Here is a 72089-nt window from a genome sequence, read left to right on the forward strand (position 1 = left end):
GATCATGGGTGGAATCATCAATAAAGATGATCATTTGTTAAACATCCATTAGAGATGTAGTGCCTAAGGGCCGAATTATCAAACATCCGTTAGTGATGTAGTGCCTATGGGCCATAATTGTTGTCATAGTAAGACAAAAGACAGTGGTGGTTTAGGACTCCCTGTCAGAAGAAGTAAAAGGACTACGGTTCAAACCTTCATGCCGTGATTCTCTGAAATCTCGGCTAATATTATAATAACGTCCTCGTGACTAGGCTTTTGTGCCACTAGCAATATTAATTGTGATTAAGGTAAGTATGTTCAAATCCTAAATGTAAAGTGAGTAACAAATTAACCCGATATGGTCTTCAATACCATGGTTAATGAATTGCCATAAAAGACAATTCAATGACAAACTCCTAAATAGAATTTTCATTATCTTCTGCAGCAGATATAAGCTACTATGGCGAATCCTAATGAAGGAAGTAATCATACAAATGAAGATGAGTATGATAATGCCCAAATAAATCTAACGGGCGCTTAACTTAAGGCACTTGTCGACAATGCTGTGCAAGCAGCTCTGGATCGACAATATACAGAATCCCGAAGCAGAACAGTTTCCAAACCACCATCAAAAACCAAGACACAATCAAAATCCCACAGCAAACCACTATCCAAACCAAAGAAGGACGACGATAAACACTCGTCCAAACCCAAGAAAGACGGCGACAATCACTCGTCGAACGAAAATAGTATTCGTCGCGAACGGGAGTATACTGATGCTTCCCGTGCTAGGGGCTGCACGTACAAGTACTTCGTATCTTGTAAACCCCGAGACTTTACGGGGGAGAAGGGTGCTGTCGAATGTATGACATGGTTGGACGAGATGGACACAGTTGTGGACATCAGTGGCTGCGTTGAGAGGGATGTTGTGAAGTTTGTGTCACAGTCATTTAAGGGCGAGGCCCTAGCTTGGTGGAGGGCACTGGTTTAGGCCTCAGGAAAAGCTGTGCTTTACAGCATGACGTGGGAGGAATTCGTTTCTCTCATCAGGGAAAATTACTGCCCTCAGCATGAGGTGGAGAAAATAGAGTCCGATTTTGTGTCATTGGTGATGACAAATCTGGACTGCCAGGCCTACTTGACGAGCTTCAATACGATGTCTCGCTTGGTTCCTTATCTAGTCACCCCGGAACCAAGGAGGATTGCTCGTTTTATCGGGGGGTTAGAACCCGCGATAAAGGCTAGTGTGAAGGCCTCTCGGCCAACGACCTTCAGGTCCGTGACTGGCCTCTCTTTGTCCCTCACGATGGACGCGGTCCGACTGAGATCGCAGAGAAACAAGGAGGCCGAAAAGAGGAAGCGCGAGGATGACACCTCGCGAAGGTCAGGAAAGAAACACCGTGGAAACGGTGATGGCAAGAAAGGGACCGAGACGAGAAGGGATGAGCAACGATCGGGGGAGAAGCCCAAATGCAAGAACTGCCAGAAATTCCACTTTGGGAAGTGCAGGTTTGGGCCAAACTCACAATCCCAGTCAAAGACGCACACTTGTGGACTGTGCAAGTCTAAAGACCACAAGACTGTGGATTGTAAGAAGATCAAGGACGCGACCTGCTACAACTGTAGTGAAAAGGGGCACATCAGGAGCAACTGCCCCAAACTCGCCAAGAAGACTGACGAACCCAAAAAGAATAACGCTAGAGTCTTCAAAATGGATGTGAAGGAAGCCCTGCAAGACGACAACGTAATAACAGGTACTTTTCTCGTGAATAATATTTTTGCAAGAGTACTGTTCGATTCAGGAGCTGATAAATCCTTCGTAGACCAAAAATTTTGCAAGTTGCTGAACATACCTATTAAAACCCTAAATGTAAAGTATGAAGTAGAGCTAGCAGACGGCACTGTAGAAACCGTCTCCACTACATTAGAGGGATGTATGATATCCATTAAGAACCATTCTTTTCCTCTATCTCTACTTCCCTTTAATCTAGCTGGTTTTGACATTGTTCTGGGCATGGACTGGTTAGCGCACAACCAGGCCCAGATAGTCTGCAATAGAAAACAAATTGTGCTAAAGGCCCCGACTGGTGAATCGCTCACCATTCGAGGGGATACGCAGTATGGACTGCCTGAGAACGTATCTATGCTTAAAGCTTCAAGGTGCTTAAAAAGGGGCTGTGTCATCTACATGGCACAAGTAATTATTGAAGAACCCAAAGCAAGGGTAGAAGACATTCCTGTCATTTCGGAGTATCCAGAAGTATTCCCTGAAGACCTACCTGGGTTGCCACTAGATAGGCAGGTGGAATTCAGGATAGATATCATTCCTGGAGCAGCTCCCATTGCTAGAGCACCATACAGGCTGGCACCGACTGAAATGAAGGAATTAAGAACCCAACTGGATGAACTGTTAGCAAAAGGATTCATCAAGCCTAGTTCGTCTCCCTGGGGAGCACCTGTCCTGTTTGTAAAGAAAAAGGACGGATCGATGCGTCTGTGCATCGATTATCGTGAACTTAATAAAGTCACGATCAAGAATAGATACCCATTGCCAAGAATCGACGATTTGTTTTACCAATTGCAAGGGGCTAGCTATTTCTCAAAGATCGACTTGAGGTCGGGCTACCATCAGCTGAAGGTCAGAGATGAAGACGTACACAAAACAGCATTTAGGACTCGCTACGGTCACTACGAGTTCCTAGTGATGCCTTTTGGGCTCACAAATGCACCGGCTGCGTTCATGGATCTCATGAATCGCGTCTGTAAGCCGTACTTGGACAAATTTGTCATCGTTTTCATCGACGAAATCCTTATCTATTCAAGGAATAAAGCCGACCATGAGAAACACCTACGATGTATTCTCGAGTTACTGCATCGCGAGAAACTCTATGCCAAATTCTCTAAATGTGAATTCTGGCTACGAGAAGTCCAATTTCTTGGACATGTCGTAAGTGAAAGTGGTATCCAGGTGGATCCCGCTAAAGTAGAGGCGGTCATGAATTGGCAAGAGCCAAAGACGCCCACAGAGATCCGTAGTTTCCTGGGATTAGGAGGATACTACCGGAGATTCATTGAAAACTTCTCAAGGATTGCTGCGCCATCAACTTCTCTAACCAAGAAGAAGGAAAAGTTTATTTGGGGCCCTAAGCAGCAAGAATCCTTTGATATTTTGAAACAAAGGCTGAGCAACGCTCCTGTGTTGACGCTACCGGAAGGTACCGAAGAGTTCGTAGTCTACTGCGACGCGTCGCACACTGGCATGGGGTGTGTGCTCATGCAGAAAGGCAAGGTGATTGCCTATGCTTCAAGACAGTTGAAGGTGCACGAAAAGAATTACACCACCCATGATTTGGAGCTGGGTGCCGTTGTATTCGCACTAAAACTATGGAGGCATTATTTATATGGAATCAAGTTTGTGATCTATTCAGATCACAAAAGCCTTCAACATTTGTTCAATCAGAAGGAGCTAAACATGAGGCAACGCCGTTGGATGGAGACCTTGAATGATTATGATTGTGAAATCAGGTACCATCCCGGCAAGGCGAATGTAGTCGCTGACGCCCTGAGCCGGAAAGAAAGGATAAAACCCATCCGAATCAATGCGAGGAGGATGGAAGTAAGGAATAACTTGATTGAAAGGATATTAGCTGCACAACGAGAGGCTGTGTTGGAAGCTAATTATCCTAAGGAAAAGTTAGGAGTAACTGAGGAGCAGTTGACTCTCCACAAAGATGGACTTTTGAGATTGAATGGGCGGATATGGGTTCCTATTTATGGAGGACTACGAGATGTTATCCTCCAGGAAGCCCATAGCTCCAAATATTCTGTCCACCCTGGAGCAGATAAAATGTATCAGGATTTAAAGGCAAACTATTTGTGGATAGGCTTGAAAAAGTCTGTAGCCGCTTATGTAGCCAAATGCTTGACTTGTGCGCAAGTCAAAGCTGAGCATCAAAAGCCATCTGGCTTGCTACAACAGCCTGAACTTCCTGAATGGAAATGGGAGTGTGTAACTATGGATTTTATCACCAAGTTACCAAAAACGAGCAAAGGAAACGACACAATATGGGTTATAGTCGATCGACTGACTAAGTCAGCTCATTTCTTACCCATCAAGGAGACTTATAGCTCCGATACTTTGGCCCAGTTATATGTTGATAAGATTGTCGCTTTACATGGCATACCTGTGTCTATTATCTCTGACAAGGATACTAGATACACGTCTCATTTCTGGAAGAGTTTTCAACAATCTTTGGGCACGCGTTTGAACTTTAGTACGGCTTACCATCCTCAGACAGATGGTCAGAGTGAGCGTACTATTCAGACGTTAGAGGACATGCTGCGAGCATGTGCTATCGATCTAGGCGGTAGTTGGGATAAGAACCTACCCCTAATCGAATTCTCCTACAACAATAGCTACCATACCAGCATAAAGGTTGCGCCTTTCGAGGCATTATACGGTAGGAAGTGTAGATCGCCTGTTTGTTGGGCGGAAGTGGGAGAGGTCCAATTATCAGGACCAGAGATAGTTTTCGAGACAACGGACAAGATTGTCCAGATCCGAGAACGTCTCAAAGCTGCCCGCGATAGGCAGAAAAGTTACGCTGATCCGAAGCGTAAGGATTTTCACTTTGAGGTAGGTGAAAAAGTGTTACTAAAGGTATCACCCTGGAAGGGGGTGATGCGTTTCGGTAAGAAGGGTAAATTGAGCCCGCGATACATAAGACCTTTTGAGGTTATCGAACGGGTCGGGTCAGTTGCCTATAAATTAAACTTACCAGAAGAGCTCAATGGAATTCATAATGTGTTCCACATCTGCAATCTAAAGAAGTGTTTCGCTGATGAATCATTGGTGATCCCACACACAGATGTGCATATAGATGAGAGCTTTAAGTTTGTGGAGAAGCCTTTGTCGATTGAAGACCGACAGGTGAAAAAGCTCCGAAGAAAACATGTGCCGATAGTTAAAGTTAAATGGGATGCCCGTAGAGGTCCCGAATTCACGTGGGAAGTTGAATCCACGATGAAGGAAAAATATCCCTATTTGTTCGAGTAAATCTCGGGCCGAGATTTATTTTAAGGGGGTGAGGATGTAACACCTCGAAATTTTGAGTCCAATAATGTATTGACACGTGTCTTGAGTTTACACGTGGCATTTAATATTTAATAAAGGACTAATATTGACAAACCTTGAAAGTATGTAAATTCGAGGGTTATAAATGTCAACCAAGGGTAAATATACTATATAGTAACCCTAAAAGATGCTCGTACCTTAAAACGAATAAATCATGGATCGTACGGAAGCGAAACGCGGAAGAAAGTGAGAGATTACAAGCTGCGGGGGTTAACTGTGTCAACATGTTTAATTATACCTCTGAGTGACCCTTTGACATACCCGAAGCCTTGTAACAGTAAAATACGCTCACTAGAATATAATATATAAATTCCGCGAAGTTCCGTTTTAAAACGAGAAACTTATGACCAAATTCGTACGAGAGGGGTTCAAAGCGTCAACTATATAAATTAAGGCTTCTCGGATAATAAGTAAACTATCCAGGGGCTTAACAGCACAGGTAAATAACGCGAGGTCCTTGATTATAATTAACCGAGGGCCATATCGCAAAGTTACCCCTTCAAACCCGAAAGGTCAGGGTATTAATTACCAAAGATCTTCATAATCATTATAAAAGATTCAAAAAGATATTTTTCTTAACCCTTACGGACCGCAAGGGTCATGCCTTACGGACCGTAAGGAAGTGAATGATTAACTGAGATCCGCCACAGGCTTACGGACCGCAAGGCCTAAGCCATACGGTCCGTAAGCGATGCCCAGCGACAGAAAGTTGGCTGTTGGCTGTTTAAAGCGGTAAAACAATTAAGGATGGGTTTCCCAGAGGCATGGGCGCCCCCTACTCGACCCATAACACCTAGAGACACATGCCATTCATCCATGATCACTTGTAGGCTATTGTGTAATGATCTAAGAGCCATTTGAACACTATAAATAGACACATTGTGTGCATATGTTCACCACACCTCAAACACACTCTTCTGATCATACTTGGAGCTCTCAAAGCTTTCTCTTAGCATCCTATTTCGTGTCAAACTTCTGTAAGTCATTTATATCCTTTGTGGTTAAGTTTTACTTAGTATTATAGCTAAAAATCGAACCGTCGTAACTACGGTTTGACTTCAAGATAAATCCTTAATGGCTCAGTCTTATGTCGAATCAAAAGTGGTTATGTGTTGGTATTTATGTGGGTAATAAACCTCTGAAAGGGTTCCCCATGATCACCACTCCAACTAGTTCAAATGTCGAGTCAAACGCGTACTTAAAAAGTCAACAGAAAGCTATTTTTGCGATTCTTGCATAATCTGTAATGTAAACGATATGCAACCTGTTTAGACACTCATAAAACATGATAATAAGTATATAAACTTGTTTACGCTCGTTTGATCCGGCCATTTGCTATATTGACCCGGTTCGGAACCGAATGTCGCAAAAGTTTGACTTTTGCTTTGACTTCAGTTCTGACCCGTTTTAGTACAATGTAGATATGCCTTAGGACTCTCTTAGGACCAGGTCACGTGATGGTATCACCCTCTGTGACCGGTTCGTCGTTTGTCCGAGTCTTTTACGCATTTCCGTTAATTACTTAAAAGTTGACCGTAACGCCCTTTTTAAAATAAAACGAGTATTTCGGACACGTGAAGGGACCATAACCTTGCTTACTAAATTCTAAACATGTCCCGAAAGTTTCACGCCAATCCAAGGTCTAGAATGGGAGTTATGCTAAATAGCGCATTTATAAGAAACTTTTATAATAAACGGCGCAATTAGCATAACGCCTACCTAAACCAAGATTTGGTCACCAAAACTTTTACCCACTATAATAAAATAATATTTTGGGATTTTTAAAGATTTTTAATAAATTTTAACCTGCTCATAACCTGCGGTTATGGCTACGGTTCGGTAAATACCGAATATGCCCTTTTCGGCCAAAACTTGAGTTCTACAAGGTCTTTTGACCCGATTCCAGTTGCTACTGATTTTAAATAATAAATAAGATATTTTAGACTTGTTAAACTGATCAGGAAACTCAAGTTTCCTGTAGAACTCAGAAATCCCTTTCAAAGTCTTTAAAATGACCGGAAAACCCCTACGGGGCGTATAATGAACTAAAACTCGTTACGGGCATTATGGAAGGTATCCTACTGATACCACAACCTCTTTAAGGTATATTGACTTAGGAAAACAGTGTAGGACTCCTACGGTTACCCGTTGCGCCTATCGCGCGCACGGTTCGGCTTATGTAACTAGTTTACATAAATTAGCCGATACGGGTCAAACCATATCGTTTCGACTCCAAAATCCAGAGTGTGAATATTAAACCCATATAAAACAAGTCTCCGAACTTGTTGGGTCAGAATCACATTCCATTCACGGTTTTCGCCTTTCACGAGATTAAACCATATCTATCCCTCGAAACTAACCGGTCTAGGCTACGGCTAATAAAAGAGACCCGTTAGGATTCTAATAGGTTATTTTAAAACCTTCGTTCCAGAATAAGGAGCCCCAGTAAAAGATATCAGTGACTTAATTGATTAAGGAATATACATTGCAAAGGTAAATACTTTTAACTTAATTTCCCTTATACGGGCTTGGGTTACGGTATATAAAATACCGCTTGATTGAGCATCAAATAATTCCATCGCTTAGGTGGTTAATTGAATAGTTTGATCGGCTCATTTAAACAGTCTTGTTACTTAAAAGCCTTTGGGGGGTTAATGACCATGTCCCGGATATCCTTGGCATCATTTTACGAAATGGCCACGACCTCGACACCCGGGTGTAGGCGTACACCCGGTATGATGTCTATACTATTGAAAGACGTAGCCGATGGTTTACCCACCTTGGTTTTACGCAATGTGGTGTGTCTATTGATCTTTAACCCGGCACGATCCGGGCTACTGAACGCATAAAAGGAACATGTAATTCGTTCACAAGATTATAATTTTAAATAATTCTCCCAAGTTAAATAAACATGTTTATGCCAAGCGCATCCAAACCAATTTTCAACCATTTATACAAAATGAGTCAGTTGATTGTATTTACCAGTGTAAACTAACGTATTTTTCCAAAAAGATTAAGTGCAGGTACTACACGTAATTGGCTGGTAGTAGCTCCCTAGCATCTAAGGAAGTCTCGCAAGCTTGATGTCTATCTGTTGAACAATATTTTTATCTATTTTGATCCATCCTGTGGATACTATTCAACTACTTGTGATACATTTGATATTACAGTAAATGGTTGAATTATATTTATCTTTATGCTTCCACTGTGCATTCATATATTGTGGTTTGACTATATTGTTGCCAACTACGTCACGGTAATCCCCCACCGGGCCCACCGGTGATACACGTGGAAATCGGGGTGTGACATGGGGTTATTGTTTCATAATGCTTTGAGCATTTTTAATCCTTCATGGGTTTTCATACAGATGTTATTTGCAATTGTCTCGTACATGTATACGGTGATGACATCCATAAGTTGTTTTATCTGAAGTCATTCTGAGATTGCTAGGCCGCTTAAACATCTAAAGATTATCGCATCCACTACAGGGGTATACGTTTCCTCGTAATCAACTGCTGGGATTTGGGAAAAATCTTTATGTTAAAATGCGTGCCTTACATCGCAAAAACTCATTATTTACGTTTCCTTTTATTTAAAGACACCCATTTATTACTTACTGGTTTGACGTCTATGGGTGTTCGAACTGCTGGTTCGAAAACGTTTAGTTTGTCGAGCAAATTTAGTTCAACCTTAAGTCATGTAGCCATTTTGGCTATTTGTGTGCGTACACTCTTGCACACTTTCTATATATGTAATCTTTTTTTTCATCGATTACATCTATTGCAATAGCATAATCAAATATATCATTTTACACGTGTTTCGTTACGGTTCCATATTGTACTTATTTTGTACATAATTCATCACGATCTCATATTTGTTTGGTACTAGAGTTTCTTTTAGAACTCCATTAGCCTCTTTTGGGGTTTTGACAACAACCTTCTTTAAGGTTTACTATGCAACCACTTCTGGGGTTTTGTATGCAACCACTTATGGTGTTTTGTGTGCCACCTCTTTTGGGGTTACACCAACTGCGTTACTCTGCTCTTTTTGTGTTTGCGGGTTTTATCTTTTTGGAACCGATTTATCTCTCACAATTTATTAATATGATAATCATTTTGTGAGTACTTCCATTCGAGCAGATAAGTTTAAGCTGGTATATGTGACTTTGTCACCTTATTTGTGTTAGTGAATGCATCTTGTATTTCATTTGTTATTATTTGCAAATACATGCTCTTTCTTTTGGACTTCAGATTTGCATTGACCACTTCAGGGGTCGATATATAATATGATGCATTTTTTTTATGTTACCAGTCTTTCATTTTCTTGTCTCCCCCTAAGACTGGGAATACGATGTACATATCCCATTTTATATGTTATGGTGGTGCTATTGGTACATAGGCTGCACAACAAAATATATATATAAAAAAAAGGAAACTTGGTTCTCTTCAGGAGAACAGTTGTAATGGGGGGTATTTGTGATAAGCAGTTGGTTTTGAATTGATATAATCAATCGACGAATTCCGTCTCGACTACGTATGCCTCTCACTATATTTCACATTGTGCCCAACAATGGTCCCTACAGAAGGGGTTGTCAAAGAACAGTGTTAAACCATGTCAAAAAAACAACGTTCTATAGTGTTGGGCATATGCTACACACAGGTAGCTAAAAACTCAGATATAACCATGTATGAATGCCACAATCCACACAACTGTACATTTCAATGGTCCCATATAAGAGAGATTGTTTGTAGGAGTCTATTGTTTGGAAGGACATAAAAATTTATTTGCCACAAAAAAAACTAACTAAACATATGATAAGGCATTCTGAGAGCAATGTTTTTAGATTACTTAGAGGTGCTAAGGTACCGGTTAGCATGTTTGATTGTTTAGCATATCATGATGCTATCTTGATGACCTATTTGGTCATGCCATGTGGTGAACGTATAAATATTCTAGTAACTTCTGGTTACTCACAATATTTGATTTAATGGAATATTGTGGAAAATTAGTATCATTTCTAGTAACTTCTAATATAGTCTTCTGGCCATATTTGCTATATGATATATTTTAGATATTTAGTACATTTTCTTTTACACCATTCCAAGGTGATGACTTTTCATTCAAACATAGTGGAAACTTAATAAATTTCTTCGGTATACATTAGAATATGATGCATTATGAATTACAAAATTCGATATCAGCGGGTAAACTATCGATGCTCTTCTGGAGCATTTAATATGCTATTAACACGTGAAATAGTATTAATAGCGTCACTACCACGTGAAATATTATAGTTTTAGCCTTTATTTAGATGGAAAACATGTACTATTCATAAGGTTTTCCATCACTAGGCTATATATTAGCCAAAAACGCCAAGTGTGATGAACTAAAGTTTGGGTTGAACTTGAAAAATCATTATTAAAAACAAACGGGACTTTGTATACATTTAGGAGAACTTCGGGTTCTCATCATTGATTTAGGATTCATGTGACCATCAACACTAACTCAAATGAATTATTATCTATCAATTTAAGTAACTAACATCAGAGTAGTTTACTTAAGCTAAAGTCCACTAATTATTTTCATAGCTATTTTTCATCATTTCCATGTGAGGGCACACTTCTAATGACTATATCAATGTCTATTAATATTTGTTTAGCAACAACAAGCAATTAGAAGAATAACAATACAATTAATTATGTTGACTATGCATAGCATTGTAACAAGCTGAAATATCAAATCACTAAAGCATAACAATGTTTATCTCAGCGTAGTTGTTTTGGTAACCAGCTACCAATGAAATTTATATTTATATTAATTTATTTAGCACATTTAACTTGTCAAAAGGCAATACACATAACATGTATGTTATCTAAAACAATGAGACCAACAGAAGTATTGCTAAACAAATGAAATCCGTAATATCTACCCATAAGCAAGTTATATGCATGTTAATTATTCACAATTTATATGCATATCAATTACATATATAAATCACACACAATCCTAGGACATTATACGTATACATATATGTGTGTGTGAGTGTTAAAGAGATTAAGCTCATATTAATTTGCTTGTCATGTCTAGAAAAAAAAAATATTAAAGATCATTTAAAGTAATAAGAATTAATCAAATTTCTAATTAAAAGATATTAATAAGAATGAATTAAAATTAATAAAGAATGAATTAAATGGGAAAAAAATGATATTTAATGATTTTAATTTCTAATCATTAATCAACATCATATATATTAATATCCATGTTCATAACTCCATATAATTTAAGATTGTAATTAAATGGATATTAAAGATCATTTAAAGTAACGTACTCATTTGTTTATGACGTGTTGTGTAATTTATGCATAAATGTAACATGATATAGCCAATCACAAGTATATCATATATACACATATTTGTCACTATAGTTTAAAACATAAACAAATGCCACTATCAACTTTCTCGATCATATAATAACATATGAATCTTTATTACTCGTAAATGAGCTTTCTGATATAGAGATGTTCTTTTTGTTCTCGCAAAAATTGATGTTCTGTAATGATCCTCATCCTATATATATAGAAATATCGCATGTTACAGACAAACAAATAGCATGTTGTAATATATGAGGAAATCTCATGTTAAAGAAAAACTTGCATGTTAAAAAACAATCGTGTACGCAATATACGTAAACCCATATTGTATAATAACCGGCCTCTATATATATATCAAAAAGCGATAAAGTGTCTCAAGAAGTTTTACAAATTTTGGTAGTCATTTTTTTCCTCATCCATTATCCATCGATTCCACCAATATGATAAAACGAAGAGTTTCAATTTCTCAAAATAAAACCTACTACACAAGCAGACGCATACAGTAAAGGTACTTATGTTCGTACAACAAAACATATAAAAGAAACCTGTTTTGTTTTCTTCAAACGTCCTTAATCACCTAAAACTACACCCACAATTAGGTGACGTAATAAAATAACTAATCACCCACAAAAAAAAAAAAAAAATCCTAAGCCAACGAATCTTTCTTACATTTGACTTGTAATAGTCGGTTTCGTGTGACAACTAAACAATCACCTGTTCAACGACGTCGTTCCGGTGTCCAATGAGGCAACCTTTGACTAAAATGCGATGACACCACTCTGGAGTCAAGCAGCTCTGTGATTGGTGTAAAGTTTACACACCTTGGAACTTTGTATTGATTTATTGAAGCACCTCTTGATATGGCATAATCCATAAGTTCTTCAAATGTACCATTTTTCACTACCCGGATCTCCAACGGCCCGATCGAATTGCACTCCACCCGACCCTGTCGGTAAACCGAGTTCAACGACTCCTCCATTGCTAAACAACATTTTTCGAGCACGTCTTGGGTTGGAAACTTTGATGAGTCTTTACTTAACAACTCCCAGTATATGACATAATGGCCAGGGATGGTTTTGGTATCCGCGTAGCTGGTGTACTCTACCACAGTGGTGTTGAATTCGTTCAACACCACTGAGGCATTGTCCACTGCGGACTGCAACTCCGCCTCGTCAGTTTTGTCAGAGTCGATACTGAGGAGGACGTTTTTTCTTCTGATAAAACTAAACTGTGGGGCGGAGTTGTGGAACCCCGTGACTCTGAGTATGTCGCCTACGCGGTACCTGCATAGTCCTGCGTAGGTGGTGATTACTAACTCGTATTCTTTTCCGACTTCCACGTTCACTAGGTCGACTAGTTTGTCGCTAGTCACGGTTGGGGAGTTCGGGTCGTGTGGGAGAAACTCAAAGTACGCCATGTTTGGCATGATGGTGTATGAAACTTCTGACGGTTTGCACATCGGGTTCAGATTGAGCCCGAAGTAACACTCGGATGAAGCATACATTGTACAAACTTTCGGTAACCCGCCGCTATAGTAATCCAAAGTTGGAATGTACTGCGCCATTGCACCGGTGACAATCACCTCTAAATACTTGGTGTTTGGCCAAATTCGTGTAATAATTCTTTCCCAATTTTCCTTCGAGCATTCGGATTCAATAAAATTTGCAAGCTCCGGGTCTGATCGTAGCACACGTGCCATGCATCCTCTGATATCCGAATCGGATATCTTCAAGTTAAGTGTTCCGGTTCGGATATCATGTGCCAGTTCCTGCCAATTAAGCTGGAGGAACCGGATGGCACGGAGCAGACCCGAAGCAAAGATGGCACCAAGCCTAAGGACTTGTTTACGCTCGTAGAGACCGCATAACATCTGCGAATACATGCTTTGAAACGAATCTGGGCAAAGAATCGCCTCATTCGGGCTCGTGTACACGTTATACGGGTCAAAAGCCCGGGTCTTGAAATGGTTGCTTTTGTAGTAGCTGGTTAAAACGGGTCGGGCCATTAACCCACCCGGTGTCTTGGTTTCGGACTTGACAAACAAAAAGTATAGTCCTTTTCCCTTGTCTAATCCGGGCATGTACCTATCACAACCAATTACAATCTCGTTAGAAAAAAAAACGGTCAACGGTCAACGCGTCAATATTTCTTACAATTTTTTTTTTTTTTGTGTTTAATGAATGCAAACTTACAGGTTCATTACTGGCATTAGAAGACTGTAAAGTAGCTGGCGTCGATCCAACTCTTCCTGAATCGTGGGCATGAGCTTTCGCTCACCCGCGGATGTACCCGAGCTGTAAAACAAACAAAATTAAGTCAAACTCTAAATCTCCAGATAATTTGTATATATGTTTTCACTTATTTCAACTCAATTATGTCTCACCTAGTAAGAAATTCTGAAATAGGATGAGATGACAGAATGGGAGACCGATCGCCATTGGCGATACGTTGGATGATAGGCTGAAGATCCTCATAAGTTACCATCGGAATCTTCGACTTAAAAGATTCCCGGTCGGTAGCTCCGTCAAGATTATACATACGGAGATACTCCGTCTGGGCGTTCCGACTGAGAATCTCAGCCAGAACGCTCTCTTGAACAGCATCGGCGCTTCTAGTCATCTCCTCAATGAACTGAAGCGCCTTTGCGTCTTTCTCACACGCCGGCGGTCCCAATGGCGAACACAAAGCATCAACTGCCATTGAGTAACTGAAATTCTTGCACTTCAGGGATTAAAAATTGCGCTATAAATAATAAGCTAGTGAGTGTTCTTTATACATAAACAGTTTGTATATGATGAGAGAGAGAAGTTAGGGTTTTGAAGTGAGGAGCAAATAAGGGGTAAAAGGGGTATATATAGTAGTTTGTATGTAATGGTCACGTGACATGTCACAGTGGGGCCCACTGGAATAGTTGGGGAACTAGGAAGGAAGGTAGCTGACGAGAGAGGAGAGGTCGTGGACAAATACAAGGAATATGTAGGGTGTACAAGGGACAGGTGGGACCAGTACAGGTGTATATAGGGGACACGTGGGACCAAGTTGGCACACGTCAGCTAACCACGCCGCTGTTTTCCGGTAACTTTGTTGCCGATTGATAACGACGGATTGCCGGTGTAGTCGACACTTTCGACTGTTGCATACGTTGTACGTGGGGAAAACCAACATAGATTTGTCAACTCGTTTGTAGAGTTTAATATAAAAATGTATAAGATAAGCCACTCAGTGTGGCGTCATCCAGGCCCGGCTACGTCCCATCACACCATTTCCTCTGGGTCAGCAACGACGTGATTGTCTGGGTTGGGATGTTGAAGACGGGCACTACAAGACAAAAACACGTCCTCCTTTCCACATATATACATACAACTCATATATACATATGTTTTAAGCTCATTCTCTATTTCCTTAGTTTCATTTCATTTGTCCCATTTTACCTGACAGATCATCCTATAAGGACTACTCTCCTTTCATACCGAGTAGCCTGACAAAATACTTCTGAATATAAACTTATATATGGTTTTATGTTTTGAATAAAAATATTTGGAAGCATTGATGATAAGTTGATAAGACATGTAACATTATACCGCTGATGTGCCTAACAATTTGTGTACTTCAGTTTTACCGACCAAATAATTGTTACGTTTTAATAGTTTTGTCACACATCCATCTTTGAAATATTTAAGAGTGACTGATTTAATCGTATTAAATATATATGTGAATAATATTTTTGTTGTTATTTTAAAACATTTCTATCAACATTGATGAGATTAGACAAAAGAAAGTGATGTTACAAAAAAAAATATCTATAAAACGGGCGATCTCTTTCCGTTGAGAGTATGAAAAAAGAAAGTGATGTTACAAAAAAAAAAAAATATCTATAAAACGGGCTATCTCTTTCCGTATAGATAATGAAATAAAAGTAGCATTAAATAAAAAAAAAAATTCTGTAAAACATTCTCTCTCTTTCCATATAGGTAATGAAATAAAGGCAACTTAAAAAAAAAAAAAAAAAAAAAAAAAAAAAAAACCTTTTAAAGGGCTCAAAAGCAACAATTATATTTTGAAAGAATTGCATAGTCTGTATAGCATAGTGTTTGGTTCCTATGTTTGAGAAATTACATCTTCGGTCTTTATTGTTTGCTCACAAATAACAATTTTGGCCCCTTTTTACTAACTGATACTAACTTTTCTATTAATATACTATAAAATCGTTTAGGATCAAATATAAAAGCTCCTAAAAATAAAAAGTGTACAAAGACTCTTAAAAATAAACACACTACAAAAAAAAAAAAAAAAAAAAAACCTAAACACCCACCACCACCCAAAAACCTAAGCCCCCACCCCCATCACCCACCTTACCACGCAGGCGGGCATCTAGATCTAGTAAACGTTTCCGACGCCAAAGCCAAACGGAAATCAAAGAAATTCAAGAATGGTTCGCTTGATGCTTCAATGTCACTACCCCACGAGGGTTTGACCACCGTTGACCTGATTAGCCTAAAGTTTGTTGCAACCATTAATCAGTCTAGACAACTTGATGCAGCATCTGGTGGCTAAGTTCCACGAAGCGTGCCAGAAGAGCGGGCTTAAACCATACGCGAACGATCTATGGAACAAAATTGGGGAGATTGAGATCTACATAAGCGATGAGGTTATTGGAAGAGGATGTTACAAGTTAAAGAAGATAATCACTCTGAACAGGGTGGCTCATGATGCGTACAAGAATCAGTTTGGTAACAAAGAAGGTGGTATTGGCGCTTAATCAACACCATCTTTGTATCAAATTAAAGATGGTGGGTGATCTTGAGCCCTAATTTACAAAAGTGATGAATTGGGGGTGTTATCAGGGTTTTAAAAGGGGGATACACAAGTGGGGAGAGGAAATGCTTGTTACCCTCGTGTGCAATGCACATGACATAACTTAATAGAAAATTTTAACTGGGTTTGCCCTAAAGGACATAACATGCAACATTTTCATACATTAAGTACAAAAGTCATCAATTTTAAAAGTAAAGGACAACGCTTGAAATTTGAGACAAACATAAAGGACAAAAGTTGTAATTGGTTTTTTGGTAAGGTATAGTTTTTTTTCGGGGGGGGGGGTTAGGTTTTTGGGTGGTGGTGGGGTGGGGTGGGGTGGGTGTAGGTGTTTAGGTTTTGGGTGGTGGTGTAACGGGTTTAGGTTTTTGGTTTTTGGACACTTGTCACTCTATAATGCCTTCTTACACTTCTTCTTTTAGGAGTCTTTGTAGAATATTTTAACCCACTATAAAATTATATAACCTTAAATTTAAAACTAAGTTTGAAAAACCTACGCACCCCTTCATTTTTGTCCACTATGAACCACGGGACCATCAACACCCATCAAGTTCACAACCGAACCTCCACCAGACACCATCTCCGTCAGGTTCATGACAAACCACCATCTCCTTACACTATGTAACACTTACCTTACTCATTTAAGGTTGCTACAAGACATGCTCTTAACTTGTTTGATGTTTCGCCTAAATGATAAGAAGTCAAGTGTCCAAGGCTAAAATGTGTCTTTTGTAGCACACATGTATTTAACAATTAAGGGCATCTTGGCCGCAAGTGGTCTTGGAGCAATGGAAGCGGCCATAGCAAACACTATCATTTTCTTCTATCGTTCTATGATGAGATATGCAGTTGGTAATGAGAATACAAACAATCCTTTCTAGTAGGGGTGTTTAGCATTTGATTTAGATTCAAAAAGTTTGAATTTTGAATTTGATTATCAAGTTTCGAATTTTATTTCAAATATTCGAGTTTGATTGGATTCGACTTCGAGTCAAGTAATCAAATACGAATTTATGATTTTTCAATTCGATTCGGATTTCGAATTCAAATTACATATATAGTTTTAATATATATATATATATATATATATATATATATATATATGAGTTAAATGCCCAGATAATCCCTGTGGTTTGCCCTTTTTCACCTTTAGTCCCTAACTTTCTAAAATTACAGCTATAGTCCCCAACTTTTCAATTTTCGTTCCCGGATAGTCCCTGGGCCTAACATCCGTTACTTTTCTCAGTTAAGAGGATATGAAATGACATTAATACCCTTTCCTTAAAACATTAAAAGAAATATATTATTTATTTATTTAATCAAGTGGGGCCCACCTCCTTATCTTCATCAACCCAACCCAACCCACCCCACCTACTTCATCTTCCCCACTCCTCACGATCACCACCACCATCTCCACCTTTCACCACCACCACCACCATCTACCTTTCCTTTGATTTCAGTTTGACATTGCTTTCAAGATCGATGCGACAAGAAACCCAAACTGGTTTGCAACCCGAATTGAATTTGCGGAAGGAGATGGTGGACTTTGGTCAGTGGAGATCGCACGTGTTGGCACACAAGAGTTTGTTCCGATGAACAATGTTTGGGGTGCGGTTTAGGTAGCCAACATTGACTCGTCTTTCAAAGGTCATACTCATTCATGCTCACATCTCCAATAAACGCGGTTGCAGTTGCTATAAATGTTGTCCCTATGGATTTTGTACCTGGCCAAACTTATTTCTCAAATGTAAACTTTTAGTAGCTAGTGAGACCTAGTGAAGATTAGTAGGATAAAACTGTGTAGTATTTTTATTTTAGTTTGAAAGGTAGATGGTTGTGGTGAAAGGTGGAGATGGTGGTGGTGATGGTGAGGAGTGGGGAAGATGAAGTGGGTGGGTGGGGGTGAGGTGGGTTGGGTTGGGTTGATGAAGATAAGGACGGTGGGCCCCACTTGATTAAATAAATAAATAATAGATTTCGTTTAATGTTTTAAGGAAAGGGTATTTATGTCCTTTCACACCCTCTTAACTGAGAAAGCTAACTGATGTTAGGCCCAGGGACTATCCGGGAACGAAAATTGAAAAGTTGGAGACTATAGCTTTAATTTTAGAAAGTTAGGGACTAAAGGTAAAAAAGGGCAAACCACAGGGACTATCCGGGCATTTAACTCTATATATATATACACACACACACACAGAGATGGAAAAAACTTCTATATAATTTATTATTTAGGGGGAATTTGAGTTAGATTGAATTTATTCGAATCTGATTCGAATTCGAGTTTCAAATACGGATCAAATCAAATTTCGAATCTGGCATAAAATCCGAATACGATTTTGAATAGAATAAATCAAATCTAAATTGAATTCGAGTGAATACGAATTCAAGTAAAAAATAATTCTTTGAGAAATTCGATTCGATGAATTCGAAAATTCATTATTCGATTCGTTAAACACCCATACTTTCTTGTTTGTAGCTTAAACCTTGATGAATATATTAGGAGTCCAAAACCGTTACAAACTCAATAACTTTTTTTCCCTTTCCAAACAAAAGTCGCTAAAGGGAATGGATAGCATATCGAAGGTTACATTCATCTTGGATCGCATTAACTTGTTGGATTTCCCATTATCCGAACAAATTCGTACATCACAAATAGTTAAAATCCAGGAATTTGATTTGCTGATTGGAACAATATGAGGATTTCGATTTGTAGATCAATATGGGGGTCTTGATTTGCAGGAACCTACGTTGGATGTTGAGGATCCTGATTTGTGCTTCAAAGATCAAGTTGTAAAGGAAGGACAGTCACTGTAGGTGTAGGGGAAGGAGAGTCGCTGACTGGAGACAGACAACGCTGAGAGGGGATTGCTACTAAAGATGATCATAGATTCCACGTCTTTGATGAGAGCAATGTTGGTGGACATGTGTCTATGCTAGAAAATGACCTTCGTAATACAAGCATAAGTGATCTTTGTGGCTTTAACTATTGAAAATGCATTAAGACACTGTCATAAGAACATAAAGAAGGTGAATGTACTCTTTCTAATTTTTAGTAATCATTTTAAAACTAGTTACTTGTGAAGAAAATATTTCGTGTATAAATCATTCCATTGCAAAATAATATGTAAAAAGTTTATAATTGAAGAGATATCATCGCGCATGAACTTACAATATTTCAAGCGGATGTTAACAAATCCACTTCTTATTGCAACCATGAGTTTGGCTTCACTAAAATTACCTATCTAAGTTGATAGAGATCATCATCGATCATAACATCTCCCTAGTGAGGTTTGACTTACAAATTTTGATTAGCAACTTATAGCGGGTGTGCATACATGAACAAAATTTACATTTAAAGAAAACATAGAAAATAATGTATTTTAAAAAATGATATAAAATAGAATACGTTAGTAATTATCTTTAAGTTTGTGTTGTTGGAATAATGAGAAGACAGTTTGTACTTGATTCCAACTTTGACAAGTTCAGTCCAATTTAATTAATCAAAAAATCCAGAACTCTGTGTTTTTTAATCCTTAAAATATACTTTTATACAATTAGGGTACCTACACTACCGACTTTTTAATAAACCCACCATATGATCAATCTTAGCCCATTAATATTCCATTGATTTAAAATAGATTGATTTAAAATATAATTAAATAAATGCATTTCATTTATATTAAACTTTCCATACATATTTTATATGAAACATGCAATTGGCACAAGTAAGATTCTCTTTTTTAAATAATAATAAGATTCGGGTTCAATTTGTTAATCAACCGCCACAATAATTTAGCCGGCGCGGGCGCTTAATCAATTTATTTATAACTACAACCTCTTGATTTAGCATTTGAGTAATATCAACAGTATTTTGCATTTTTTCTGTTGTTCTATAGCATTTGAGTAATATAAATAGTATTTTGCATCTTCTCTGTTGTACATGTAGAGGTGTACAAATCGGTTTTTTTTTTTTCAAAAACTGGTTTCGGTTTTTTCACCCAAAATACAAACCGGTTTTTTTTATAACCGGTTCCGGTTACTAACCGGTTTTTGAGGTCCAAAACAATAACCGGTTGGGACCGGTTTTTAACCGGTTTTTCCCAAAAAAACCGGTTTTTTTTTTCCGGTTTTAACCGGTTTTTAATAACCGGTTCGGTTAACCACCGGTTTTTGAAGTCAAGAATAGTAACCGGTATAAAAACCGGCAGTTAAAAAAAACCGGTTAAAAAAACCGGTTATAAAAAAACGGTTAAAAAAAACGGTTTCGGTTTTTTTTCCGGTTTCGATTCTAAAATCAGTTTTTTTGTACACCTCTACATACATGTCACATATAATTACCTTTTTTTTTAAAACATACACACACATATATACAAATATATATATATATATATATATATATATAGAGAGAGAGAGAGAGAGAGAGAGAGCGGTTAACCTACATTATTAGTAATCGTACATTACATACGTGACAATCCTGACCGTAGGATCAAGGGATTAAAAGCGTGATTAAATAATAGTTTAAAAGTCGGTTTAAAACGTAATTATGTTAACCAAAGGTTAAAATGGTCAATTTCCTATACCTATATACCCGGCTAAATCTCAGTATCTAATCAAAAAACCATATTTGAGCATCAAAAAATTCGTGAGTTTCAAAGACGATTCCGACCGACGGAGAAAGACGAACCACAACGGTGAACAACAAACGACCATCGATTTCACTTGAGAATGACGAATACGGCATTAAGAGGTATCGATTAAATCATCTTCTAAACCCGTTTATTTTGTTAGTCGGTCCCAACTTTGTAGTTGAACTAATCGGCGGTTACATTGTATGGTGAACAAGCTAAACGAGAAAGACGGAGCAAGAAAAGAAATGATCCGGTGAAGCCGGTGCACATTAGCGGCATAACTCCAGGTTTGATGTTGATTGAAGTTTTTTTAAGAAAAAATTAGGTTTGGTTAACTAGCGTTATTTGATATGAAGAAGCGTAATTTTTTTGTTGATTCATTGATATGTAGTAGCGGGATTAGCAGGCTTAACATTAGATGATGATGATTCTTTTAAATGAACTAGCGGTATTAGGTTACATTGTGAAATTGGGAATTTTACCACTTGACAATATGGAATTTTTTGATATTGGGGCTTCTGATCTAATTGTGAAATTGGAGCTTTTGAGCTAACAAACGGCATTAGCATGATTGATATTACAGGATTCTTTGATATGAACTAGGGGTATTAAGTTAAATTGTGAAATTGGGGATTTTATTAGTTTAAATAACGAATTTTGAATTAGGTTACATTGTGAATTGGGAAATTTACAAGTTAAAAATATGGAATTTTTAATATTGGGGCTTCTGAGCTAATTGTGAAATTGGAGATTTAGAGCTAACAAGCGGCATTAGCATGATTGCTATTACATATGTGGAATATTTGATATGAACTAGCGGTATTACCTTTAAATTGTGAAATTGGAGATTTTGAGATAACAAGCGGCATTAGCATGATTCTTTGCTTGATTTAATTTTTGTATTGAAATATGAATGTAGGGGTTGCTGATGATGATGATGATTTTGAGCCCCCGATTCAGCCGATGATGACAAAGCAACCTCACAATTTAAAGGTTAATAAAAAGCAAACAAAATTAAGTCTACAAGATGATGATGATGACTTTGAAGTACCTATTAGAGACTTGATAGTCAAAAGGGGTGAAAACACAAAAAAAAGGCCAAATACTCCAACTGACCAAGATGATGATGACTTTGAGCCAGTAAAAAAGAAACCATCGAAAGACGAAAAGCAGATGGATCCTATCAAGGGAAACAGAAGATTACCGATGCAGAACCAATTAGGACAGAACCAAGACCGTACTATGATTATCATCATGATGTAATAAGCCTACGGTGCAGTCCTTCAGGTTTCTTGGATACAGTTAAGTACTTTACTGAAGCGCAGGTGGCGGATGTGAAGAGCATTGGATTTGGTGATGTCCTTGATATAAAGCTTTATCATATAAGCACACGTTTAGGGTATTGGCTCGTACGAAACTATGACGAGCAATACAGCACACTAAACATAGGAAATCACAAGATAGAAATCACCCGAGATTCAGTACATGACGTGTTTGGTATTCCAAAGGGTAATGTTATAGTACGAGAAAAAAATAAGCCTAGGAAAGGAGCGATAGTGGAGAAAAATACGGCTACTCAAGGCGCAGAAACAACCATTGATGAGTTCAAAAACCAGTGGCCAGACACCAACAAAATTACTCATACTTTACTTGCAAAAACTTTGGAAAACCAAACCACTGGTGGACGATTATTCAAGCTAAATTTCCTAGCCTACTGGAACACTTTGTTTGTAGAGATAACAAAGTCAACAACTGTTAAACAAAGTTTTCTACTCGCAATTGACAAAGAGGAAGACATTCCAAAGCTGGATTGGTGCTCCTTTGTTTTAGAATCGCTGAAACGAACAAGACAAGGTTGGAAAAAGTTTGACTCACAATACAATGGACCAGTTGCATTTCTAACGGTATGTTATGTAGACATCTTTAAAACTTAGGTTAAATACGATATTAATATTAATAATTTGGTTTTTTTTCAAAAAACAATATGCAGCTTCTATACAGCCATTATTTCAACAAAAGACACAAAATTTTCGATGAAGCTGTCAAAATGCCTGTCATACAGTATGTAACATCTGGTATGATCGACGACGTGGAAGAATATTTATACAACAATGGGCCGCTAAATGTTGAAGATTGTGATGAAGTGGAGAAAGACGAAGGAACAAATGATAATCGCCAGGATCAACAACATGTTACTGCCTCAGGCATCAATGGCGATGATCATCAAAATCAAGAGGCTCCGACCACACCATTCGAAATCGTAAAACAGAACACTTCGACGCTATACACTGACCTTTTCGCTGACAACATCCCGCTACACGAGGCAGCTGCGGTACAAGAAACCCTCACCGAATTCGATACATTAGATCAGCCTATGGAAGATACGGATGAGTACATAATACCACCAGTGGATACCACACATGTCTACAACAGAAGAAACCTGGCTGGAAACCTGGATGGGGAAGATCCGATTGACGAAGGTTACATACCATCAAATACGGATTGGTTTGATGGGTGGAATCCTAATGAACATATTTCAGCTTTGAATTTAGATGAAATGGACATAGGGACACAAACGCAAAAAGAGCTTGACTACTGCAACACTCCGGTTCAACTAACCGGGGTGATCTATGATCATGCTGCGTGGGAAGCCTCAAAAAAAAGTAAAAAGGTAAACTGGATTTTTTGTTTTTGTTACTATGAATAACACATGCTATAATACTTGTTTATGATGTTAGAAAAATAACTACTGTACATGTAATAACGCATTTTGAAAAACAAATTAATAACGCATGGTTTGGGGCTTCTAATTTTGAACAGTTGGGGTTTCAAAAAATGAACGTATGCTGCTGCTGGTTTGGGCTGACATAAGTCTGAACTAAGGACAAAATATATATGACTGGCACATAGGAGGCCCATTAGCATAAGTCTTGATGCCATAAAAAGTGCAATGGGCTTATAATTTTATTTACTACCCACTAGTTTAAGCTGTTGGTCCAATTCTTTAGGAGTAACACATAGCCTGATAATCACGCATGCTATTAAAAAAATGAAACTTGGCTTCTTAGACTGATAATCACGCATGAACTTTATGAATCTCGAATTCTGCAGCTGTTGTTGAAAACAATGGACAAGAATATAATGAAATACATTTCTCTGGTTACGGAAATGAATAATCTCGTTAAGGGGGTAAAGGAGAAGTTTTTCTGGGATGTTGAAATTATGGAAAGGTGTAAAAAATGGAATGATGCGGTTAAAAATACAGTTTCGATACCTGATGAAGTAAGCTCTGCTGGTGATGAGGCGGTTCAAAACAAAGTTGGACAGGGTGGCGAAATAATTCAAGAGTTAGAGGGCGATGGAGATGCAAGCTTGGAAACATGAAAACACAGGGAAAGATAAAGGTATATAAGAATTTCTCTTATTTGTTAATATTTACAGGAAATTATGTTTAATAAAAACCAAAACGTTTGTGATTTTATAGGATGTGATGATGTTCATAATACGACATTTGATGATGGGGGTATTTCGGACTCATGCCTGGCTGCCTTACAAACCATCGAACCAGGCGTATACAGGCAGACTACAGAAGGTAACAAAAATACGTTCATTACTAAAAAAAAGGTATAGTTTTCTAACTTGTGATTACAAAAAATTAACCAAATCAAACATAAAAACAGTGGCACAAGCAGATGTGGTAAACAACATGGACCAACCTGTAAATTTGGCAGAGTGCAGTCAGCAACAAGCACATAAACAGAATACAATAACCGATGCCTATGGTAAAGAAAAGCCTCCGACAACATCCGCTGATGAAACTGATGAAGTGACAGAAGCAGATATGCAGTCGGTTGAGACACTTTTAAAATTGGCTCCAATCCTACCAACATCAAGTGAAAGTAATCAAAAGACTCCTGTGTCAGCGAACACAAATAAAACGGATGACGAGAGGCATACACACCTAGTGAGAACGCGTATCAACATGTTGAGGGAAAAGAACGAAAAGCGGATGGCAGAATTAGGTGACGCATACAGATCACCTTACTGCAACAGGATAACCAACTTATATGAGCCACTTCTGGAACGTGACCAAACAATCATCTGTTATCTCTTAGCTCCGGTCGGAGATATTGGGTAAGATTTTTAACCCTAATAATGAGTTTAAAATTTTCATCTTTTTTTAAACTGTTCTTTGTTGGTATTAAAAAACAGGACATTGATATACAAGTCTGACAGTGGAGTCGAAACGCTAAAAATCATTTTTGAAACCTTCCACCCATCGCAATACATATCATACGGTGGAATGGACGCATTTGTAGATGTTTTAAACTTTGAAGAGAAAAAAAGGGACAAAAAATCATCACCCTACAGGCTGTTCTTGCCAACTACAATATTGGTAAGTTTTTCAACAATAATCACGCAAGGATGAAAATATAATATGTTAATCACGCATGGTTGCAGTTTTATATGTTACACACCCGTGTATTAAAGTTTAATGAATACATGTTTAAGGTTACCCAACCATTCTATATTATAATCACTCTTGTTAACGCTTAATGGAGCGATGGATTTTAATGAGAAAAATCACCAAAATTCTTGCAGCAAGACGAAATGTTTGAGCCAAAAATCACAGATAGTGATCGATTGAAGGTATTCGGACCAAGCCTAGACGATATATTGTGTAAGTATCAGGTGAAGAAAGTTGACACAGTTGATCTCATCTTCATTCCAGTACTACTTTCTGATCATTACTGGTGCCTATGCTTTCACATGAAAAATGGCGATATCGAGTTAATTGATAACTCTAGGTCTGCCGAATCGTTTACCAAACGCTACCGTGGACGCCCCGAAAAGCTGGTAATTCTAAGTAGCTTTTTATTATTATGATGAATAGGTACTAATATGATTTTTTATCGTGCTTATAGCGGAGAGTTCTAATACTATACCTAAAAGGCAAAATTGGACAAAAAGAGTGGATAACAAAGTTGGAAAAAGCAAAAATAATTCGAAAGGAAATGGATTGGAGAAATCTTCAAAACGGTTGTGACTGTGGTGTCTTCACTATGAGACATATGGAGACATACAAGGGCAAATCTCCATGGAATGCAGGGTTTGCTACCGAAGACCAAAAGAAGATTCAAGATTCACAACTACGGTTTTTGCGGTACAGGTATCTTAGTAAGATTCTATTGTCCGACTACAATCTTATAAGGAAAGAGGTATACGACAAAGCTAAGGAATTTACGAAGAAATCGAGCCCCGTAGATGTTTTGCGCGATCTAGATAACAAAATAAAGAACAGATTGGATCAGTTCTTCAACCTTAAAAAGGGGAAACAAAATGAAAAGTCGTAGGACTACTATCTTGCTGTTTTTTGTTCCAAACATCTTTGACATGTTGGATTTTTTATTTTTATTTTTAATTCTAATAATTTCTGGTTATAAACATAAACTAGTCGGACATTTTCATTATTCAAACACACAACTTTCATACAAAAAATAAAACACTTAGATAGACATGATTTCACAACCCAGATGATTGATGATACATAATAACCATCAGAAATAAGTCTCCAGAAACTGGATCTTCATCTCCATAGAGCATCCTAAGACGGTTATTGCGTCCGCAAGTTGTTTTAACTGTTTCTCATCCCGCTTGCCAAGATCAACCATAAACATCATAGCCACCTCTTTGACACTTGAATCTGACATACCAGACAACAAATTCAAAATCTCTTCTCTCCTTTTCATGTTCTCTCTAACCCTATAAATGTTAGTTTCCAACAAGTCTTTACAAGACTTGTCTTCGGCTATTTGATCCTCGATCCTCTTTTTTAGATAAGCACGCATACCAGATGGCGAAGAAGAACCACGCGATGAATTACAAGAATCTGCCATATTTTAAGATAAAAATTGAACGGATAAAAATTGAAGGGTTTTCCAACGATATATAAAAGGGAATTGCAAAGCAAGAGGACAAGCTAAAATTATTGACCATGACAGCTGTTTTTTTTTGTAGTTTTCTTGGTCCATTACAAGTACATATGTTATGTAACAAAAAATCACGCATGATACAAATTAGATTCCTTTTATATAAAATCACGCATGATTTATATAAAATCACGCATGATACAAAGTAGATTCCTTATATATAAAATCACGCATGAAGTGAGAAAATCACGCATGCCCAAGTTTATCCCGCATGAAGTAAAAAAATAACGCATGAATTAAATAATTAGGCAACATTATCAGGATACAGCTTGATATATAAAATACTTATTACTCCAAATAATGAAACCTACAACTAGATAGACTAGACTGTTAAGTCGATATGACTTGTAATCATGTAAAATATTAAATTTTACTTACCAAAATATCTCTCAACTACCAAATTAATTAACCATCTATACACATATATGATTCACTCACCCCCCATTAGACATATGCTCAAAAAAAATATATATCAACTCTCTTCAAACACAACAATGTCGACAGATCCCGCAAACGAAGCAATCAAGGAGCTCTTGAATACCCGCAGGTTAACGGAACTTGCTTCTAATGTTAACTCTTGTAACAGTATTCTGGATGTGCAGGGAAGGCTCTTAGAACAACAAAAAAAAAACCAGGAAGTGTGGGGAATGCTGCTGGAAGAACCAAAGTCTTTGTTGAGGGAGAAAGGAATACAACTGATGAAGGATCAAGCATCTGCAGATAACTTGGTATACTCATATCTGAAAGATGCAGTGGAGACCGTTGAAGAGAAGATGGAGACGTCTGAGAAGGAGGTTGGGAAGATAATGTCACCGAAGTAGGTGGTATGGCTGATTAATACAGTATTTTGTTGATTTTCGGGATGACCTAATGTGTTGTTGGTATTTTGAACAATGGTAGTTTTATGTGTATTGAACTCATATGTGGGTATATTTTGGTAAATCATCCATCCATAGCTAGTTATGATGATGAGAATCAGTGTTTGGTCACTTGATGTCTCAGTTGCTTTAGCAATATTGATATGAAAAAAGTGCATGTTAATTATTATCACGTATGAGCTTTTTTTTAATTACGCTAGTTATGATGATGAGAATCAGTGTTTGGTCACTTGATGTCTCCATTTCAAATAGTCCTGTGAATAGTTATGATTAATCACAAAAAAGGGGTAAAAAAGAATCAATTGAGATATTTAATCACGCATATCATGTAAAAAAAGATGTGAATGTCATAGATTACATAAAGTTCTGTCTTAACAAAATCATTAAATATGGAATGTTTATGTTGTTAAAAAATTACTCGTCTTCGCATTCAAAATCACTATCTTCTGCTTCGTCAGACTCCTCATACTCCTCTTCGTCACCAGTTTCAACCTCCTCGTCCTCTTCATCAACTAAATTAGGATCCTTCTCTAACTGAATTGCTCTTCTTTTCCTCCCCTCCTTATTGGCATCCTTATCAGCAGCAGTAGCTTCACCCTTTAACACCTTGCAGGTTCGAATGTCATGACCTTTGATATTGCAAAAACTGCATGTCCGACCTCTCTTGCCTTTTAGACTAATAATTTTCTCTTTTTTTGATTTAATACGCTTATGTGAACCACGTCCTTTGTTTCTAATACCGGTTGGCACACGGACTGTAGGTGGAGCGTCAGTGTTTGGTTTCTCGTAACCAATTAACCTTGAATATCTATCAAACTTAGGGTCGATGGGCTTGGTTATGCGAAGTTCATCAACCATTTCTTTCATCTCTCTCATCCGATCCCTGACTATAAGTAGATGATCGAAATCTTTGATCAGGTTACCAATAAGATACTCTCCAGTCTGCATAATCTCATACGCAACCTCTTTGGCCTTTTTATGCGCATCATCATCGTCAACAGTAATATCAAATGTATTATTAAGATCATTCGGTACCACATCTTTAGTCCATCTTCTCATAACATACTTGTTGGGAATTTCCTTCACTTTGAACATCTTGAACACGAAATATATATGTTTGCACAACAATCCATATTGTTCAAACCTGCGACAAGTGCATGATGCAATTACATCCTCCCCCTTCTTGAAACATACCTAAACAAAAAAAAGAATAAAAATAAAATAAAAAGGACACATGGTTTGGCAATAAACGCATATTAGCTGGTGTAGATATTATTACCTCTAATAAACCGTCGCCGTGAGCTTTCCAATCCTTCATACTTATCTTCAAAAAAGGTTCCTCAATTTTAGTCTCCATAGGAAGGCACTCGGACAGTGTTCCTTGTAACTCTGCCTGTTGATCAGCAAAAATTGACCTCGTGTAAATTTTCATAGCATCATCCTCTAGAGTAGATTCAGAAAAGTTATATGGGATTGTATTTCTAGATATATGGTCATTCTTCCGATGGTTGAATCTTTGAATGTCCATTGCACCATCAAAATGGTTAAAGAACTCAACAAGGGTAAGTTGAGAATTCGCCACTTGACAGAAAAAATGGTTTTCGCTCTCTGATCTAGAAGTGGTCCGCATAAGCCCAGACATAGGCTCATGACGATAGAACGCTGGGATCCACGAAGATCTCATGCCAAACATATCATCAATCCACTTATTCTCAGTTAGACCGAAATCAATCATTATCAGCTTCCAGTCTCTCTCAAACGTTTCTGGCGTAATCGAATCTGTCCATACAATGTCACACATACGTCTCTTAAAGTCTTCGTTATTGCACAACTGATGTCCGACCTATTAAAACAAAGAATTGGAACTTATTGAACAAGGGTAATGAAAAAAATGATTAATGAACATAATAACGCATGATGAATTTTTTTTAGTCTGGGCAAATAAAGATATGAAACCAATACAACTATTACGCCAGTTCTAAAAATAATCACGCAGATTGTATTTGAACCTAACCTTATCAGCAAGTTTCTTCATTATGTGCCACATACATAATCTGTGCCTACTCTTATCGAACACTGCTTCGATAGCTTGTTTCATTGCGGGATCCTGATCAGTGACAACCACATTCGGCTGCTTACCAAATGAGTTGAAAAATGACTGTAAAAGCCACTTGTATGATTCAATGCTTTCGGATGCTAACAACCCGGCTCCAAGCGTCACATTCCGACAGTGATTATCAATACCAGTAAAAGGTACAAAAACCATTTTATACCTTCAAAATGTGGATTCAAAAATGAATAAAAAAACAAGATGATTATAAAAAAAATAACAGGAATAACATTGAAGTGATGACTAACTTGTTGGTTTTAAATGTAGCATCAAACGATATGACATCTCCAAACTCAGCATAGTTACGTTTGCACAACCCATCGGCCCAAAACAGGCCAGTTAATCGTTTGTTTTCATCGACCGAATGAAAGAATGAATAATCAATCATAAACTGCTTTTTATCGGTCAACCTATTGATAACCATATCTGCATCATACTGGCCGATATAGCTATGTATCCTAGCTCTAAAATTCTTGCAATCGTCTTTAGTTGCGCCTACATTTTCAAACCCTCCGTATCTTTTTCTCATTATATTAAAGGCTTTCACTGGCCCAAGATTCAATGTACCAAGCTCCCATATCATCTCTTCTTGTGTCTCAGACAGATGTCTATAAGCTGGTAATAAATGCATATCTTTGGGGCACACGAATGAATGATTATGCGACTGAACAAACTTATCAACCTTAAACAACACCCCATCCGTCGAACAAAGCTTAATTTGAGCTTTACAGCCGGTTCGAATAGTCGGTCTGTTCCTACGTTTATATGGCTTAGACAACTTCGAATAAGGATCGTCAAATACCTGTGGTTTATGCCCCTCCTTTGAACACACAAAATATTTAGACTTGATAATACCACCAACATGATGTTCACCTCCTTTTCGAGCGGAGAACCCTGCCTTCTTGGCATATGTCTGATAAAAAACATATGCTTGTTCTATGGAAGAGAACTCCATTCCAATAACAGGAACACATGATGAAGCTACCTCTGGGATATACAATCTTTCATCCACATTTAAAAAATGACAACAAAAAATATTATAAAGATACAGAGAAAGAACATAAAATCACGAAAATTGAAACAAAAAATAACTAACGCATCAAATATAAATAACGCATCAAATATAATAACGCTTCAGAATCTAATACCGCACAAACAAAAAACAACCAGTAAAGTATACTTCTCTTGAATTCAAACAAACACTCGTGATTAAAAATACATTTAAGAAAACTAATAATTGTCAAAATGATGGAGATAAAAAACAACACATTTAATAAAACCATTTACTTTACAACTTACTAGTCTGATCGTCTAAAATAACGTTGTTGTCTGATGTCGGATTCCGATATTGCTCTGCATCATCATGTCCGGTATCGACCTCAGCATCTTCAAATTCGACATCATCTATGTTTCGAGCATTACTACTCTGTGGATCCATTACAAAGAAAAAAGTGATGAAAACCCTACTCTGTCACACCCCAACCAATGGCGGAAACATCGGGATGAGACGAAGTGTGAAGATTGCTCGAGACATCATAACGCTATTTGTGACAATAATTTAATAATCCAAATTTCATTTCCAAACTTCAAGTAGTCATCAATACAAGATCCCAAATAACAACAAGTTTAATCAAAATAACAAACCAACATAACCAAAATTCGATACAACATATTTAAATCTAACGTCTAAAGTGTGTATCTAGGCATCGTGCTACCTCTTTCATTTCATCATCATCAACCTGTAACATGTTAAAAAATACTATTCAATGCAAAAGCAAAGGCGAGTATACAAGTTTAGTACATACATAGCATAAGATAAAAGTGTGAACAATCCCTCATAGCAAGCATGCGATTCAAGATAAACATTAAATATGGCATGTGTCTAACATATCAAACCAATAAAACGCAACTTGCTCATGACATAACCAAAGTTTCAGTAGAGGCGGGTCGTTAATCCTATAGCGCTACATATGTCAAGGTTTGGCTCGTACGAAGTTAATGATAAGTTCTACACATAAGAATCACCTAAATTTAAAGTATCAAGCCATCACATATACAAGCATGTTATAGGAATGTTCATGTGTTTAGACAAAAGTTCATGTGTAAGTTTCAATAGGTAAACATGTTACACCCCAAAAGTGATAAAAGTAAAAAGGGGGAATACGAGTATACTCACAAAGTTTGCATATGTTTTCCGATTATCCAATTGTTGACGAGTAGAGATTTAGAGTCCGAATGTATAAGGGTTAAAGTTCAAGTATGTTTAGAGTCGAGATTCGGTGTTTAAAACAACATAAAAATAAGATATGAGAATAACATGGAAAATAATCATTTAGTACATATGATGCTTGTTCTTGACACTAGGAAACTCGAAGGAGTTTAGATGTTTTCATGGAACAAGGTTCCATTAGAATCGTGACAAGTTATCATAGTCTAGGATGATGTAATCTAGTACCCCGACATATGAACACTAGTTCATCATCAAAGATTCGATTATTCGAATAATATATTTAGGTTATATAATATATGTCCAATAGTTCAAGCATGAGGTAGAAGATTAAAATCTTCATTTTGGTACCTCTAAATGTCATAGAAGTCATGTAGGAGGTAGGAAGATCAAGTCTTCCATTTAGGCACCTCTATGTGTTCACCACTACACTTGATGTAAAAAAAACAACCAAGGAGGGTCATGAACATACAATAAAGAATAAGAAATATACACACTAACTAAGAGAATTCATCAAATCATGTGAGGATTGTATGTTTGGACAACCCAAGTTGTTCCATAATCACTCATGTATCAAAGACAAAGTTTGACATGACTTGTGGGTTAAAAACCCTAAACAAAACACCAAGTTTATGAGGTTTAATCCTCTGATTTTAAATGTCTCAACCTTGTTTTTAAGCTTAACCAACCATGGGATAAGTTGTAAGCATTAGGACATAGGTATGAGATGTGTTGGACACAAGTTGCATAGGTTTAAACAAGTTTTTGATGAACATAAAAACAAACAGAAAGTTTATGGACTATTTCGGGGCATTTTCAGGTCTGATTTCTCCAAGGAGAAGTCTAGGAATCGAACCCCATGATTATACAAGCAAGTAGGAAAAAGAATCGAGTGAATCGGATAAGAATTGAGTGAGTTATGCTCATTTCGTGAAGGGGTGTCAATCTACTCGAACCCTTGCTTTCAGCTACGGTTTGGTGGATGTTTAGTGAGTTTTTAGGGTTGCAAAAGTGGTAGGGAGGCTGGTTATAAGTGGTATTTATAGGGGGGAGGATTAGGGTTTCAATGGGTTGGGCTTTGGAAGTGTTTAGAAGGGGTTACACCTTGAAACTAGCCCACAAAACCCAACTATATGGGCTGAATTTTGCTGAATTGGGGCTGCCATATTTCTTTATTTTTTTATTTTTTTAAAACATTATAATGAGTAATTTTGTTAGTTAAGTTGTGTAATAATGTGCAACAATGTTTTCCCTAACTTGTAACAAGGTGAAATATGAAATAAAACATGATTTAACTAGGTAAAAAGTGTAATGTACAAGTTTTATTTACGAAGCAAGTTCCGTATTTTACAACGATTACAATGAAAGAATGGTTATAAGAACACAAGATTTCCAAAGTTAGAATTTCACGTAAGGTTTCTAAATGTAGGAAGTTTGAAAACGCAGTTACAGTCTCCCCTCCTTTAGGAAATTTCGTCCCGAAATTTATTCAAGAGGAAGGCTTGAAAGAGTTTTTGGCATAAAGGTGATCATTAAGAATTGAAACTTGGGAAGTTTGAAAGTTTTGAAAAGTACCAAATTTTGGAGAACATCAAGGTAGATTTGCAAGGGGAAGTTTTTAAGGATAGTATAAAAAAATCATACTTTCGTAAATCCTGTTTATTGAGAGGAACGAAAAGGTTTGTTACTTTAAATAAAGCAATAGAGAGATACTAAGTATAGTTACACAAGAATCAAGAATAGGGAGGCTATTTTATAGGTAATGAGGTAAGTTAGGACTCAAATGTTTAAACAAGCTGGATTGCGAACGAGTTTTGTATAAAATAATACGAGTATAGAATGAAAGAATGGCTCTTAAAGAGTACAAGTATGTGAATAGCATAAGTGTTGGATAGATAAACGTAGTGTGTTAAGGATGAAGTCTCGTCATGAATAATCGGATATAATGCGTTTGTGAGTTGCGTGAAGTTGTATTAGGTCCAAAAGGTCTGCAACACACTGAATTTCTCATGGCACGTTTTACGAAAGTTTGGTAACATGGTGAAAACACTTATATATAGGAAGTACCAGCGGCGTATCCACCATGTTTTAACCACATTACGTCCGTTTCGTTACTCGGGGTCATGTTACGTTCCGTGTCTTACCATACACAGTAGTACACTCTATGGTTCTCATACGCCTATCACTATAATCCCGTGTGCACCCGCGATTATACTGATCGTCGCATGATCCACATAGCTTGTACTAGTTATGTATGAATCAAGGTATACATGAATTTGAAAATAAGAATGTGTACGTAGAAGAATGTCGTATGTAAGCATGTTTATGTTTAAGCATGTATGGGACCCACGTAAGCGAATCCCTCGGATTACGCTCGCGTATAGGGACGAATGTACGAATCATGAGTAAGGATGAAAGTATGAGCATAAGTTTAAGTATGAATACGCATGTATGTATGAGCATAAACATAAAACGTGTAAGTAGTATGTGTACAAGTAGAAGCGCAAAACGTATAAGTAGTATGCGTATAAGTAGAAGCATAAAACGTATGAACATAGGTGTAGGTATGAAAAATAAATATTGCGTATATAGTGTTTGTTGGGACACCACGGATCTAAGTGTATAAAGCATTCAAAAGGTCGAGTATGTAATACGAATGATATAAATGATGTTATCGCGAGGTATCGACCAAAATGTGTACGATGATATGCATGTATAGTTGTTTAAACGAAACATTGAGTTTATTGAATCAAATTTAGATTGAGCTTGGTTTAAAAGGGTAGAATATAGTTTGCATATGTAAGAGTATATAAAGTACTTATTGGTCATGCATATCGCATTTCGTAATGAATGAAAATGCTACCTTTGTTTTAAAAGAGTTTACGAGATCCGAAGATGGCCGGTCCCCGTGGAGTCTTCTTGCCCACGTGTTTTGAAAAATAGGTGTAGGAAAAAGGTAAGTTCGTTTCATCTAACAAGAAATTTTGGAGTTTTTTGTGAATACGTTGATCCTTGGAAAAGGGATTTATCAAAGGTCTTAGTGTTCATTTTAAAGGGTTTAGACAAATGGTTCGTTGATGTTGGAAATATTCTTTGGTAAAACGATCTCATAATATCTATAAGATCCTATAGGTAATTGAGAAAGGTTGGTTTGGTTTCAATTTAGAATGGAAGTCTCTAGTATGACGATATAATGTGAGCAAGTTTTAGTGATTAAGTCGAATACAAAGTTCATGGGCAAGAGTTTCATTGGGCCGATTAAATTGATAGGTAGCATTTCGTAAGGTTTTGAAGTTTGAGTAATAAAACGTTTTAAGACATGATTATGAATTTCGCGTATATGAGTTGAGTGAAAATAGATTGTAGAATAAAAAGTACGTTTGATAAAACAATGTATTTCGAAATCTGTATGAGTGGGTATTTTTAAATAACATTAAACAATTTGGGTATAAAGTATGATCGAGTTTGCATAATAAGATGTTTCGAAAGAGAAGTTTTGGTAACGGTCACCTAAGTTAGGGAATCACCCCTAACTCGTTGGTGAGGTCGTTTTGAGGAAAAGGGAGTGGAGCTAATCGTCAATGTCACACCCCCAAAATCCACATGCGGAACACCACCGCTTGGAGGCGTGACTGACCAGGATCCAACCACTAATCATACTGAGCATTGATTTAATATTAGAAATAATTACTATCCAAGGTAGTTAGCAACATTGCAGTTTAGGTTCGATGATTAGTTTAACAAAACAGCGGAAGCATAAACCAAAGTAGTTTTAAAGATAGTTCTTAGTTCAAAATAATTAAACCCAACACACGGGTTTTGACGAACACTACACATCCCCAAGCAGCAGCTCCTCAGTCACGGGTTACCTGCAAAGCATGCAGTAAGGGGTCAACAATAATGCTGAGTGAGTTCACTAGTTGTCCAGTTTTAGTTTACCAAAAACTTAAGTTGTTTAGATAAAGCATTTATAATCACGTTGTGGGGAGCTACCCCATCTGTAAGCTCACTAAACTGTAGATACCGAAACTGTTGACGGAATATTATCGTGCCCCGAGTCAATGTCTATCGTCATTGACCATGTTGCAAGGTCTACTAGTTCACGCCCGATCTCCCCCGGTCACGGTGTGAGGTTGTCAAACCTAATAGCGCTATCAACTAATAACCCGTTCGCCCCCGGCGATTAATCGGTATTGTAAGCAGGGACTTAAAGTGATAGAGTTTCGTTTAGCATGGCTAGTTGTGATTTATAAATAATATCCAAACGTATCTCTCCCGGAGATAGTAATTACCCATTCTGTTTTCCCCCGGAGTATGGGTCAAAAGTGTTTTTCCCAAAGTTGGTAGTTTGTTCGTGTCCCTCCGCGGGACGCATGCTTTTAGTGTGTGAACTCACCTTAGGTTGCTCGGCAGATTAGGTCACTTGTCAAACACGCTGGTCACCACGTCCTAGCATGGTTACCGGTATAGGTCAGGTTCGGTGTACAAGCACTCACGTAAAAACTTACACATTACTACCACGTATCACGCATATAAGTAAACAGTGGGTTATTGGGCCGACCCTAACATTTACGCAATCAAACAGTAACACACAGTCCAGTCAACAGGTAGCCCATATTAACACATTCTGGCCCAATAACCAAAGTGGACAGCCCAGTCGCAACAAGGTGGTCTCGAGTCGCAACCATGAGGTCTCGGCTTGTCATGCTGTGGTTGCGAGTCGCAACCGCGTGGTCTCGAGTTGTCACGCTGTGGTTACGAGTCGCAACCGTGTGATCTCGAGTCGCAACCGTTGCAGTTTCGAGTTGTCATGCTATGGTTGCGAGTCGCAACCGTGTGGTTTCGAGTTATCACGCTGTGGTTGCGAGTCGCAACTGTGTGGTTGCGAGTCGTAATGCTGTCCTTTTCATGTTCACGTGTTGATTCAGATCCATCAGTCCAATTTGTACTATGTAATCAGGCCCAAATCAAGTAATAGCCAATAAGGTTTCACTAACACTTTTCCTAATCTGACCATTAGTAAACATAGATCAAACTTTGCCCTTTTTGAAATCTTCAAACCATATTCAACAAGTTCATCACAAGTTCATAGTTTTCTAGGGTTTTCACCTTAACATAATCATGCATTTTTGAACCAAAACTTACATATTTTAACAAGATCATGATGCAAGAACAAGAAAACATACATTTTGTGACATTAAACATAACTCGGTTGGCCCTAATCATTCTTAAGCCACTATTCTTTAGCCATTTAAACATGTTATCAAGCTTTCATATATAGAGGTTTACACATATAGTCAAACTTCACAAATCTTCCTAAAAATCATGCATAATACTTCTAACCAAGCACTTTCTAGTTCATAAACATTTCATTCATCAAGCATACAAGGCATCTATTACACATATGTAACACTAACCGGTTTGTGAAGAAGGAGCCGAAAACAAAGGAAGAAAATGAGGGAAGATGAAGTGTCCGAGTGGTGATCTTGTCCGAGATTCTTGACCGAGATCCTAGCTTGAACCGAAAGAAGAAGAAGAGAATGGGTTGTTGTTTGGGGTTTCAAGTGAGAGAGATTAAGGAGTGTGTTTGTGTGTTGTGTAAAATGAAGGAAGGTGGGGAAAGGTGGGATTTATATACAAGGGATCTTCAAGTTGGGCTTGGGGTTTCGGCCCAAACCGGTTACGGCCCAAGAGGCCCACTCGAAACCGAGTGGCCCACTCGCAACCGAGTGGTTGCGAGTCATGGTCTCGACTCACTAGATTATACGTGTATACTTATATATATAATACATACACGACACATATCAAGCAAAAAGATCACGTTTTCATTTAATAACATATATATACACAAAATATTACAAGGTGTTCGTTCGGAAAAACCTAGAGTGTCACATTATCCCCAAGTTTTAAGAACTTTCGTCCCGAAAGTTAAGGCAGCCACTGCCAAGCTAGCGTGTTTCAACGGGGTGTCACATCATCCCCCCGTTAGTCTGGAATTTCGTCCCGAAATTCAGTTGTAGCTTCAGTGCTGGGGGTTTCGTTTGGGAACAACTGGGGATACTTGGACTTCATCTGGTCTTCCCGCTCCCAGGTAAACTCTGGGCCACGTCGTGAGTTCCAACGGACTCGCACGAGAGGTATCAGGCTACGTTTGAAGGTTTTGATCTCTCGATCCGTGATCTCAATCGGTTCCTCAGTAAAGTGTAGCTGTTCATCAATAGTGAGTTCCTTGAAAGGAATTATGAGTGTTTCATCTGACAGACACTTCTTCAGATTAGACACGTGAAAGACATTGTGCACTGCACTCAGCTCTGCAGGCAGGTTCAATCTATAAGCAACCTTACCGATTTTCTCGGTAATTTCGAATGGTCCAACATATCGTGGGTTCAGCTTGCCCCGTTTACCGAAACGAACCACACCCTTCCAGGGTGAGACTTTAAGTAGAACCCGGTCCCCGACCTGGAATTCTAGCGGTTTCCTACGCTTATCAGCGTAGCTTTTCTGACGGTCACGAGCCGCCGCCATGCGTTGTCTGATCTGGGTAATCTTTTCCGTCGTGTCTACCACCAGTTCTGGGCCTGTGAGTTGACTATCACCTATTTCCGCCCAACAAAGAGGTGATCGGCATTTACGACCGTACAATGCCTCGAAAGGTGCCGCCTGAATACTAGTGTGGTAGCTGTTGTTGTAGGAGAATTCCACCAGCGGTAGATGCTTCTCCCAGTTCTTGCCAAAATCGATCACACATGCTCTAAGCATGTCCTCCAGGGTTTGGATGGTGCGTTCAGACTGCCCATCCGTTTGCGGGTGATAAGCGGTGCTCATGTCCAAACGTGAGCCAAAGGATTTGTGCATAGCTTGCCACAACTCGGAAGTAAAACGAGCGTCTCGGTTGGAAATAATAGAAGTTGGCACCCCGTGTCTCGAGACTACTTCCTTTAAATAGATTTCTGCCAAGGTAGAAAACTTGTCCGTTTCCTTAATGGCCAGAAAGTGCGCAGACTTAGTCAATCGATCTACTATCACCCAAATAGTGTCATTCCCGCGTTGGGATCTAGGTAGCCCCGTAACAAAATCCATGGAAATTTGCTCCCATTTCCACTTCGGGATTTCCGGTTGCTGGAGTAGGCCTGCTGGTTTCTGATACTCAGTCTTGACTCTTGCGCAGGTCAAACATTTGCTAACGTAAGCTGCTATGTGGGCTTTCATGCCAGGCCACCAGTAAGTGGTTCTTAAGTCGTGGTACATCTTATCCGAACCAGGATGTACTGAATAACGGGACTTATGGGCTTCGTCCATCACAAGCTCTCGTAGATCTCCGTAAAGTGGGACCCAAATGCGCCCTGCCACATAGTAGGCGCCGTCTTCTTTTTGCTCTAGTCGTTGTCTCGATCCTCGCAGGGACTCAGCCCTGATGTTTTCCGGTTTCAGAGCTTCAGTCTGAGCATTTCGAATCTGGGTAGGGAGATTAGACTGGATGGTAAGTTGTAATGCTCGCACGCGCTTGGGCGTAGTGTCTTTTCGGCTGAGGGCGTCTGCCACCACATTGGCCTTGCCCGGATGGTACTTGATGGCGCATTCATAATCATTCAGAAGTTCGACCCATCGGCGTTGTCGCATGTTTAATTCCTTTTGCTTGAAGATATGCTCGAGACTCATGTGATCGGTGTAAATGGTGCACTTGGTACCGTACAGGTAATGTCTCCATATCTTAAGCGCAAAGATCACTGCTCCTAGTTCCAAGTCGTGCGTAGTGTAGTTCCTTTCGTGCGTCTTAAGTTGTCGAGAGGCGTAAGCGATAACTTTGTCGCGTTGCATTAACACACAACCGAGCCCATGGATGGATGCATCGCAGTAAACCACAAAGTCGTCAGTTCCTTCAGGTAACGAGAGAATAGGAGCACTACAGAGGTTATCCTTTAGTGTCTGAAATGCGGTTTCCTGAGCTTCACCCCATTTATAAACCATACCCTTCTGGGTAAGAGCCGTGAGAGGCTGAGCGATCTTTGAAAATCCCATGATAAATCTTCGATAGTATCCCGCTAGTCCCAAGAATTGGCGGACTTCGGTCGGAGTCTTAGGGGTAGGCCAATTCTTTATTGAGTCGATCTTTGCAGGGTCGACGTGAATTCCATCCTTGTTAACCACGTGCCCAAGGAAATGGACTTCTCGAAGCCAGAAGTCGCATTTCGAGAACTTGGCATACAGTTGCTCTTTGCGAAGGAGTTCGAGGATAAGGCGTAGGTGCTGTTCATGCTCTTCTTGACTTTTCGAGTAGATCAGGATGTCGTCTATAAACACGATCACAAATTTGTCGAGATAGGGTTTGCACACTCGGTTCATGAGATCCATGAATACTGCGGGCGCGTTGGTCATTCCAAAGGGCATAACAAGGAATTCATAATGACCATAACGAGTTCTGAATGCAGTTTTGGAGATGTCTTCATTACGGACCCTTAGCTGATGATAGCCTGATCGCAGGTCAATCTTAGAGTAGTAGCTCGATCCTTGCAACTGATCGAATAGGTCGTCGATTCGCGGGAGAGGGTAACGATTCTTGATGGTAACCTTGTTCAGCTCACGATAGTCGATGCACATTCGGAACGTGCCATCCTTCTTCTTAACAAAGAGTACCGGTGCTCCCCAGGGTGATGAACTAGGGCGGATAAACCCTTTATCCAATAGTTCCTGTAGTTGAGTAGAGAGTTCCTTCAATTCTGCGGGGGCTAGTCGATAAGGTGCACGAGCTATTGGCGCTGCTCCGGGAGCTAGCTCGATTTGGAATTCGACCTGACGGTGGGGAGGGAGTCCAGGTAGTTCCTCAGGAAATACCTCGGGGTAGTCACGCACTACGGGAAAATCTTCAGTCCTCTTTTCCTTTTCCTGCGTGTTGGTGACAAGTGCTAAGATAGCGGTGTGCCCTTTTCGTAAACACTTCTGGGCCTTCAAGAATGAGATAACGCCTGAGATTTCTCCGCCTTTGCCACCTTGTACAATAAGAGGTTTGCCAGAACGGCGGGGAATACGAACTGCTTTCTCTTGATAGAGGATCTCAGCGCGATGCTTGGATAACCAATCCATACCGATGACGACGTCGAAGCTTCCAAGGGTAACAGGGAAAAGATCGATACTAAATGTCTGACCAGACAATTCTAGTTTGCAGCCTTTGATAACATGTGAGGCCTCGATGTTTCTACCATTAGCTAACTCGACGATATGAGGAGAACTTAGTAACGAAAGCGGACGCTTAAGCTTCTTACTAATACGTAGGGACACATAACTAGCATCGGCTCCAGAATCAAATAATACAGAAACATAACAATCATCGAGTAGGAACTTACCCGCCACGACATTGGGGTCATTTCTTGCTTCTCCAGCTCCAATCACAAAAGCCCTTCCTCTAGCACCATTCCCAGCATTGTTGTTCTGATCGTTGTTTCCAGCTCCCTGATTGTTGTTGCGGTTTTGGCTCAGTTCAGGGCAATTCTTCTTATAGTGCCCCTCAGCTCCACACTGGAAACAACCCTTAGCGTTCCCGTGATGTTGTTGCTGCTGGTTCTGCCCCACGGGACGTGGACTCCTACAGTCCTTGGCCTCGTGCCCCATCTTGTTACATCGCTGACACTGACCTTTCCCACACGGCCCGCTGTGATGTCGATTGCACTTGTTGCACTTGGGGTGGTTACCACGATAGCCACCCTGTTGTTGAGTGCCCTTGTTGTTTTCAGTTTTCCTTTGCTGAGCTGGGGCCTGAGTGGGGTTAGCATCCTTGCTTTGATTTCCTTCCCACTTACGCTTGTTGTCACTAGAAGTTCCGACAGTAGCACTGATCCTTTTGGGCAACCTGCCCTCTTCTACGGCCTGATCAGTAAGTTTGTGAGCAAGTCGAACGATCGGCTGAATGGTAGTGAGGTTGGCTGAAGTTACATGGCTTCGAATTTCTGGGGCCAAACCCTTGACGTACAACTCGATTCTTCGATACATGGGTCGAGACATGTTTGGGCATAGAGCAGCATAGTCATTGGACAGCTTGGTGTAGGTTTCAATCTCTGACCCAACCATCTTAAGCGCATAGTACTCGTTCTCAAGTTTGTGGATGTCATCCCGGTGACAGTACTCTTCCTTAATCATGTCCTTGAAATCCTCCCACGCAGTAGCATTGGCAGTTTCCAATCCAAACATCTGAATTTGCGCCTTCCACCAAGAAAGCGCGTTCCCTTCAAGCGTAGCAGTAGCAAACTTCACCCAATTTGCAGGGGGACACTCACAGACAGCAAAGACAGCTTCAACTTTCTCAATCCAATGTAGAAGACCTATGGCACCCTCAGTGCCGTTGAAAGGGAGAGGCTTGCAATCCATGAAAGTTTTGAAAGTACACACGGGTGGTTGCGCAGGTGCATGCTGACCTGTTCGTGAGAAGCGAAGCGTATAGATTCAGGGATAAAAGGCAATGTGGCGGTAGGATCTAAACATCCTAGGGTGACGAGTTTACCTCCAGGGTGAGCTGCGAAAGCTGCAGCCACCGTGTTAAGCAGGTTAGTGAATTGAGCCTGAGTCATGTTGATGTTTCCTCTTCCACGTCCACTCATTGTCTTCAAAATCAGAAAACGCAGTATGAGTGTGATGTTGTAACGTAGCGAGAATGAGATAGAAGAGAGAGGTGTATCTATCTAATTAGGCACACTAGTACGTATAGTAAAACAGAAAACACAAGGTAAGCAAACAAGTAAACACTGGTCCGAGCTATGAGGTTAAATGTGTCGAGCCTTGCACTTGGAGTGTAGTGTCGTCGCGAGTCACAGGTTATAGTCTGGTTTTTCCCAAAAAGATTTTCCCCTTTTTAAAACCAAGTTCACTATAACCAATGGCTCTGATACCAATCTGTCACACCCCCAAAATCCACATGCGGAACACCACCGCTTGGAGGCGTGACTGACCAGGATCCAGTCACTAATCATACTGAGCATTGATTTAATATTAGAAATAATTACTATCCAAGGTAGTTAGCAACATTGCAGTTTAGGTTCGATGATTAGTTTAACAAAACAGCAGAAGCATAAACCAAAGTAGTTTTAAAGATAGTTCTTAGTTCAAAATAATTAAACCCAACACACGGGTTTTGACGAACACTACACATCCCCAAGCAGCAGCTCCTCAGTCACGGGTTACCTGCAAAGCATGCAGTAAGGGGTCAACAATAATGCTGAGTGAGTTCACTAGTTGTCCAGTTTTAGTTTACCAAAAACTTAAGTTGTTTAGATAAAGCATTTATAATCACGTTGTGGGGAGCTACCCCATCTATAAGCTCACTAAACTGTAGATACCGAAACTGTTGACGGAATATTATCGTGCCCCGAGTCAATGTCTATCGTCATTGACCATGTTGCAAGGTCTACTAGTTCACGCCCGATCTCCCCCGGTCACGGTGTGAGGTTGTCAAACCTAATAGCGCTATCAACTAATAACCCGTTCGCCCCCGGCGATTAATCGGTATTGTAAGCAGGGACTTAAAGTGATAGAGTTTCGTTTAGCATGGCTAGTTGTGATTTATAAATAATATCCAAACGTATCTCCCCCGGAGATAGTAATTACCCATTCTGTTTTCCCCCGGAGTATGGGTCAAAAGTGTTTTTCCCAAAGTTGGTAGTTTGTTCGTGTCCCTCCGCGGGACGCATGCTTTTAGTGTGTGAACTCACCTTAGGTTGCTCGGCAGATTAGGTCACTTGTCAAACACGCTGGTCACCACGTCCTAGCATGGTTACCGGTATAGGTCAGGTTCGATGTACAAGCACTCACGTAAAAACTTACACATTACTACCACGTATCACGCATATAAGTAAACAGTGGGTTATTGGGCCGACCCTAACATTTACGCAATCAAACAGTAACACACAGTCCAGTCAACAGGTAGCCCATATTAACACATTCTGGCCCAATAACCAAAGTGGACAGCCCAGTCGCAACAAGGTGGTCTCGAGTCGCAACCATGAGGTCTCGGCTTGTCATGCTGTGGTTGCGAGTCGCAACCGCGTGGTCTCGAGTTGTCACGCTGTGGTTACGAGTCATAACCGTGTGATCTCGAGTCGCAACCGTTGCAGTTTCGAGTTGTCATGCTATGGTTGCGAGTCGCAACCGTGTGGTTTCGAGTTATCACGCTGTGGTTGCGAGTCGCAACTGTGTGGTTGCGAGTCGTAATGCTGTCCTTTTCATGTTCACGTGTTGATTCAGATCCATCAGTCCAATTTGTACTATGTAATCAGGCCCAAATCAAGTAATAGCCAATAAGGTTTCACTAACACTTTTCCTAATCTGACCATTAGTAAACATAGATCAAACTTTGCCCTTTTTGAAATCTTCAAACCATATTCAACAAGTTCATCACAAGTTCATAGTTTTCTAGGGTTTTCATCTTAACATAATCATGCATTTTTGAACCAAAACTTACATATTTTAACAAGATCATGATGCAAGAACAAGAAAACATACATTTTGTGACATTAAACATAACTCGGTTGGCCCTAATCATTCTTAAGCCACTATTCTTTAGCCATTTAAACATGTTATCAAGCTTTCATATATAGAGGTTTACACATATAGTCAAACTTCACAAATCTTCCTAAAAATCATGCATAATACTTCTAACCAAGCACTTTCTAGTTCATAAACATTTCATTCATCAAGCATACAAGGCATCTATTACACATATGTAACACTAACCGGTTTGTGAAGAAGGAGCCGAAAACAAAGGAAGAAAATGAGGGAAGATGAAGTGTCCGAGTGGTGATCTTGTCCGAGATTCTTGACCGAGATCCTAGCTTGAACCGAAAGAAGAAGAAGAGAATGGGTTGTTGTTTGGGGTTTCAAGTGAGAGAGATTAAGGAGTGTGTTTGTGTGTTGTGTAAAATGAAGGAAGGTGGGGAAAGGTGGGATTTATATACAAGGGATCTTCGAGTTGGGCTTGGGGTTTCGGCCCAAACCGGTTACGGCCCAAGAGGCCCACTCGAAACCGAGTGGCCCACTCGCAACCGAGTGGTTGCGAGTCATGGTCTCGACTCACTAGATTATACGTGTATACTTATATATATAATACATACACGACACATATCAAGCAAAAAGATCACGTTTTCATTTAATAACATATATATACACAAAATATTACAAGGTGTTCGTTCGGAAAAACCTAGAGTGTCACATTATCCCCAAGTTTTAAGAACTTTCGTCCCGAAAGTTAAGGCAGCCACTGCCAAGCTAGCGTGTTTCAACGGGGTGTCACATCATCCCCCCGTTAGTCTGGAATTTCGTCCCGAAATTCAGTTGTAGCTTCAGTGCTGGGGGTTTCGTTTGGGAACAACTGGGGATACTTGGACTTCATCTGGTCTTCCCGCTCCCAGGTAAACTCTGGGCCACGTCGTGAGTTCCAACGGACTCGCACGAGAGGTATCAGGCTACGTTTGAAGGTTTTGATCTCTCGATCCGTGATCTCAATCGGTTCCTCAGTAAAGTGTAGCTGTTCATCAATAGTGAGTTCCTTGAAAGGAATTATGAGTGTTTCATCTGACAGACACTTCTTCAGATTAGACACGTGAAAGACATTGTGCACTGCACTCAGCTCTGCAGGCAGGTTCAATCTATAAGCAACCTAACCGATTTTCTCGGTAATTTCGAATGGTCCAACATATCGTGGGTTCAGCTTGCCCCGTTTACCGAAACGAACCACACCCTTCCAGGGTGAGACTTTAAGTAGAACCCGGTCCCCGACCTGGAATTCTAGCGGTTTCCTACGCTTATCAGCGTAGCTTTTCTGACGGTCACGAGCCGCCGCCATGCGTTGTCTGATCTGGGTAATCTTTTCCGTCGTGTCTACCACCAGTTCTGGGCCTGTGAGTTGACTATCACCTATTTCCGCCCAACAAAGAGGTGATCGGCATTTACGACCGTACAATGCCTCGAAAGGTGCCGCCTGAATACTAGTGTGGTAGCTGTTGTTGTAGGAGAATTCCACCAGCGGTAGATGCTTCTCCCAGTTCTTGCCAAAATCGATCACACATGCTCTAAGCATGTCCTCCAGGGTTTGGATGGTGCGTTCAGACTGCCCATCCGTTTGCGGGTGATAAGCGGTGCTCATGTCCAAACGTGAGCCAAAGGATTTGTGCATAGCTTGCCACAACTCGGAAGTAAAACGAGCGTCTCGGTCGGAAATAATAGAAGTTGGCACCCCGTGTCTCGAGACTACTTCCTTTAAATAGATTTCTGCCAAGGTAGAAAACTTGTCCGTTTCCTTAATGGCCAGAAAGTGCGCAGACTTAGTCAATCGATCTATTATCACCCAAATAGTGTCATTCCCGCGTTGGGATCTAGGTAGCCCCGTAACAAAATCCATGGAAATTTGCTCCCATTTCCACTTCGGGATTTCCGGTTGCTGGAGTAGGCCTGCTGGTTTCTGATACTCAGTCTTGACTCTTGCGCAGGTCAAACATTTGCTAACGTAAGCTGCTATGTGGGCTTTCATGCCAGGCCACCAGTAAGTGGTTCTTAAGTCGTGGTACATCTTATCCGAACCAGGATGTACTGAATAACGGGACTTATGGGCTTCGTCCATCACAAGCTCTCGTAGATCTCCGTAAAGTGGGACCCAAATGCGCCCTGCCACATAGTAGGCGCCGTCTTCTTTTTGCTCTAGTCGTTGTCTCGATCCTCGCAGGGACTCAGCCCTGATGTTTTCCGGTTTCAGAGCTTCAGTCTGAGCATTTCGAATCTGGGTAGGGAGATTAGACTGGATGGTAAGTTGTAATGCTCGCACGCGCTTGGGCGTAGTGTCTTTTCGGCTGAGGGCGTCTGCCACCACATTGGCCTTGCCCGGATGGTACTTGATGGCGCATTCATAATCATTCAGAAGTTCGACCCATCGGCGTTGTCGCATGTTTAATTCCTTTTGCTTGAAGATATGCTCGAGACTCCTGTGATCGGTGTAAATGGTGCACTTGGTACCGTACAGGTAATGTCTCCATATCTTAAGCGCAAAGATCACTGCTCCTAGTTCCAAGTCGTGCGTAGTGTAGTTCCTTTCGTGCGTCTTAAGTTGTCGAGAGGCGTAAGCGATAACTTTGTCGCGTTGCATTAACACACAACCGAGCCCATGGATGGATGCATCGCAGTAAACCACAAAGTCGTCAGTTCCTTCAGGTAACGAGAGAATAGGAGCACTACAGAGGTTATCCTTTAGTGTCTGAAATGCGGTTTCCTGAGCTTCACCCCATTTATAAACCATACCCTTCTGGGTAAGAGCCGTGAGAGGCTGAGCGATCTTTGAAAATCCCATGATAAATCTTCGATAGTATCCCGCTAGTCCCAAGAATTGGCGGACTTCGGTCGGAGTCTTAGGGGTAGGCCAATTCTTTATTGAGTCGATCTTTGCAGGGTCGACGTGAATTCCATCCTTGTTAACCACGTGCCCAAGGAAATGGACTTCTCGAAGCCAGAAGTCGCATTTCGAGAACTTGGCATACAGTTGCTCTTTGCGAAGGAGTTCGAGGATAAGGCGTAGGTGCTGTTCATGCTCTTCTTGACTTTTCGAGTAGATCAGGATGTCGTCTATAAACACGATCACAAATTTGTCGAGATAGGGTTTGCACACTCGGTTCATGAGATCCATGAATACTGCGGGCGCGTTGGTCATTCCAAAGGGCATAACAAGGAATTCATAATGACCATAACGAGTTCTGAATGCAGTTTTGGAGATGTCTTCATTACGGACCCTTAGCTGATGATAGCCTGATCGCAGGTCAATCTTAGAGTAGTAGCTCGATCCTTGCAACTGATCGAATAGGTCGTCGATTCGCGGGAGAGGGTAACGATTCTTGATGGTAACCTTGTTCAGCTCACGATAGTCGATGCACATTCGGAACGTGCCATCCTTCTTCTTAACAAAGAGTACCGGTGCTCCCCAGGGTGATGAACTAGGGCGGATAAACCCTTTATCCAATAGTTCCTGTAGTTGAGTAGAGAGTTCCTTCAATTCTGCGGGGGCTAGTCGATAAGGTGCACGAGCTATTGGCGCTGCTCCGGGACCTAGCTCGATTTGGAATTCGACCTGACGGTGGGGAGGGAGTCCAGGTAGTTCCTCAGGAAATACCTCGGGGTAGTCACGCACTATGGGAAAATCTTCAGTCCTCTTTTCCTTTTCCTGCGTGTTGGTGACAAGTGCTAAGATAGCGGTGTGCCCTTTTCGTAAACACTTCTGGGCCTTCAAGAATGAGATAACGCCTGAGATTTCTCCGCCTTTGCCACCTTGTACAATAAGAGGTTTGCCAGAACGGCGGGGAATACGAACTGCTTTCTCTTGATAGAGGATCTCAGCGCGATGCTTGGATAACCAATCCATACCGATGATGACGTCGAAGCTTCCAAGGGTAACAGGGAAAAGATCGATACTAAATGTCTGACCAGACAATTCTAGTTTGCAGCCTTTGATAACATGTGAGGCCTCGATGTTTCTACCATTAGCTAACTCGACGATATGAGGAGAACTTAGTAACGAAAGCGGATGCTTAAGCTTCTTACTAATACGTAGGGACACATAACTAGCATCGGCTCCAGAATCAAATAATACAGAAACATAACGATCATCGAGTAGGAACTTACCCGCCACGATATTGGGGTCATTTCTTGCTTCTCCAGCTCCAATCACAAAAGCCCTTCCTCTAGCACCATTCCCAGCATTGTTGTTCTGATCGTTGTTTCCAGCTCCCTGATTGTTGTTGCGGTTTTGGCTCAGTTCAGGGCAATTCTTCTTATAGTGCCCCTCAGCTCCACACTGGAAACAACCCTTAGCGTTCCCGTGATGTTGTTGCTGCTGGTTCTGCCCCACGGGACGTGGACTCCTACAGTCCTTGGCCTCGTGCCTCATCTTGTTACATCGCTGACACTGACCTTTCCCACACGGCCCACTGTGATGTCGATTGCACTTGTTGCACTTGGGGTGGTTACCACGATAGCCACCCTGTTGTTGAGTGCCCTTGTTGTTTTCAGTTTTCCTTTGCTGAGCTGGGGCCTGAGTGGGGTTAGCATCCTTGCTTTGATTTCCTTCCCACTTACGCTTGTTGTCACTAGAAGTTCCGACAGTAGCACTGATCCTTTTGGGCAACCTGCCCTCTTCTACGGCCTGATCAGTAAGTTTGTGAGCAAGTCGAACGATCGGCTGAATGGTAGTGAGGTTGGCTGAAGTTACATGGCTTCGAATTTCTGGGGCCAAACCCTTGACGTACAACTCGATTCTTCGATACATGGGTCGAGACATGTTTGGGCATAGAGCAGCATAGTCATTGGACAGCTTGGTGTAGGTTTCAATCTCTGACCCAACCATCTTAAGCGCATAGTACTCGTTCTCAAGTTTGTGGATGTCATCCCGGTGACAGTACTCTTCCTTAATCATGTCCTTGAAATCCTCCCACGCAGTAGCATTGGCAGTTTCCAATCCAAACATCTGAATTTGCGCCTTCCACCAAGAAAGCGCGTTCCCTTTAAGCGTAGCAGTAGCAAACTTCACCCAATTTGCAGGGGGACACTCACAGACAGCAAAGACAGCTTCAACTTTCTCAATCCAATGTAGAAGACCTATGGCACCCTCAGTGCCGTTGAAAGGGAGAGGCTTGCAATCCATGAAAGTTTTGAAAGTACACACGGGTGGTTGCGCAGGTGCATGCTGACCTGTTCGTGAGAAGCGAAGCGTATAGATTCAGGGATAAAAGGCAATGTGGCGGTAGGATCTAAACATCCTAGGGTGACGAGTTTACCTCCAGGGTGAGCTGCGAAAGCTGCAGCCACCGTGTTAAGCAGGTTAGTGAATTGAGCCTGAGTCATGTTGATGTTTCCTCTTCCACGTCCACTCATTGTCTTCAAAATCAGAAAACGCAGTATGAGTGTGATGTTGTAACGTAGCGAGAATGAGATAGAAGAGAGAGGTGTATCTATCTAATTAGGCACACTAGTACGTATAGTAAAACAGAAAACACAAGGTAAGCAAACAAGTAAACACTGGTCCAAGCTATGAGGTCAAATGTGTCGAGCCTTGCACTTGGAGTGTAGTGTCGTCGCGAGTCACAGGTTATAGTCTGGTTTTTCCCAAAAAGATTTTCCCCTTTTTAAAACCAAGTTCACTATAACCAATGGCTCTGATACCAATCTGTCACACCCCCAAAATCCACATGCAGAACACCACCGCTTGGAGGCGTGACTGACCAGGATCCAGCCACTAATCATACTGAGCATTGATTTAATATTAGAAATAATTACTATCCAAGGTAGTTAGCAACATTGCAGTTTAGGTTCGATGATTAGTTTAACAAAACAGCGGAAGCATAAACCAAAGTAGTTTTAAAGATAGTTCTTAGTTCAAAATAATTAAACCCAACACACGGGTTTTGACGAACACTACACATCCCCAAGCAGCAGCTCCTCAGTCACGGGTTACCTGCAAAGCATGCAGTAAGGGGTCAACAATAATGCTGAGTGAGTTCACTAGTTGTCCAGTTTTAGTTTACCAAAAACTTAAGTTGTTTAGATAAAGCATTTATAATCACGTTGTGGGGAGCTACCCCATCTGTAAGCTCACTAAACTGTAGATACCGAAACTGTTGACGGAATATTATCGTGCCCCGAGTCAATGTCTATCGTCATTGACCATGTTGCAAGGTCTACTAGTTCACGCCCGATCTCCCCCGGTCACGGTGTGAGGTTGTCAAACCTAATAGCGCTATCAACTAATAACCCGTTCGCCCCCGGCGATTAATCGGTATTGTAAGCAGGGACTTAAAGTGATAGAGTTTCGTTTAGCATGGCTAGTTGTGATTTATAAATAATATCCAAACGTATCTCCCCCGGAGATAGTAATTACCCATTCTGTTTTCCCCCGGAGTATGGGTCAAAAGTGTTTTTCCCAAAGTTGGTAGTTTGTTCGTGTCCCTCCGCGGGACGCATGCTTTTAGTGTGTGAACTCACCTTAGGTTGCTCGGCAGATTAGGTCACTTGTCAAACACGCTGGTCACCACGTCCTAGCATGGTTACCGGTATAGGTCAGGTTCGATGTACAAGCACTCACGTAAAAACTTACACATTACTACCACGTATCACGCATATAAGTAAACAGTGGGTTATTGGGCCGACCCTAACATTTACGCAATCAAACAGTAACACACAGTCCAGTCAACAGGTAGCCCATATTAACACATTCTGGCCCAATAACCAAAGTGGACAGCCCAGTCGCAACAAGGTGGTCTCGAGTCGCAACCATGAGGTCTCGGCTTGTCATGCTGTGGTTGCGAGTCGCAACCGCGTGGTCTCGAGTTGTCACGCTGTGGTTACGAGTCACAACCGTGTGATCTCGAGTCGCAACCGTTGCAGTTTCGAGTTGTCATGCTATGGTTGCGAGTCGCAACCGTGTGGTTTCGAGTTATCACGCTGTGGTTGCGAGTCGCAACTGTGTGGTTGCGAGTTGTAATGCTGTCCTTTTCATGTTCACGTGTTGATTCAGATCCATCAGTCCAATTTGTACTATGTAATCAGGCCCAAATCAAGTAATAGCCAATAAGGTTTCACTAACACTTTTCCTAATCTGACCATTAGTAAACATAGATCAAACTTTGCCCCTTTTGAAATCTTCAAACCATATTCAACAAGTTCATCACAAGTTCATAGTTTTCTAGGGTTTTCATCTTAACATAATCATGCATTTTTGAACCAAAACTTACATATTTTAACAAGATCATGATGCAAGAACAAGAAAACATACATTTTGTGACATTAAACATAACTCGGTTGGCCCTAATCATTCTTAAGCCACTATTCTTTAGCCATTTAAACATGTTATCAAGCTTTCATATATAGAGGTTTACACATATAGTCAAACTTCACAAATCTTCCTAAAAATCATGCATAATACTTCTAACCAAGCACTTTCTAGTTCATAAACATTTCATTCATCAAGCATACAAGGCATCTATTACACATATGTAACACTAACCGGTTTGTGAAGAAGGAGCCGAAAACAAAGGAAGAAAATGAGGGAAGATGAAGTGTCCGAGTGGTGATCTTGTCCGAGATTCTTGACCGAGATCCTAGCTTGAACCGAAAGAAGAAGAAGAGAATGGGTTGTTGTTTGGGGTTTCAAGTGAGAGAGATTAAGGAGTGTGTTTGTGTGTTGTGTAAAATGAAGGAAGGTGGGGAAAGGTGGGATTTATATACAAGGGATCTTCGAGTTGGGCTTGGGGTTTCGGCCCAAACCGGTTACGGCCCAAGAGGCCCACTCGAAACCGAGTGGCCCACTCGCAACCGAGTGGTTGCGAGTCATGGTCTCGACTCACTAGATTATACGTGTATACTTATATATATAATACATACACGACACATATCAAGCAAAAAGATCACGTTTTCGTTTAATAACATATATATACACAAAATATTACAAGGTGTTCGTTCGGAAAAACCTAGAGTGTCACAGTCAAGGTAAGGAAGTCACTCCCATCTCGATGATATTTCTCCACTTGTCGTTACAAGGAAAACGAATTTAAATTATATGAAATCATGCATATGTATAAATGTATGGAAAAGGTTCAATATGTTGTGTGTGTGAAAAGAGAAATCGAAAGTAAACTCGAGTTTGAAAGATTGCATCGTATAAATAAATGATAGAAACACATGTTTGACCAAAGTTTGGAGTGTTCCAAACGGAACTTTGACTAACCAAAGTGGTCGAAACGTCTTTTGAATTTGAGGAGCATGCTTTGGCCTAATAGGTAAAATACTCTCGCCGACAAGTCGGTTAACGGTATTTACCCTTCCGGTTACTACATGTCCCAAATCAATCGAAATTTCGAGACTTGGCGGGATTTATGAAAAAAATCAAGGAGTGGAACTAGTCGACTAGGTGCGGGTTTCACCCCTAGCTTGACGAGTTCGTACCCTAAGTGTGGTTGGTACTCGTTGGGTCAAAATTAAATTTCGACACGTTAACGAGGGTCCACTAGAAATGGAATTTGAAATTTGAAATTTACATTAAGATGTGGATTTCACTCCTAACTTAATGGTGTAATTTCGTGCAACAAAAATGAATTCAAGCGGGATGAGAGTTGTTTACCAAATTGTGGGTTTCATGCCTATTTTGGTAAACTCGTCTCTTTTGTATAATACGAGTGTTTTCGAGTTTAAGAAAAATTGAGTAAAATGCCTTAGGGAGAGCGTATGTTAAAAGGACAAACGAACAAGCATAAACACATAAGAAGGTATGTCGAGGGTAACACATAAGGATTAGAACAATAAAACAAGTATCAACACATAATACAACAAGTATCGAACATAATAGACAAGCATTGACACACAACGAAACAAATATTAACACATAAGGATGGCATGTCAAGTATTAACACGTAAATGACACATAGGTTTAAAAGATCAAAAAGAATAAATAAGGCAGATAAAGTAGCATGCAAGTAGTTTCAAGTAAAACGTACAAATAAAGCTCTAAAACTATAGACTAGGTTAAAGCATTCTTACTTTTCCTAATTCCCTATAGTTATGGCTCTGATACCAATCTGTCACACCCCAACCAATGGCGGAAACATCGAGATGAGACGAAGTGTGAAGATTGCTCGAGACATCATAACGCTATTTGTGACAATAATTTAATAATCCAAATTTCATTTCCAAACTTCAAGTAGTCATCAATACAAGATCCCAAATAACAACAAGTTTAATCAAAATAACAAACCAACATAACCAAAATTCGATACAACATATTTAAATCTAACGTCTAAAGTGTGTATCTAGGCATCGTGCTACCTCTTTCATTTCATCATCATCAACCTGTAACATGTTTAAAAATACTATTCAATGCAAAAGCAAAGGCGAGTATACAAGTTTGGTACATACATAGCATAAGATAAAAGTGTGAACAATCCCTCATAGCAAGCATGCGATTCAAGATAAACATTAAATATGGCATGTGTCTAACATATCAAACCAAGAAAACGCAACTTGCTCATGACATAACCAAAGTTTCAGTAGAGGCGGGTCGTTAATCCTATAGCGCTACATATGTCAAGGTTTGGCTCGTACGAAGTTAATGATAAGTTCTACACATAAGAATCACCCAAATTTAAAGTATCAAGCCATCACATATACAAGCATGTTATAGGAATGTTCATGTGTTTAGACAAAAGTTCATGTGTAAGTTTCAATAGGTAAACATGTTACACCCCAAAAGTGATAAAAGTAAAAAGGGGGAATACGAGTATACTCACAAAGTTTGCATATGTTTTCCGATTATCCAATTGTTGACGAGTAGAGATTTAGAGTCCGAATGTATAAGGGTTAAAGTTCAAGTATGTTTAGAGTCGAGATTCGGTGTTTAAAACAACATAAAAATAAGATATGAGAATAACATGGAAAATAATCATTTAGTACATATGATGCTTGTTCTTGACACTAGGAAACTCGAAGGAGTTTAGATGTTTTTATGGAACAAGGTTCCATTAGAATCGTGACAAGTTATCATACTCTAGGATGATGTAATCTAGTACCCCGACATATGAACACTAGTTCATCATCAAAGATTCGATTATTCGAATAATATATTTAGGTTATATAATATATGTCCAATAGTTCAAGCATGAGGTAGAAGATTAAAATCTTCATTTTGGTACCTCTAAATGTCATAGAAGTCATGTAGGAGGTAGGAAGATCAAGTCTTCCATTTAGGCACCTCTATGTGTTCACCATTACACTTGATGTAAAAAAAACAACCAAGGAGGGTCATGAACATACAATAAAGAATAAGAAATATACACACTAACTAAGAGAATTCATCAAATCATGTGAGGATTGTATGTTTGGACAACCCAAGTTGTTCCATAATCACTCATGTATCAAAGACAAAGTTTGACATGACTTGTGGGTTAAAAACCCTAAACAAAACACCAAGTTTATGAGGTTTAATCCTCTGATTTTAAATGTCTCAACCTTGTTTTTAAGCTTAACCAACCATGGGATAAGTTGTAAGCATTAGGACATAGGTATGAGATGTGTTGGACACAAGTTACATAGGTTTAAACAAGTTTTTGATGAACATAAAAACAAACAGAAAGTTTATGGACTATTTCGGGGCATTTCCAGGTCTGATTTCTCCAAGGAGAAGTCTAGGAATCGAACCCCATGATTATACAAGCAAGTAGGAAAAAGAATCGAGTGAATCGGATAAGAATTGAGTGAGTTATGCTCATTTCGTGAAGGGGTGTCAATCTACTCGAACCCTTGCTTTCCGCTACGGTTTGGTGGATGTTTAGTGAGTTTTTCTGGTTGCAAAAGTGGTAGGGAGGCTGGTTATAAGTGGTATTTATAGGGGGGAGGATTAGGGTTTCAATGGGTTGGGCTTTGGAAGTGTTTAGAAGGGGTTACACCTTGAAACTAGCCCACAAAACCCAACTATATGGGCTGAATTTTGCTGAATTGGGGCTGCCATATTTCTTTATTTTTTTATTTTTTTAAAACATTATAATGAGTAATTTTGTTAGTTAAGTTGTGTAATAATGTGCAACAATGTTTCCCCTAACTTGTAACAAGGTGAAATATGAAATAAAACATGATTTAACTAGGTAAAAAGTGTAATGTACAAGTTTTATTTACGAAGCAAGTTCCGTATTTTACAACGATTACAATGAAAGAATGGTTATAAGAACACAAGATTTCCAAAGTTAGAATTTCACGTAAGGTTTCTAAATGTAGAAAGTTTGAAAACGCAGGGCGTTACATACTCGCCCACCAATAACCGCTAATTTTATAATTTGAAAATGGAAATTAATTGAAACTGATACTGATCGTAATTACCGGGATGCTGGAGATAACGAACTCGCGTAATTTCCTTGTTTTTAGTAAATGTCTGAATTACCCCTGTGTCAAGAATGAAAAATACTAATCTGCCCTTAATGATTAAATCTTAATTGCGAGATGATCAAACAGATCTGACGGCCAGCATATTAGCGTACGTGAAGTATGATTAACCCTTTTGTACATTATACTTTCTCTCTCTCTCTCTCTCTATATATATATATATATATATATATATATATATGGGGTAAAGATCATTTCAGAACTATAAATATTTACAGAACTCACAGAACTCCTAATAAACAATCTTTTTATTTATAGATTTTTATGTTTAGGATAATTTTATCATTTATTATGTGTATTTTTATGATTACATACATGTTAAGAGTAATTTTATCATTTTTATAAGTAATTTTATAATTACACATATGTAAACTAGTTTTTTACATATATGTAATTAGTTATTACACATATATATAATTTGGCTATTAAACATATGTAAACTACTTTTAACATGTATGTAATCATAAAAATACATATAATAGAAGATAAAAAGATCCTAAATACAAAAATATATATACAAAATGATTGTTTATTAGGAGTTCTGAAAGTTCTGCAATTATTTAGAGTTCTGAAATAAATCCAACCCTATATATATATATACACATATATATATATATATATATACACACACACACACACACACACATACATGGGCGGTGATAAGGGTGTGTGAGTAGGACACCCGTACATGGCCCGTGATTTCGAGGGGCACATGTATTTAAAAAAATATGATATATATATAGTGGAGAGTTCAAATGAGAAGAAACTTTATGTAAGAAGAAAAAAGAAGAAATTTCAACCAATAAAAATGCTTTATTTTACTTCATTTAATATAAGTATTTAATGTTACTATAAGGGTAATATGGTAAACCTACAAAGATCATTAATTAGTAATATTCATCTTTAATAGCTAACTACATTAAAAGTTGTAACTTATCTTCAAAATATATATTTTTTCAAAAAAATAAAATAATTTAGAGTGTAGGATAAATTATGTGTAATATGATAAATTACGGGTTGTGTAGGATAAATTTCAACATGTGTAGGGTAAATTTCGAAAGGTGTAGGGTAACTTTTGATATGTGTAGTCAAAAAAACATTAGTGTAAAAGATGATAGTTTTTATGACTAATTAATTAGTCAAAGATGATAATAAATGAGATAAATGAAAAACTATTTAATGTTTTACAATTATACCCTTTGTTCTTTTTCTTATAAGAAGAAAAATAAATTAATCTAGGCCCTTTATTTTTTTGATCAATGGTTTTGAATCAAGATATAATTTATGACTACATTTAATTAATGATTTAATTAATAAGGGTATGATAGACATTTTGATTTAGAATACTAATAAATGTTATAAAGAGTTACCCAAGTCTTATTAATGCCACCATAATTTCCTCCTTCACCAACATTAATGTGTTGGTCCTACACCAATTTTATTAGAAGTGACAAAATTATTTAAAAGTGTTGTGTCCTACATATTTTTATTATGAGTCAACAAATTATTTAAAAGTATTTGGGTCCTACACATTCTCTACCTTACACCAAAACATTGTTTTTATGGTGAAGGAAACGTTGAATATGTAAGAACATGTACATGATTGTTTTTATTGTGTAAGGTGCAAAATTATTTCTAGGATGACTCATTAAATGCTTAAGGTTCATTAATTTGAATTGCAAAAATAAAGAATAAACTCATTAAATGATTTGTTTTAATTACCTTTGTACCCTTTATTCTTTTTATTCTTAATTTGTAATTTCTTCTTATTTGAACTATCCACTATATATATATATGTGTGTGTGTGTGTGTGTGATTAGGTTCAAGAGTGAACACTAGTGTAGCTTGCGAACTGAGTGAACTAATCCTGGCCATACATGTGTGTAGATCAATGGCCAGGATTTGATGTTGAAATACACTAGTGTATTTTACGATTTGATGATGAGATCCTGGCCATACACGTGTGTAGATCAATGGTCAGGATTTGTTCACTCAGTTCGCAAATAAATTAGTGTTCACTCTAGAACCCCACCCTATATATATATATATATATATATATATATATATAGGCAGGTTAACGTACAAATGCCCTTGTCGTACATTACGTACGCTACAATCCCAGCCGTCCGATCATCTTCTCGCATTGAATTCGCATGTTGATTTTTTGTAACAATTTCGCATGTTGGTTTTTAACATGCGATATCATCAAAATTACCACATGCGAAATTGTTACAAAAAAACAACATGCTATTTCATCAAAATTATCACATGCGAAATTGGTACAAAAAACAACATGCGAATTCATCAAAAATTATCACATGCGAAATTGTTATAAAAAACAACATGCTATTTCATCAAAATTATCACATGCGAAATTGGTACAAAAAACAACATGCGAATTCATCAAAAATTTTCACATGCGAAATTGTTATAAACAAACAACATGCGATTTTAAAATGTGGGAAGATGATCTGACGGCTAGATTGAAGCGTACGTAATGTACGATAAGCATTATTGTACAGTACTCTTTACCTATATATATATATATATATAGAAAAAGTATATCGTACATTACGGCTTAACGTACTTCACGTACAACAACGTGCGTGATTTGTTCTATAACATGCGTGCTTAATATTTTCAATATGCGTGATTATTGTATTTCAACATGCGTGATTTTGGATTTTTGAATTATAACGTGCTGATTTAAAAATGATCGTGCGTAATTACCTGTCGTACGTGATGTACGTTAAGCCGTAATGTACATTAACCTTCCTCTCTCTCTCTCTCTCTATATATATATATATATATATATATATATATATATATATATATATATGATCAAGGTCCGAGGGGTTTTTTTGTCTTTTTAGTATTCTTCTCCTTTCACGATTTTCGCGTTTGACATGCTTCTTTATTTTTTGCGTGCAATATAATTTTGGCGTTTTGTAGATTTATTAATTATTTGGCGTTTATTGTTTTCTCTCAGATTTCTTCTCTTTGAGTTAATTCTTTTTGTGTCACATAGTTAATATTTTGGCGTTATGGCTTTTTAAATGTCATTTTTGGCGTTTTGTATCTTTTTGTTAATAATATATAAGGTGGAGTTATTGTAAAAAAGACCAAAAGTGTGAGAAAGGTAAGAAAGAATCTCAGCCATTAGATCTAAATTAATTGAAAAGGGTATAATTGTAAATGCATTAACAAATTCAAATATGGTAATCCTTGATTTAAGGATTTGGAGAGAGAAAATCCTTGATTTAAGGACTTATAACCGTCCATAATCAGAGCATGTTCATGACATGGTGTTTTAAATAAATTCATAGTTCAATTCATGGTGTTTTTACAAAATAATATAACACCATTCAGTAAACAAAATATAACACCATTCAGTACACAAAATAACACCATTCAGTACAAGATATAACACCATTCAGTAAACAAAAAATAACACCATTCAATAAATAATATAACACCATTCAGTAAACAAAAAATAACACCATTCAGTAAACAATATAACATCATTCAGTAAACAAAAAATAGACACCATTCGGTAAACAAAATAACATCATTCAGTAAACAAAATAACACCATTTAGAAAAAAATAACACCATTCAGAAAATAAAATAAACACCATTACTGAAAAGAAAAAAACACCATTAATGAAAAGAAAATAACAGCATTCAGAAAAAAAACACCATTCAGTAAAGAATATAACACCTCTGTATCATCTTCTCCACTTCCGGCACCACCACTGCCGCACCACCATTGCCGATCCGCACCACCACTGCCGCTGCCACTCGCCGCTGCCACTCGCCGCTCGATATGGATTCCGTCACACGCACACCTCCTCTCACCCCCACTATCTCGGTTCCCTCTCTCTATTCTCTGGCCACCGGCGTCGCTTTTCCGGAGGCTGCCGGCGACGGTTTCTCCAGCAAAGACACCCCAACCCCTTCGTTCTCTCACCCTTGTTCTATCTCTTTAAAGAAACCCGACCGGACTCCGGCCGACGAAGTCGACAGAGCCGGTGTAAATGATTATAACGATGTTAGATGATGATGATGATGAGAGAGAGATCTTTGATCGTAGATGGAGATTATCTGGAGAGAGAGAGAGAGAGATTTTGTAGGGATTTTGATTTACAGTTTCTATTTTTGAATGGACATAAAGACTTTATTACCCCTAGAATTTTCAATTCAGTCCAAAAAAACAAACCAAATTTTACAATTTGGTCCCTATTAATCTCAACCATTAGACCAAAGATCTAATGGTGTAGATTCTTTCTTACCATTCTCACACTTTTAGTCTTTTTTACAGGATCCTAACTCCATTACCATATATTAATATTTTAAAAAATTACAATAACTCGAAAATCAAAATAATCTAATAGTCTTCCGTAGGTGGGATTGCATCAGAGATGTACCTATTGCTTTGTTCTTCACTTTCTTCAGATTCTTCATCATCAAATTTCATTTTTGCGTATAACGCCATTAGCTCGTCTCTTCTTTGTTGCAGCCTATTCATGAATATCACTGCATCCTTGGTTTTTGGATCGTTTGAAGGCGTTAAATCACAGAGTTGTTCAATGATAGATAGCAACCCTGTCTTCAACATTTCTTCCATTGGTCTTGAATACTGCACCCCGTTTTTATAAGTTACTTCAAGTGTTCCTTCTTCCTCATGCAATATCCAACTGCTAAGTTTTGGTATTTGTGTATCTTCAATATCATCATCATCTTCATCATCTTCTGCTGGAAACTTTCTCTCCAGTCTTTTTATTACAATTCTTGTTCTTTCACAGTCGTTGTCTCTTGGAACCCCAAGGGCCAGGATATCCTTCTGAACATTTTCATTCATTCCCATCATGGCTTTTATTGTTCTTACCTTAACCCTTCTCCTGTCAGTGAACTTTATGATAAATCTTTTTTCTTTCCTTTCAAACTTCCATGCAATAACCTTAGCCATTTTTTTAAAATTTTTGGCATTTTGGAGAATATGTGGCGTTTTAGTTTTTTTTTGGCGTGTTTGAGCTTGGGTTCTGATGGTCTTCTTTTATATTGACTTTTTTTCCCGCGTATGTAAGGTAATTATGGCGTTTTGAAAAAGATAAATAAATTTAATATATTAAATGTTAGTAATTATGTTTTCCGTCGTTTCATTTTACTGTTTTTTGCAGTTTACCATGTTTTGTTTTCAGTCTCAACTGTTTTAATGGTGTAACACGTCAAATCTTTTGACGGCTGTAATTATGGCGTTTTGTTTTCCAATGGCGGTTAGATAACTATTGGACTTCTTTTGTTTTATATTCTTTGCACATTGTTTCACTCTTTTTTTTATAATATTAGTTGTTCAAATTAATTTTATTATAGTTTGGTAGTTTATTGGGGGGCTTTTTTATGGCATTATGGCGTTTTACACGTATTTGTTAATTTTGGCGTTTTATTATATTTTTCATTATAGCGTTAATATTATTTTGTTGTTTATTAACTGACATTACAAAACAAACAATAGACAAAGAAAATTAAAAAAAAAGTGAAAAAGAAAATTAGAAGCAATTTATGATTTTAAATATTCAGTGTCATCAGTCTCTTTTTTCTTTTGAAACTACAAGAAATGTGACAAATAAATGGCGTTTTGGGTTTGGCGTTGTTTATTTTCTTTGTTCATGTGTTGAAGTGTCTTTGTTGATGTATGAGACATAGAGCGACCCCCTGTGGCTGTGTGACACCTGTGTCACCGCGACCATCAAACAAATACCAAGCCGATGAAATATTGTATTTCATACTTGGGATCTTGTATAAATATGTGTATGTTTTGCACATATCAATTATTGTTCAAATTCAAACTCTACATCGCTTTCTGGAGCATTATACGCAAACTGGTGCGTAAACGTACTCAGTTTATTGCGACAAATACTCCGGAACATCAACATACACTCAACGTACCTTAAATAACCTTTACATAACTTAGAAATAAGTTTTGAAGGCTTTGGTATAGCAAAAACAAGTTAATTCGCTTACAGGGACTAAACTTGACAAACTGCGAAAGTATGCCAATCTGAACTATAACGAACATTCTGGAACATGTCCATAAGTTAAACATACCATAAATATCCTTTACATGGCTTAGAAATAGGCTTTGAGGGGTTTGGTATGTTAAAATAAACTTCTGGGTCATTCAGGGACTAAAAGTGTCAAAAAGTGCACAAGTTTGCACTTTCGCGCATAACTTACGTTCTGAATACATCCGGACATCCAAAAATTTATGTAAGCATCCTTATATTATGCCTTAGTGTTTGGCATGAGAAAAATCCATTCGTCGCGTCATTTGGATCGTCTTTCACACTTATGCGCATTCCGTCGTAATTAAGCGAACATCGCGATCGTACGGCCAAACGAACCGACATCCGACATATTTTTGGGCATGTTTCATGTCCACAATGTTTAGGCATCATATTAGGGCCTTAAAGATGGCTTTACAGGTCTTAGAAGGGCTGGAAATAGCTTAAACACGCAACAGGGACCAAATGTGTAAATTCTGCAAGTGGTGCAGATCAGAGAGGGCCAGGCGGCCCGCGTGAGTTTTGCCCAAATATGAGGCGGGCCGCGTGGGGATGTCTGACAGAAAGATTTTGCATTTAATGCAGAATCTGGCCTTTCGTTCGATCAAGGGGCAATACCTTTTCACCCAATGAAGAGCCAAGGGTCAAGTTCACTGAACTTATCCACTGGACACATGTACGCACGTGATCAAGGCTCGATATTCGATAAAACGATCCTAACGGTTCCACTTTTCCTATAAATACCCCCCCTTTAGTGTAAAAATCACAAAATCAGATCTTGAAGCTCTAAGTTGAAACCATTGTTTCATACCTGAGCTATTTGATCTTGATTTGCACTCGGGGACCCTCCGTAAGTCTTCTTTCGCTCTTTTATTCGCTTTTCGAGTCCGAAAGTCAACGTTTTGTTGACTTTCTGCATTGACCAGCTTATGGTCGATGCGAAGTTCATGGAACTTCATAACGTGAGCGTGATCACGATGGTTATGGTCCATAGTGACCATACCTACTGATCACCACGTTATCTAGGCTCAGTGACGAGTCGTAGTTTCGGCCAAAATGTGCATTCTTGCATATTTTGTAACCAAACTACTCGTAAGCATCAAAGCCGTTTGTTTTGATGTCAAACCTGTTTTCAAACTTAGTTAAGCATGTTCTAACATGCTTAGCTCGTCACTTTTAGTTTAGTGCTTATATAGGGTCGTAAGGTAAGCGATCTAAACCATCGCTTATGCTTTCGAACCCGACCCATTTTGTCGGTCATTAGGACCTGACCAAACACATTAGGTGACCATAGCTATAACCTTCCGAGGTTATACCTTGTGGTCACGATGTTAGGCTTTCCAGACGCGTTCTACGCGAACGACGCGTAAGGTGGCATAAGCTACCTAAACGGGTCGTGATGGATCGTAAGCACTTAGGTTAAGTTTCATTTTGGTATGTAGGCTTTGTTAAACCATATTACACGAGTCTCCATACTCGTTTGGTTTTCGAACCCGCGTACTGTCCGATCCTTCCGATTTGGTCCGGTATATTAACATAAGCTACCTATTAGGTGCCGTTGATATTCCGTGATCTTTAGCATTATCTGGTTATTATACAAGGAACTCAAAGCAATCTCAGGTGAGTACATTGAACCCCATCTTTTACATGTTTTCGAGGAGTCAATGTGAGTACATTGAACCCCTCTTTTACTGTTTTCCAAACTGTTTTGGGGTGAAACACATGTGCCTACTTGCTACTTTTATGCTTTCCGGTTTTCACATCATATACTACTATGTTCGATAGTACATATATAGTACATGATTTCATTGTGTTTATGCTATGTATGCCCATTGTGTGCGTACTTAGTACATTGCTTTACATTTCATGCTTCGTACGCCCATTGTGTGCATACGTAGTACATTGTTTCACATTACATTACTGTTGCATATGCTCATCCAGCATATGAACACATTACACTACATTTTGAACCGTTGTACTCTACAATACATTTCATGCTACGTACGCCCATTGTGTGCATACGTAGTACATTGTTTCACATTGCATTTCTGTTGCATATGCTCATCCAGCATATGAACACATTATACTACATTTTGAACCGTTGTAACCATTTGACTATACATAAACATTTCTACCGTTGTTAAACATTTCATGTTGATGGTTTGGTTTGAGTAAGTGATTTAAGTAACGAGGCATGTGTAATATGATACAAGCATGGTGGATACGCCGCTGGTACTTCCTATATATAAGTGTTTGTATGGTATTACATATCGTAGCGTTATTTGAATCATTTCAATTTGAGACATAGAACATGTTATACAAATAACACGCTCTTCACAAGACATTGATTTACAAACAACAAATCTTATACAAACTCTTTTTACATGGTTATTCAGTTAACCATGCATTGTTCTCTTATTTATACATATCATTTGATCTTACCGTTTTTCAAATGATTTACAAGACAAAGCAAAATACGAGGTTCATGACTAAACATTTTCTCAAACTTAAGTCATGAATTCCGTTTTCACAAAACCAGTGTATCTCACAGGCATTTTTATGCTGACGTACCTATTTTCACATGTGTTTTCAGGAGATGATGCATAGGACTTATCAAGACATACTTAGGCGGACATGTGCCTTAGTGACTTAAAACAAGACAAGAACTAGTTAATCTATGTTATGTACTCTTTGGTTCTAGATTAAACAATGTAAACTTTCATGTTTGATTAATAAAACGAAACTACATTTACCATGGATTTGAAACAATTGATTCTGTTACAACACTCCCCGACATTTCCGCCACGTTTTGTATGTTCCACGTGGTCGGGGTGTGACAGAAAAGATGGTATCAGAGCCAATGGTTATAGGGAATTAGGTTATTAGTAATGCTTTGACCTAGTCTATAACCTTCCTAGGAACCTAACGCGAGTTTACTTGCGTTTAGTCACAAAACAATACCGTCACCTACCCTTAGGCGACGACCACAACAAGAACATAAATTTCAAAACCGCCTTGAAAGCTAATCATCTGTTCTAGGATGATTGATTACTAGGTTTTGAACCCTCTATTGTAAGGTTTTGAACCCTTTGTTATAAGGTTTTGAACCCCTTTGAATTTTCAAAACTCCTGTCAAAGTTTTGGGTCCTAAATAGTGTGAACACGTGCGAACTGGAAGGGTGAATGCCTGTACCCTGGGTTTTCTGTCTAAGGTTAGAGTGTTCGTACAAATCCGCATAATCGGACCAGTCACTCTTACCTGGGAACTCTTGGGGTGAGTGTCCACTTATAGGCGAGCATGTCTTCGCGATACACTATGAGGATCTATTTGCTTTGATTCAGCCCTGGTGTTGTTTGTTTGCTTCATGATTCAAACAAGTGACCATCAACCGTGATTATGGTCAGTGATTGTAACATCCTATTCTTACCCAATACCATTTTATTTGTTTCCTTTCATGTTTTCCTCTTTTAGAATGCCTCCTCGACGCGAACACCAGATAGCAACTGCCGAGCTGGCAGAAATTATTGCGCAGCAGATGGCTGCTCAATTCCCAAATCTCTTTGCTCAATGGAACCAAGCCAACAACAACAACAATGGTACATGCAATTTCAAGAACTTTAACTCGGCTAAACCACTCAAGTTTAGTGGTTCTGAGGGAGCAACGGGGCTTCTCCAATGGTTCGAGAGCATCGAGAATACCTTTCGCCACGTGTAGTGTCCGGAAAATCGCAAGGTCGAGTTTTCTTCAAGTGTGTTTCAGAAGAGGGCTCTTACATGGTGGAACGGGGTAATGAGAGACCGTGGTGCAGATGTTGCTCTAGCACAAACATGGGCTGAACTGAGAGCTCTTATGATGAGAGAGTTTTGTCCTCGTCATGAACAACGAGCGTTGGAGAAGGAGTTTGATGATTTGAAACAAGATAGTGGCGAACACAGGGCATATACTGATAGGTTTGAGGAGTTGAGTCTACTTTGCCCGACTATGGTCGCCCCACTCGACAAGGCTATCGAAAGGTACATCGACGGCCTGCCTGACTCGGTACAAGACATTGTCACTGGTAGCAACCCTACCACACTCCGTCAGGCCATTGAGCTATCTGCAACCTTGACTGAATCGCAGATCAGAAAGCATAAACTTTTTCGAAAAGGTGACAAGAAATCGGTCGGGGAATCGAACCCAATCGAGGAATCAAAGACCATGGATGAACAGACTGAATCTCCTAAGAAGTCAAGGAAGCGAAAGGCTTCTCAGAACTTCGCCGTGGTCGCTCACAATGGTCAAGCCGTCCCCAACCAACCAGCTCAACCCCCTGCTAGAAAACCATACAATGGAACTGCACCCTTGTGCCACCAATGTAGCCTCCATCATCACGCTAATGTACAGTGCCGCAAATGCCAAACTTGTGGACTCATAGGCCATACAACAAGAATCTGCCCAGCTGCAGCTACACCAAACCAAGCTGACAACAATCCCGCTCAAGGTCGTTTCCTACCAGGTTCTTGTTTCAACTGTGGCGAGATGGGTCATTTCCGAAGAAATTGCCCAAAGCTTGCTAATGCAAATCCAGCACAAGGATGATCACCCGACTGACTAGAAGACAACATCGTTTAGAAATAATCATGTCTTATGTATTAAGTTTCTTTTGTTGTCAAGATCCAAGGAACAGTTGATATCGTTGTTTATAAATAAATCTTTCATTTACATTGCAATGTATTTCTATGGTTGCATGTATAAACGACATATCCCTTGCAATACCGACAATCAAGGAACCGTATTCCTTGAAGAACAAACTACCCCCAAAATTCTCCCATTCTATAATCGCTTGCGTCTTCCACGGAATTCCTAAGTACCCGTTTATTCTAAGGAAACGAAGTACAAGGCGCAGGTTACAACACAAGACGAATACCCAAGGTACCACTATAAATCCTTAATAGGGTACCTAGGAATTTCCCGTAAGTCTTTAATTGTTGTATACCTTCATTCGAATGTGGTGATTCCTTGTAATCAAAAATCGAATTTTGGGAGATCTTTCTATCTTCTCAGATAGATTCCAGTGAACCTTGAGATCCGTCGACAGGTTTCCATATCCGTATTCAATCGATAACAAGTTAATAACAAATTATGATCAAATTAAACAATTATGTGACCATGTGCTTATGTGTTTCCTTATGTATTATTGTGTGATCCAAATTATGTTATCCAAATCTTCGTAGAATCTTACATATCCGTGTACAAGAGATTCATAGTAGGATGCCCAAAGGTATTACTTAAAATCCTCAATCGACTTCTATGTTATAGTTAAGTCCCTCGGATTATAAAGTACTACTTCATAATTAGACCCCTTGAGTGGTCTAGCTAAACAGATTCATCCAAAAATCTGGTTAGGGATATCATGTGATGATATAGCTGAAAGGACTCCTTGGTGGCCTAACCAAGAGGATCCCCTGTCGATCTAATTAAAAGGAACCGATGGAAGTCTAGTCACCCTCGTCACAAGTTTGATATCCTTCCCCAAAACATTACAAAACAAACTGTGCGGACTGTGCAAGGGATTACGTAATTATGGATGCATACATAATTATGGAAATTTAGTGCACAGAAATCACAGCAAGTTCTGTCATGTGTCTAGAGATAACCCTATTCATTTCCAATTCTGATGAAGCATCCGTTGAGGAAAAATGAACTAGCTATTCATTTTTCGCTTCTGAAGAATATCCGTTGAGGAAATGAATATCCGTTTATCCTTCATTTCCAAATCTGAAGAATACCCGTCGAGGAAAATGACCCCGTTTGTTCATTTTCGTTCTGAAGATTTATCCGTTGAGGAAATGAATATCCGTTTATCCTTCATTTCCAAATCTGAAGAATACCCGTTGAAGATGACCCCGTTTGTTCATTTTCGTTTCTGAAGATTATCCGTTGAGGAAATGAATATCCGTTGTGTAATACTTCATTTCCAACTCTGAGGAAGCAACCGTTGAAGATGACCCCGTTTGTTCATTTTCGTTTCTGAAGATTATCCGTTGAGGAAATGAATATCCGTTGTGTAATCCTTCATTTCCAACTCTGAGGAAGCAACCGTTGAAGATGACCCTGTTTGTTCATTTTCGTTTCTGAAGATTATCCGTTGAGGAAATGAATATCCGTTGTGTAATACTTCATTTCCAACTCTGAGGAAGCAACCGTTGAAGATGACCCCGTTTGTTCATTTTCGTTTCTGAAGATTATCCGTTGAGGAAATGAATATCCGTTGTGTAATACTTCATTTCCAACTCTGAGGAAGCAACCGTTGAAGATGACCCCGTTTGTTCATTTTCGTTTCTGAAGATTTTCCGTTGAGGAAATGAATATCCGTTGTGTAATCCTTCATTTCCAATTCTGATGAAGCAACCATTGAAAATGACCCGTCTGTTCATTTTCGTTTCGGAAGAATGACCGTTAAGGAAATGACAAGATATTGCCTTACATATCATTGGTGGTTATTTGGCAAATTCACAAATAGACTCCTACGAATAAATTTCGGGACGAAATTTCCTAAAGTAGGGGAGACTGTGACACCTGTGTCACCGCGACCATCAAACAAATACCAAGCCGATGAAATATTGTATTTCATACTTGGGATCTTGTATAAATATGTGTATGTTTTGCACATATTAATTATTGTTCAAATTCAAACTCTACATCGCTTTCTGGAGCATTATACGCAAACTGGTGCGTAAACGTACTCAGTTTATTGCGACAAATACTCCGGAACATCAACATACACTCAACGTACCTTAAATAACCTTTACATAACTTAGAAATAAGTTTTGAAGGCTTTGGTATAGCAAAAACAAGTTAATTCGCTTACAGGGACTAAACTTGACAAACTGCGAAAGTATGCCAATCTGAACTATAACGAACATTCTGGAACATGTCCATAAGTTAAACATACCATAAATATCCTTTACATGGCTTAGAAATAGGCTTTGAGGGGTTTGGTATGTTAAAATAAACTTCTGGGTCATTCAGGGACTAAAAGTGTCAAAAAGTGCACAAGTTTGCACTTTCGCGCATAACTTACGTTCTGAATACATCCGGACATCCAAAAATTTATGTAAGCATCCTTATATTATGCCTTAGTGTTTGGCATGAGAAAAATCCATTCGTCGCGTCATTTGGATCGTCTTTCACACTTATGCGCATTCCGTCGTAATTAAGCGAACATCGCGATCGTACGGCCAAACGAACCGACATCCGACATATTTTTGGGCATGTTTCATGTCCACAATGTTTAGGCATCATTTTAGGGCCTTAAAGATGGCTTTACAGGTCTTAGAAGGGCTGGAAATAGCTTAAACACGCAACAGGGACCAAATGTGTAAATTCTGCAAGTGGTGCAGATCAAAGAGGGCCAGGCGGCCCGCGTGAGTTTTGCCCAAATATGAGGCGGGCCGCGTGGGGATGTCTGACAGAAAGATTTTTCATTTAATGCAGAATCTGGCCTTTCGTTCGATCAAGGGGCAATACCTTTTCACCCAATGAAGAGCCAAGGGTCAAGTTCACTGAACTTATCCACTGGACACATGTACGCACGTGATCAAGGCTCGATATTCGATAAAACGATCCTAACGGTTCCACTTTTCCTATAAATACCCCCCCCCCCTTTAGTGTAAAAATCACAAAATCAGATCTTGAAGCTCTAAGTTGAAACCATTGTTTCATACCTGAGCTATTTGGTCTTGATTTGCACTCGGGGACCCTCCGTAAGTCTTCTTTCGCTCTTTTATTCGCTTTTCGAGTCCGAAAGTCAACGTTTTGTTGACTTTCTGCATTGACCAGCTTATGGTCGATGCGAAGTTCATGGAACTTCATAACGTGAGCGTGATCACGATGGTTATGGTCCATAGTGACCATACCTACTGATCACCACGTTATCTAGGCTCAGTGACGAGTCGTAGTTTCGGCCAAAATGTGCATTCTTGCATATTTTGTAACCAAACTACTCGTAAGCATCAAAGCCGTTTGTTTTGATGTCAAACCTGTTTTCAAACTTAGTTAAGCATGTTCTAACATGCTTAGCTCGTCACTTTTAGTTTAGTGCTTATATAGGGTCGTAAGGTAAGCGATCTAAACCATCGCTTATGCTTTCGAACCCGACCCATTTTGTCGGTCATTAGGACCTGACCAAACACATTAGGTGACCATAGCTATAACCTTCCGAGGTTATACCTTGTGGTCACGATGTTAGGCTTTCCAGACGCGTTCTACGCGAACGACGCGTAAGGTGGCATAAGCTACCTAAACGGGTCGTGATGGATCGTAAGCACTTAGGTTAAGTTTCATTTTGGTATGTAGGCTTTGTTAAACCATATTACACGAGTCTCCATACTCGTTTGGTTTTCGAACCCGCGTACTGTCCGATCCTTCCGATTTGGTCCGGTATATTAACATAAGCTACCTATTAGGTGCCGTTGATATTCCGTGATCTTTAGCATTATCTGGTTATTATACAAGGAACTCAAAGCAATCTCAGGTGAGTACATTGAACCCCATCTTTTACATGTTTTCGAGGAGTCAATGTGAGTACATTGAACCCCTCTTTTACTGTTTTCCAAACTGTTTTGGGGTGAAACACATGTGCCTACTTGCTACTTTTATGCTTTCCGGTTTTCACATCATATACTACTATGTTCGATAGTACATATATAGTACATGATTTCATTGTGTTTATGCTATGTATGCCCATTGTGTGCGTACTTAGTACATTGCTTTACATTTCATGCTTCGTACGCCCATTGTGTGCATACGTAGTACATTGTTTCACATTACATTACTGTTGCATATGCTCATCCAGCATATGAACACATTACACTACATTTTGAACCGTTGTACTCTACAATACATTTCATGCTACGTACGCCCATTGTGTGCATACGTAGTACATTGTTTCACATTGCATTTCTGTTGCATATGCTCATCCAGCATATGAACACATTATACTACATTTTGAACCGTTGTAACCATTTGACTATACATAAACATTTCTACCGTTGTTAAACATTTCATGTTGATGGTTTGGTTTGAGTAAGTGATTTAAGTAACGAGGCATGTGTAATATGATACAAGCATGGTGGATACGCCGCTGGTACTTCCTATATATAAGTGTTTGCATGGTATTACATATCGTAGCGTTATTTGAATCATTTCAATTTGAGACATAGAACATGTTATACAAATAACACGCTCTTCACAAGACATTGATTTACAAACAACAAATCTTATACAAACTCTTTTTACATGGTTATTCAGTTAACCATGCATTGTTCTCTTATGTATACATATCATTTGATCTTACCGTTTTTCAAATGATTTACAAGACAAAGCAAAATACGAGGTTCATGACTAAACATTTTCTCAAACTTAAGTCATGAATTCCGTTTTCACAAAACCAGTGTATCTCACAGGCATTTTTATGCTGACGTACCTATTTTCACATGTGTTTTCAGGAGATGATGCATAGGACTTATCAAGACATACTTAGGCGGACATGTGCCTTAGTGACTTAAAACAAGACAAGAACTAGTTAATCTATGTTATGTACTCTTTGGTTCTAGATTAAACAATGTAAACTTTCATGTTTGATTAATAAAACGAAACTACATTTACCATGGATTTGAAACAATTGATTCTGTTACAACACTCCCCGACATTTCCGCCACGTTTTGTATGTTCCACGTGGTCGGGGTGTGACAGGCTGGATGCTATCTGCCACTGGTATAGGTGTAACACCCCGTGTTTTCGAATGTCAAAGTCAAAGTCCAAGTCAACTTTGACTTCTTTGACTGTTAATGTTTCTTTTTGCCTTTTGTATTATGTGGAGTAAGTGTTGTCTAAATGAAATGACCGAATGTTTAATCAATGCGACCGATTTACGACTGTGAATAGTAGGAAGTAACAATGCGATAAAGTT

The 72089-nt window shown here is 39.0% G+C and overlaps 2 protein-coding genes across 2 annotated transcripts; both read right to left on the reverse strand.

Moving 5' to 3' along the window:
- Positions 1-11927: 11927 nt before the first annotated feature.
- LOC110898943 (probable indole-3-acetic acid-amido synthetase GH3.1) lies at positions 11928-14314 on the reverse strand. The gene is made up of 3 exons (XM_022145793.2): positions 13870-14314; positions 13679-13780; positions 11928-13570 (listed from the first exon to the last, which is right to left on the reverse strand). Exons 1-3 carry the CDS (start codon positions 14184-14186, stop codon positions 12205-12207), a joined length of 1785 nt encoding a protein of 594 aa, XP_022001485.1. The 5' UTR covers positions 14187-14314; the 3' UTR covers positions 11928-12204.
- Positions 14315-28211: 13897 nt separating this feature from the next.
- On the reverse strand, positions 28212-30862 carry LOC110901470 (protein FAR1-RELATED SEQUENCE 5-like). Its single transcript, XM_022148298.2, has 4 exons — positions 30156-30862; positions 29812-30070; positions 29077-29640; positions 28212-28991 (listed from the first exon to the last, which is right to left on the reverse strand). Exons 1-4 carry the CDS (start codon positions 30860-30862, stop codon positions 28212-28214), a joined length of 2310 nt encoding a protein of 769 aa, XP_022003990.2.
- Positions 30863-72089: the final 41227 nt, after the last annotated feature.

Source organism: Helianthus annuus, chromosome 16, assembly GCF_002127325.2.
Source record: "Helianthus annuus cultivar XRQ/B chromosome 16, HanXRQr2.0-SUNRISE, whole genome shotgun sequence".
NCBI classification, from domain to species: Eukaryota; Viridiplantae; Streptophyta; class Magnoliopsida; order Asterales; family Asteraceae; genus Helianthus; species Helianthus annuus.

What these genes read in the sequence shown, in the direction of transcription:
- LOC110901470 (XM_022148298.2), bottom strand. Translation starts at nt 30,862, where the DNA reads ATGGAGTTCTCTTCCATAGAACAAGCATATGTTTTTTATCAGACATAT. An exon ending in GCTACATTTAAAACCAACAA is followed by an intron (nt 30,071 to 30,155) that starts GTTAGTCATCAC and finishes CACATTTTGAAG; the next exon opens with GTATAAAATGGTTTTTGTAC. An exon ending in ACGGCGACGGTTTATTAGAG is followed by an intron (nt 28,992 to 29,076) that starts GTAATAATATCT and finishes TTTTTTGTTTAG; the next exon opens with GTATGTTTCAAGAAGGGGGA.
- LOC110898943 (XM_022145793.2), bottom strand. Translation starts at nt 14,186, where the DNA reads ATGGCAGTTGATGCTTTGTGTTCGCCATTGGGACCGCCGGCGTGTGAG. An exon ending in ATTTCAGAATTTCTTACTAG is followed by an intron (nt 13,781 to 13,869) that starts GTGAGACATAAT and finishes TTTGTTTTACAG; the next exon opens with CTCGGGTACATCCGCGGGTG. An exon ending in CTAATGCCAGTAATGAACCT is followed by an intron (nt 13,571 to 13,678) that starts GTAAGTTTGCAT and finishes TGGTTGTGATAG; the next exon opens with GTACATGCCCGGATTAGACA.